The sequence below is a fragment of the Emys orbicularis genome, chromosome 3 (genome assembly GCF_028017835.1).
Source record: "Emys orbicularis isolate rEmyOrb1 chromosome 3, rEmyOrb1.hap1, whole genome shotgun sequence".
NCBI lineage: Eukaryota > Metazoa > Chordata > Testudines > Emydidae > Emys > Emys orbicularis.
In genome coordinates, this window is record NC_088685.1 from 1,164,649 (window position 1) to 1,234,774 (window position 70,126).

Below are 70,126 nucleotides of genomic sequence, written 5' to 3' on the forward strand. Positions count from 1 at the left end.
TTGCAACCTCTCATCATGGTCTGTACCACACTGAGGTCAGCCAGGTCCCTTAGCTTCCGCAGGGAGGGGTCCTTCTGCAACTCGGCCTGGAACTCGGCAGCTGGGGAAGGGACGGGAACCTGCTCCCTCTCGTCGGCTGGGTCAGAAGCCACAGCCACCCCGAGCCTTGTCCTTGGGTGTTCCCTCCCCACCAGGGTAGGGTTCTGTGCCTCCGATGTGACATTCTTCCCAAGGTCAGGGCGTAGTGCCCCTCGCCGGCTCTGGCTACGGGTCACGACTAAGGCGGTCTGGGGGTTGCTTGGCCAGTTCTTTAGGTCCCCCCCCATCAACACCTCAGTGGGCAAATGGTGGTGCACTCCCACGTCCTTGGGGCCCTCCTTGGCCCCCCATTTCAGGTGTACCCTCGCCACGGGAACCTTGAATGGGGTCCCGCCCACCCCTGTCAGGGTCAGGAAGGCGTTGGGCACCACCCGATCTGGGGCCACCACCTCGGGCCGGGCCAGTGTCACCTCTGCGCCTGTGTCCCAGTATCCATAAACTTCCTTCCCATCCACCTCCAGGGGGACAAGGCACTCGCTCCGCAGGGGCAGCCCCGCGCCCACCCTGTAAACGGAGAAATTTGAGTCCGGAGCATCCGGCCCCCTAGAGAAGCTGGCCTGAGGCCCTTCTCTCTCTTGAGCAGTTGATAAGCTGCCAGCCCCCCTTGCCTGGAAAGCCGGCCCCTCGTCCGTCTGGGCCTCTACCAAGTTAACCCGGTGTGGGTTCGGTCTGCTCAGTCTGTCCTTGAGCTTGGGGCACTGGGCCCGAATGTGGCCTCTTCGGCCGCAGTAATAGCAGCTCATGTCCCGTGGGTCCCCTCGAGCCGGTCGGTTGTCCCTGACGCTGGGCATTCCTTTTGGGAGGGGATTCCCCATATTCCCCCTTTGGGAGGTACCCGGGTGACTCTCTCTCTGCATCGCGGCGGGCCTGCTCCTTTGGGACTCCTCCCTGCCAGCCCCTGACCGGCTCTTCACAAACTCATCGGCCAGCCGGCCTGCATGTCGCGGGTTCTCTGGTTTTTTGTCCCTCAACCACAGCCTCAGGTCGGATGGGCACCGCTCATACAGTTGCTCCAGTACCAGCAGTTTAACCAGGTCCTCCTTCGTCTGGGCCCCATCTGCCCACTTGCTGGCGTATCCTTCCATGCGGACGGCTAGTTGCAGATATGAGATCTCCGGGGTTTTATCCTGACTCCGGAACCTTTCCCGGTACATCTCAGAAGTCAGCCCAAACTCACGTAGCAGGGCCTTTTTGAATAGTTCATAGTCCCCTTTTTCCGCCTCTTCCAGTTGGCGGTACAAGGCCAAGGCTTTGGGGTCCAGTAAGGGGGTGAGAACCCGGAGTCTGTCTGCAGGATGAACCTGGTGCAGCTCGCAGGCCGTCTTAAAGGCATCCAGGAAGTCATCCATGTCCTCCCCCTCCTTACGTGGGGCCAGGATGCACTTATCAAAGCTCCGTGCAGTCCTGGGTCCCCCCTCACTCACCGCAGCCGGGGGCTCGCGGCCCTTCAGCCTCGCCAGCTCCAGTTTCTGCTGACGCTGTCTCTCATTCTCCTCCCGTTCACGATGCCTCTGTTTCTCTTTATGCTGCCTCAGTTTCTCTTTCTCCTCCCGTTCATGCTGCCTTTGTCTCTCTTCATGCTGTCTTTGTCTCTCATTCTCCTTCCGTTCATGCTGCCTCAGTTTCTCTTCATGCTGCCTCTGGTGTTCACGATCCTCCAGCTCTCTCAGTTTTAGCTCTATCTCCCATTCCAGCCCATTCCGCTCCACGGATGCTGCGCGTTGCCGGGAGGATCCCCTGCTGGCCGGGGGGGTCACTGCGCCCTCGGTATTTGCTGGGCTCCTCCCCACCCTTCCCCTAGGCGTAGGAAGGAGGGGTCTCGGGAAGCCCTCAGCAGCCGGCTGACCACTCCCAGCTGGGACAGACACTGGGGCCTGCGCTGCATCTGCCAGGCTGCTTCCCTCAGAGACAGGGATCAGTTCATTCGAGCGATCTCCCTTCTCCAGCTGGGCAATGAGCTGTTCTTTGGTGAGCTTCCCAATGCGCACCCCCCTCTGCTTGCACAGCTCCACCAGGTCGCTCTTAAGCCGCTTGGCATACATCTTCCTGCTGGCCACTCACAGGCCTGTGTGCTCACCGCTCCCCACAGTCTCCAGGGAGACCCCTAGTGTGCCAGCCCTTCTCGAGGTCACCACCTTTCTGGCAGGGTCGAGCTGCAGACTCCTCCGCCCCTGGGACCACTCGCTGCGATCCCCCGGGGGACCCTGTTACTGCAAAAGTCCTTCTCGCTGGTCACACACTTCCAGGGGTGATAACCGTTTCTCTCTGACTCCTCAGCACGCCTGGTCCCCGTCAATCCCCCTTCGTTTTACTTCTCCCCAGTCACTTACTGCAGGAAGCGCCGTCCACGGGGTGCAGTAGATCCCACCGCTGCCACCAGTTGTCACAGAGTAAGGGGGAGTCAGGGCCCCGCACCCCTCTTCCTGAGATTGACTGTGACTCTCAACCAGCCAGTAAAACAGAAGGTTTATTAGATGACAGGAATACAGTCTCAAGCAGAGCGTGTAGGTACGACCAGAACCCCTCAATTAGGCCCTTCTGGGAGGTTCAGGGAGCTTAGACCCCAGCTTGGGGTTCCCTGCGTTGCACCACCCAGCCTAGCCCTCCGAAGACCAAACTCCTTTCTTCCCTAGCAGCTCCTCCCTCCTTTGTTCAGTTTCCCAGGCAGAAGGTGTTACTTCTCCCAACCCCCCTCCTGGCTCAGGTTACAGCTCAGGTAGCTTCCTTCCAGGGAAGTCTCCCATCCCCGATGCAACCCCCCCCTGCAACATTCCCAGGTCAAATCTGCCCCGCTCCCTGCTCCGTCACACATGCCACCTGCAGTCATCTCCAGATGAAACAAACCCAGTTTTTTCAATCTTCCCCCAGAGGTCATGTTTTTGAGACCTTTATTAATTTTTGTTGCTCTTCTCTGGACTTTCTCCAACTTCTCCAGATCTTTCCTATAATGTGCCCCCAACTGGACGCAATACTCCAGCCTTACCAGCATGGAGAGGAGCAGAAGAATTACTTCTCGTGTTTTGCTTACAACACCCCTGCTAATAATCTCAGAACAATGTTTGCTTTTTTCGCAACAGTATTGCATTGTAGACTCATACTTAGTTTGTGATCCACCATAAACCTTAGATTCTTTGCTGCAGTACCCCTTCCTAGGCAGTCATGTCCCAATTTTTGGCTGTACGTGCTATTTTTTCCCCCATGTCATTTATGGTAAAGATTTTGTTGTGCACATCCAAACACAACCAATCTACCAGGAGAAAGAAAAACAATACAATTACATTGAAGATGAAGAGCATGCAGAGGGACTGCTGCAAGAAGCCAGCTTTAGAATCATAGAACCATAGAATATCAGGGTTGGAAGGGACCTCAGGAGGTATCTAGTCCAACCCCCTGCTCAAAGCAGGGCCAATCCCCAACTAAATCATCCCAGCCAGGGCTTTGTCAAGCCTGACCTTAAAAACCTCTAAGGAAGGAGATTCCACCACCTCCCTAGGGAACCCATTCCAGTGCTTCACCACCCTCCTAGTGAAAAAGTTTTTCCTAATAAATTGCTGGGTGAAAGTGCAAACACAGCCCCCCCACCACAAGTGATGCAGTCGAGATCTGCTCTATCTTATACCAAAAGCAGGGGCCAGAACGCCTACCAGCCACAACGTGAGATGGAACTTTTGGACAGGCCGTCTTCCCACTTGCATGGCGAGAGCCAAAGGGAGTGGTCCGAGAGGCTGCAAAAGCAGAAAGTGCAATAACAATGGGTGATTGAACTCTCCTCATAATGATTGAGTAAATGTTATCTCAGGGCATGACACAGAGAGAACATATATAACTTAGAGAATTTTTTCACTTCAAGGTCCCAGAAACAAAGGCAAGGTTTTCATCTCGAGGCCAAAAGACCAAAAACATCAAGACACTTGATCACGGCCTAGACACCCAAAAGGCCTAGACACCCAAAAGGCCTGCAACCCCTAAGGGACGAGGCAATTCTTGAGTTAGTCCTAAGTGGAGCACAGGGTGTGGTCCAAGAGGTAGGGTGACCCGATGAGGGGAAGAAAATATTGGGACACATGGGGGGGAGGGGTGCCCGCCGGCTGAGAAAAAAAATAAAAAACCACAGTGCTGCCGGCGGATATCGGTCGGGACGCGGGACAGACACCGAAATATCGGGACGGTCTGGTCACCCTACCAAGAGGTGACTATAACTGAACTGCTGGGTAAAAGCAACCACAATGTAAATTTAACCTCCTTGTATTGCAAATAATACAAAAACTCCACCACGGTAACACTTCACTTGGAAAGGGGGAACAATACACAACTTAGGAAGGCTGTTAGAAGTCAAAAGGCGCTGTTCACAAGGGTTACATGCCAGCAAGAAACATGGGGACTATTTACAATCAGCGTAGTACCGGCTCAGATTAAATGTGTGCCCCAAATCAGCAACGACGATGAGAGGACCAAAAGAATGCAACCATGGCTTAATAGCCTGGTAGTAGAGGCCACTAGAAGCAAAAAAGCATCCTTTCACCTCTGGAAGTGTGAAAGTATAGTATGGCAGGCCATGAAAGAACTTACTATATGAAATAGTGGGAATAAATGGTCAGTTTTCACAATGAAGAGCAGTAAACAGCAGGATCCCCCCCCTCCCACCCCACCCCCAAGGTTCTGCACTGGGACTAGGGCTGTTCAACATATTAATTAATGATCTGGAAAAAGGGGTAAACAGTGAGGTGCCAAAGTTCGCAGATGATAAAAAAATTCCTCACACTAGTTAAGGTCAAAGGAGATGTCGTCAGACATCACCGGTGTGGTGCTCTGCTCTGCTCAATGTTGATGCCAATCGGCCGCGTGCGTGTGTTCCCTCTGTGTGCTGCCCCGGCTCTGCAGATCGCTGGCACAGCAAACCCGAGAGAACCCCCAATGACCACAGACTCCGATAAGGTACGAAGGCACCCGGCCAGGTTTATTGCCAAACAAAACAGTCTCTAGCTCCCCAGATCAGATGTCTACAGTTCTGCTAGTACATATGTGGGGGGGAGGGATAGCTCAGTGGTTTGAGCATTGGCCTGCTAAATAAACCCAGGGTTGTGAGTTCAATCCTTAAGGGGGCCACTTGGGGATCTGGGGCAAAATCACTACTTGGTCCTGCTAGTGAAGGCAGGGGGCTGGCCTCAATGACCTTTCAAGGTCCCTTCCAGCTCTAGGAGATGGGATATCTCCATTAATTTTTTTTTATTATTTATTTATGTGCCCACTGACAATGGACCGGCTCAGTCAGTGGCGGGACTCTCCACTGCCCCCTAGGCCAGACAAAGACACCACCCCAGGGGTGCATTCTTATACACAGGTACAAACAAGTTACACATCACTCCTGACGTATCGAGGTACAACCCCTCTGCGTGTTGGGGTGCTGCCTCTCTCCTGGTACATGTTGGTTCGAACAAACAAGTCTATCCATCATATTATCCTTTTGACCCTGTCGTCTTTAGGATGGGTCAGCCTCTTCCTCATTATCTCTGTGGAATGTGTTCGTACCGGAATGTTCTGGTGCCATCCTGGCCCATGTTTATCCTGTTAGTGCTTGATACACTTTACATATGTGTATACATCTGTGACGTTCTGAGTGTGATATAATATCTCATTGAAAGGTGACAGGGCCAGAAAGAGTTAATTAACTCACTGACTGACCTGACATGGCCGAACTGGTTAGGAAGATCTGTAAATAAATAGAGCTTTGAAATGCAGCCTGCATTGTTAGAGGTAGAAGGGTAGATGTTTGCTCAGGTCTTCTGATGTAAGCAAACAAGTCTTGTCTATTACTATAGATTTGATTCAAAGATCAAAAGAGGAATATTAACATCTAGGAAGACACTTGAGTGAAATACAGTCAAACCCCGCAATAAGGCGCCCCGCCATAACACAAAATCGCATATAACGCGATCACAATTTGGCCCCCCTTTAAGACACACAGTAATACAGTACTGTATGTACTGTACCAGTGGTCCCCAACGCCATGATGCCTGCCGGGACATTGATGTGCCCCCGCCTAGTGCCAGGCAGGGGAGAGAAGCTGCGGCCCCGCGCCTGCCCGGGACAGAGAACAACAGGGCTGCGGGCGCCGGTGCTCTCTGTCCCCGGAAGGCGCGGGGCCGCAGCTTCTCTCCCCTGCTGGGCACTAGGCACTAGGGGCACTAGGCGGCGCACATCAATGCACCGCCTTGGGGACCACTGACGGGCTTGAAACCCAGCTATACTGCGACCCCGCATTTAGCGCGATGTAATTTTTTGGACCCCAAACATCACGATATAGCAGGGTTTCACTGTAGTATTATTGTCTCTATGTCTCTTTGAAGGTTGTGGTAACCTGTATCTGAACTGTTTAATGGATAAATTACCCTGTGCTAATTGCCAGGATGTTTGGAAAGAGAGTTAAGCCTATTGTTTTCTCAGGCCAAAAGGCTGCTGGAAATGTATAAGAACCCTGGGACATGATCCTGCTTCATCTCATATCTGCTTTGGGTTTCAAGAGGGGGAAACCTTACGCCACAAGGATTGAGATCCCCAGTCACTGACTGGAGTCACCCTGAATATGGACATTGGACTATAAACTATGGACTATATCTAAAAGGACTTTTGGCAACTACAAGCTCATCTCTGCTATGTGTCTGAATCTCAAGATTTGAGTTCAAGTCTGTCTGTATATTGATCTTTTCACCAACACTTTACCTCTTTTCTTTTTTAATAAATTTTAGCTTAGTTAATAAGAACTGGCTATAAGTGTGTATTTTGGGTAAGATCTAAGTTATAATTGGACCTGGGTGTGTGGCTGATCCTTTGGGGTTGGAAGAACCTTTTCTTTTATATGATGAGATAAGATTTTCAGTAATCATCATCATATCTGACAGGTGTGTCTGGACGGAGGCCTGAGGCTGGGCACTTTAAGGGAACTGCGTTGTTTGGACTTCTGAGTAACCAGTGAGGTACTATAGAAGCTGCTTTGGGGTTTGTCTGCCCCGTTTTGTTTGCAGTTCACCCTGATTGAGTGACCTCAGCTGGCTCCCACGGGCAGCACCGTCACAACGTCCAATTAGCAGCCTTCTTGCCAACTTTTGTGAGCAGGGCCTGCCTCTGGCTCACAGCTTAACTTTGCTCTATGTTAGCAAAGTCTTGACCATTCTTTTGGTTCAGGCCTCAGGCCTCATACTGGGCCTCTGATACCAAGGGATTATGTTCAGGGCCTCATCTTACTACAGCAGACTGTGAATAGTTCAGATTCATAGAATATCAGGGTTGGAAGGGACCTCAGGAGGTATCTAATCCAACCCCCTGCTCAAAGCAGGACCAATCCCCAGACAGATTTTTGCCCCAGATCCCTAAATGGCCCCCTCAAGGATTGAAGTTACAAAGGGATCTCACAGAACTGGGTGACCGGGCAACAAAATGGCAGATGAATTTCAATGGCACTAAATGCAAAGAACTTGATTGAAAAATATGCCCACCCACACGTCTAGAATAGGTTTTTTTCTAAATGAGCTCTTACCACAATCATGGACTCATTGTGGACAGTTCTCGGAAAACTTCAGCTCAGTACGCAGCAGCAGAGAAAAAGGCTAACAGAATGTGAAGAACCGTTAGCAAAGAGATAGAAACGAAAATAGAAAGTAGCATACTCCCACTATGTAAATCCATGGCCTGCCAGCACCTGGAACCCTGAGCCCAGTTCTGGGCGTGCCATTTCAAAAAGGATAGAACAGCTGCAGAAACAATTCAGCAAAGGGCAAAAAGATCAACCATATGGAAAGACTAAAAAGCTTCGCTTGATTCAGCTCAGAAAAGCGATGATTAAGAAGGGGTACGACTGAGCTGTATAAAACCATGGATGGTGTCGAAAGAGTGAAAAGCGAAGTATTATTTAATCTTGCCCCTCCTTCAAGATCGAGGGCATTATTCTGACAAAATTAAATAGGCCACAGTTTGAATATAAACAAGAAGCACACACTGAAAATGGGGTATGCAGTTTCAGGGTCGTTGTGAAGGGGAAAAGAATCAATAGGTTAAAAAATAGTCCCTAGAGGATGGCGATATGAAGGGTTATTAGAAAAGCTGCTCAGGGCTGGAACCCCTAAACTTCTCACTGCAAGCACCAGAGAGGGGACAGCAAACAGGGAGCTCTCCAGAATTGCCCTGATTTGTACTCTCCCGCTGAAACGTTGGTTCTGGCCAAAAAGCCCCCCTAAGGGCAGACTGCAGAGCAGGGGGCACACAGAAGCGCTGTAAAAGACAACAGCTGCCACTGACAACGCTCACTCCGGGGGGAATTCTGCACCAAAAAACTACAAATTCTGCTCTGAAAAATTAAAAATTCTGCACACAATATTTTAAAATTCTGCATATTTTATTTGTTAAAATAATGCAATATAATCATGCTGGTTTCAATTATTTTGGTAATTTATTTCAAAACACCTGTCAGCAAGTATGTCTGTAACAATCCAGACAAAAAAAAAAAAAAAAGATTCAGGAAATGTTTTTTGACAAATAGATTCCTTACTAGCCATATTAATACAGAATTCTGAGTAATTCATTTTAACTATAGTACAGAACCGTATTTCCCGCCCCCCTCAGAAGCAGTGCAAAGGCTGGGGGGAGTCAGGGGTAACAGAGGAGCTGAGGGAGAGGGAAGTAAATTGCTGGGAAGGAGCCTGGGTGTGAACTTGGAGGATTGTTACTGGGTGGGAAAAGTATGGAACAGGGTTTTTGGGGGAGGGGGGCAGGGAGGGATTGTTAGGGAGCTTCCCCCATGCAGACCCTGGCTGACCCCTCACCTCTCCCATTCAGTCAGGCACATCTGCCTCCGTCCCTACGTGGCCCTGCACCCCCCCCCATTCAGTGCCTTGCTCAATGCGGTCACCACACTAGCTCTGAGCCCACACCCATCTGTCCCTCCCACTAGCCCCATATGCCCCGTTCTGCTGCTGGGTGCTCTGGTGCCACAACAGCCCCTGGGGGCTGAAAGGCAGAACTGCTTCTTGGGAGGAAAAAATTCTGCCCTGGACATGAACTCTGCAGAAACGCAGGGGCGCAGAATTCCCCAGGTGTAAATGCTCCGGGCAGGAGATGAGCGAGCACGGACCACAGCTGCTGAGCTTTGTCTGCCTTTACTGACCAAGACGAGGGGGAAGCACGAACGCAGCTCCCCACGACAAGTGATGCAGTTGAGTTTCCTACCTGTGGGTATATCGCAGGGGTCACCAACCCACCATGCATTGGATGAGCCTTACCCTGGGGAAACCCCCAGGGGTGGTGCCAGACTCTTCCCGGCCAAGGGGCTGAGGTGGGCTAGACAGAAAATTGGAGGGGTGCACCCCCACAAGGCCCTGCCCCGTCTGTGACCCCACCCACTGCTCCTCTCCCAGCAAGTGCCAGCCCCGCCTCCTCTTCTCCCCCTGAGGCCCCGCCCCCTTGGCCAGGTCACAGGCGGAGCCGAGCAGTGCCGGGGGCTGCTGTTCTGGCTGGAGCCATGGTACCGGCGGCCTTGGCGCTCCCCGTCTCCTCCTGCTGCTGTTTGTGCCTGAGGTCCTGGGGCTGCAGATGCTCCTCAGCTCCCCGCTGCCCTTCGACGGCTCGCAGCCCGTAAGAGCTGCCCGGGTTGGGAGCCTGGCTCCGGGGCTGGCAAAGCCCTTGGGGCGCAGCGACTGCAGGGGGCTGTGGGGAGCTGCAGAGCCTCCATCTGCCCTGGGCCATGTCCTGTGTGTTGTGTCCCAAATCTCATGCTTCAGGGATTCAGCTGGTCTCCTACAGGCATCAGGAAAGACAGAGCCCTGCCCTGATGCATTCTGGGCATTATTTTTTCAGTGTCAGCGATTGGCTATAGCTGGAGATGGGGCCCCCCCCAGGATGGCTCAACAAATTGTCCTTCACAGATGCTCGGCTGGTGCGTCTTGCTCACGTGCTCGGGGTCAAAATGCCCATTTTTGGGGTCAGGCAGGAATTTTACTGTGGGGACCTTGGGTTTTTTCCACCTATCAGACCCCACCCCCCACGATCCCCATGTCACCCGCAGCTGGGGCTGAGCCCACCCCCGAGCCCCATGTCGCCCACAGCTGGGGCTAAGGCCCCCCCCCATGAGCTCCACACTGCCCACAGTGGGGTCTGCCCCCCCAGTCCTGTGCTGTCCACAGCTGGGGCTGGAGCTGACCCCCCCCCCCCCGAGCCCTGTGCACCTGGGGCTGACCCCCACTCCCAAGCTCCACGCCGCCTGCAGCTGGGGCTGACCCTGCCCCAGCTCTGTGCCTCACCTGGCTGAGGTTTATCTCCCCCCATCCCCACCAGGCGTCAGCTCTGTAGCCAGCACTGCCTGACAGCAGCAAATTTCTCCGCTTTCCTGCTGGCGGGCAGTGCTCCCTTCAGCTGACCCCGGGCAGCAGCTGCCTCTCTCTGCTCTGCCTTGCAGCCGGGACAAACGCCCAGGTCTGGCAAAGAAGTAGGGACGGCCAGGCCAGAGCTGGAAAAGGGGCCTGTCCTGGGCAAAACGGGATGTATCGGCACCCTAGCCAGCCCGGGCCCTCTTGTTCCTGGCTGGCCCCTCACTCCTGGGACCAACCCCCCCTATGTCGTGCCCCATTGCCCCTAGCCAGCCGCTCGCTCTGGGGTACCCCATAGAGAACTCGGCCTGGCAAGCTCAGCCTCCCTGCACCAGCCTCTTCTCCCCTGCAGTATGGTGAGTCCCTGAGGTCAAATCCACCCCCCTTGCAAACAAGGGCTAACTCAGCTGAAGGGAACCCACCTAGCTCCGTAAAAGGAGGCGAGCCCAGTACCAGAAGCCACCCTTCCAGAAGCAGCAGCAAGACACCTCCCTCACCCTCCTCCTGCACAAGTAATTGCTTGCTCCTCCCCATTGTCACCCCCTGTCCTCCCAGACCAGGGGTGGGCAAACTACGGCCCGCGGGCCGGATCCGGCCCATCAGGGCTTTGGATCTGGCCCACGGGATTGCCACCTCCATGGCACCGCAGGCCCCGCGCTGCTCCTGGAAGCAGCTGGCCCCACGTCCCTGCCGCCCCTGGGGGAGGGGGAGGGGCAGAGGGCTCCACGCACTGCCCTTGCCTGCAGGCACCACCCCCCACAGCTCCCATTGGCCGGGAACGGGGAACCGCGCCCAATGGGAGCTTTGGGGGAGGTACCCACAGGCGAGGGCAGCATGTGGAGCCCTCTGCCCCCCTCCTCCCCCAGGGGCTGCAGGGATGTGGTGCTGGCCGCTTCCGGGAGCAACGTGGGGCCAGGGCAGGCAGGCAGGGAGCCTGCCCTGGCCCCAGTGTGCGCCGCTGCCACCCCGGAGCCACTCCAGGTAAGTGGCACTGGGCCAGAGCCCGCACCCCAAACCCCTCCTGCACCCCAACCTCCTGCCCTGAGCCTCCTCCTGAGCCCCCTGCAGCACCCCACACCCCCTCCCACACCCCTACCCCCTGCCCCAGCCCTACACAGAACTATCTCAAACGTACGGTCAATCACATCAAATCAATTCCTTGCCATTGCAGGGCCTCGGGCATTGGTGCACCTCAGTCTCTCTGAGGTGATTGGCTGGTTCCTTCTGGACTTTAACGCGATGAATCTGACTCAAAGGGCCACAACCTTCCTCCTCTTCTGCTCCTACGAACTATCCCTCATCTGGCAAAACATTTACGGAGACTGTTTCCTAAGTTCAAACGGTGGCGTTTTCCCAACAGGAAAGGGATGGAAAATTTCTCTTCTGTGGGGAGATGAGGGAAAGAAGGATCCAAACCGTACAATCAGTTCGGGAAGGTAGACTAAGGAGAGCGGTTTAAGAACCTGCACAGAATAGACTAAGAAAGCAGCTGTTTAACTGACCTACACATAATGACAAAGTAAAATCGGCAAGAGCAGCCTTTCAACTCAGAGACCTAATAATAAGATGTTACTAATAACTAACCAAAGAGTTACAAATGACTCAAAACCATACTCAGTACAAACCAAATGGTAACACAGACACCACCACATTTCTTCGCTGCTCTTCAACCATGATATTCTCCCCCTAGGGAGGGCCACCGTTCCTGGAGGTTGAGTACTGCAATAACAGGCAGTGGATGAAGCAAGCTGCTATTCCATCTCCCTATTCCAAAAATCAGTTTAATAGATAGTCCTCAGAAAGAGGAAGTATCAGTTATTAAAGTGAGAAGAACAGATTTAAAATTGTTATTCAAGCTAATGTTAAAATGATCTAAAATACAGGTTAATAAAAACATTTCTAGTCCTCTGCATAGCAAGTTTGGTTTAAAAAGTCATAAAGGCAAAATAGCAAGTTTGGTTTAAAAAGTCATAAAGGCACATCATGCATAATGTGATACTTGGTGAAATCTAAGTCTAGAACACAACCAATCTGGGGATTGTGCCCTGCTTCTTAACCGTCTGCCCTGAGGTTGCCACTCACAGTCACGCGCTCCTCCAGACGCCTCGAGCCCGCTCGTGGATCAGTAACCGGTTAGCAGATAGGAAAGAAAGGGTAGGAATAAATGGTCAGTTTTTACAATGGAAAGGGGTAAAGAGCGGGCTTCCAAAGTATGAGACGAGACTACAGACGTTAGGGCTGGTCAGTTTAGGCAAGAGATGACTAAGGAGGGATACGGTACAGCACCGGTTCTCCACCGGGCGTCTGCCAAAAGAACCCTGGGCTTGACCCACCTCCGCGGGCCACCAAGCCTGCCTGCCTGGTTTGCGATGGGGGGGGCACAACAAAAAATGGCAGTATCACTGCAGAAGAGAGCTCTCCCCCTGCCATCAGTAAGGGTTGCCTCACAGCCACTGACTCCTCGAGCAGGCAGCAGCTAGCCAAGGAGACACACCCCTGCCCTCCCTGCTACATCAGCAGAGGGGGGCGGGGGAGCAGGTGACCCCGTGTGCCCCCCCCCCCGCTTCACCTCTGGCTGGGGATCCGCAGGGCTGTGTATTTAATTTTAGGGGCCCCTGGTAAAAAAAGATTGAGAAGCACTATGAGCGAGGTCTATAAACCCATGAATGATGTGGCTAAAGTGAAGAGCAAAGTGTTAGTTACCCTTTCCCACAATGCAGTAAAGGTGTGTGGAGGGGACCCACCTGATGAAATGAACGTGCAGAACTCCCTGCCATGGTATGTTGTGAGGGCAAAAAGTATAACTGGCTTCCACAGAGAATGAGATGAGTCAATAGAGACTAGGGCCGTCAAGAGTCATTAGTGAAGTTGCTCAGTGATGCAATCCCATGCTTGAGGCAAGCCCTAAATCTCTGACTACACAGAGGCCTGGTCTACACTACGCCTTTAATTTGGATTTAGCGGCTGTAATTCGAATTAACGCTGGAACCGTCCACACAACGAAGCCATTTAATTCGAATTAAAAAGCCCTTTAATTCGATTTCTGTACTCCACCCCGACGAGCGGAGTAGCGCCAAAATCGAATTTGTCAATTCGAATTAGCGTTAGTGTGGCCGCAATTCGATGGTATTGGCCTCCGGGAGCTATCCCACAGTGCACCATTGTGACCTCTCTGGACAGCAATCTGAACTCGCATGCACTGGCCAGGTGGACAGGAAAAGGAAAAGCCCCAGGAGAATTTGAATTTAATTTCCTGTTTGCACAGCGTGGAGAGCACAGGTGACCACAGATACCACAGATACCTCAGCTCATCAGCACAGGTAACCATGCAGGCTGATAATCGAAAAAGAGCACCAGCATGGACCGTACGGGAGGTACTGGATCTGATCGCTATATGGGGAGAGGATTCAGTGCTAGCAGAACTTTGTTCGAAAAGACGAAATGCCAAAACTTTTGAAAAAATCTCCAAGGGCATGATGGAGAGAGGCCACAATAGGGACTCAGATCAGTGCCGCGTGAAAGTCAAGGAGCTCAGACAAGCCTATCAAAAAGCAAAGGAGGCAAACGGTCGCTCCGGGTCAGAGCCGCGGACATGCCGCTTCTACGCCGAGCTAAATGCAATTCTAGGGGGGGCCGCCACCACTACCCCACCTGTGACCGTGGATTCCGGGTCGGGGATAGTCTCAGCAGCTACACCTGAGGATTCTGCGGATGGGGAAGAGGAGGAGGAGGAGGAGGAGGAGGAGCTTGCAGAGAGCACCCAGCACTCCGTTCTCCCCAACAGCCAGGATCTTTTTCTCAGCCTGACTGAAGTACCCTCCCAAGCCTCCCAAGCCAGTACCCAAGACCCTGACCCCATGGAAGGGACCTCAGGTGAGTTTACCTTTTAAAATATAAAACATGGTTTTAAAGCAAGCGTTTTTTAATGATTAATTTGCCCTGAGGACTTGGGATGCATTTGCGGCCAGTATAGCTACTGGAAAAGTCTGTTAACGTGTCTGGGGATGGAGCGGAAATCCTCCAGGGACATCTCCATGAAGCTCTCCTGGAGGTACTCCAAAAGCCTTGCCACAAGGTTTCTGGGCAGTGCAGCCTTATTCCGTCCTCCATGGTAGGACACTTGACCACGCCATGCTTGCAGCAAGTAATCTGGTATCATTGCCTGACAAAGCCTGGCAGCGTATGGTCCAGGTGTTTGCTGGCATTCAAGCAACATCCATTCTTTATCTTGCTGTGTAATCCTCAGGAGAGTGATATCGCTCATGGTAACCTGGTTGAAATACGGGAACTTAATTAAGGGGACAGAGGTGGCCGTTCCTACTGGGCTGTTTGCCTGTGGCTGAAAATAAATCCTTCCCTGCAGTTAGCCAAGCACGGGGGGGGGGGGGAATTGGCCCTGAGCTTTTCGCGTTTGGCTAGCAGGGATCTTCCCTGTTACCAGCCACGCGGTCGGGGGAGGGGTACATTGATCATCCCAGGGAATTCATGGCGGGGGAGGGGGTGGTTAGTTTGGTTTCTGCAGGGATCTTCCCTCATACCTGCCACGCGGTGGGGGGAGGGGTACATTGATCATCCCAGGGAATTCATGGCGGGGGGAGGGCGGGGGGGTGAGTTTGTTTTCTGCAGGGATCTTCCCTGATACCTGCCACGTGGTGGGGGGAGGGGTACATTGATCATCCCAGGGAATTCATGGCGGGGGGGGGGGGTTAGTTTGGTTTCTGCAGGGATCTTCCCTGATACCTGCCACGCGGTGGGGGGAGGGATAAAGCGATCATCCCAGAGAATTGGATGGTGGGGGGGTTAGTTTGTTTTCTGCTGCTGAAGGTTAACAGGAAAACCGCAGCAGTCAACAGGCTTTGCTTGGTATGTGGGAAAGGAGGGTGCAGAAGCCGAAAGACAATGGCTTACCATGGCTGCCTGCAAGCTGAATTCTGTTGCCCGGACCTGCGTCTGTGATCTCTAACACCAAAGCCACAGGCACTCAATATTAAGATGGAAAATGCGACCTTGTACTGAAATCACATGTGCTATGTAATGTGAATAGTGTTTTTCACCATGAAAGAGTATAAGCATTGTTCTGTAAAATGTATCAGTTTAAAAACTTCTCTCCTTTCTTTCAACCCTCCCTCCAGCAGCTGCAAATTTATCAAGCCTCCCTCCTCCGTCCCGAAGGCTATCTCAGATAAGGAGGCGTAGAAAGAGGACGCGAGACGAGATGTTCACAGAAATAATGGAATCCACCCGCAATGAAAGAGCTCATTTGAATGAGTGGAAGGACACTGTATCTAAATTTAGGAAAGATGCCAGTGAACGTGAGGTCTTGAGGGACGCTCGAGATGAGAGGTGGCAGGCTGCAACGCTGGGGCTGCTGCGTGAGCAAACGGACATGCTCCGGCGTCTGGTGGAGCTTCAGGAACGGCAGCAGGAGGATGACAGAGTGCCGCTGCAGCCGCTGTATAACCTCCCTCCCCCCTCACCATGTTCCATATCCATATCCCCCTCACCCAGACGTGTAAGAACGCGGGGGGGGAGGCTCCGTACACCTTCCCATTCCACCCCAGTGGACAGCCCAACCAAAAGGCTGTCATTATATTGAATTTATTCAGTGGCCTTTTACTTCCCTCCTATCCTCCTCCCAAACCTCACCCAGATTACCTTCTTGGTTCTCTTCCTATGTTTATAATCACTTAATAAAGAATACATGATTTTTAAACGGGGAGGGTGGGTTCCTTACAGAGAATGAATGAGTCAATAAAGGGGGCTGGTTTTCATAACAGAGTGCCGCTACAGCCCCTGTATAACCCCCCTCCCCCCTCCCCATGTTCCATAGCCTCCTCACCCAGACGTGTAAGAACGCGGGGGGGGAGGCTCCGTACACCTTCCCATTCCACCCCAGTGGACAGACCAAGCAAAAGGCTGTCATTTTTTTAACCATTTTTTAATGGCCTTTTCCTTCCCTCCTCCCAAACCCCACCCGGGTTCCCTCCCTCTTTTTATAATCTATGAATAAAGAATAAATGATTTTTAAACGATAGTGACTTTATTTTGGTTTGAAAGCAAGCTGGGGGAAGGGGGAGGGTGGGTTCCTTACAGAGAATGAGTCAATAAAGGGGGCGTGTTTTCATGAAGGAGAAACAAACTGAAATTTCACACTGTAGCTTGGCCAGTCATGAAACTGGTTTTCAAAGCTTCTCTGATGCACACTGCTTCCTGGTGTGCTCTTCTAATCGCCCTGGTGTCTGGCTGCGCGTAATCAGCAGCCAGGCGATTTGCCTCAGCCTCCCACCCTGCCATAAAGGTCTCCCCCTTACTTTCACAGAGATTGTGGAGCACACAGCAAGCAGAAATAACAATGGGGAGATTTCTTTGGCTGAGGTCAGAGCGAGTCAGTAGCGATCTCCAGCGACCTTTTAAACGGCCAAATGCACATTCTACCACCATTCTGCACTTGCTCAGCCTGTAGTTAAACAGCTCCTGACTCCTGTCCAGGCTGCCTGTGTATGGCTTCATGAGCCATGGCATTAAGGGGTAGGCTGGGTCTCCAAGGATAACTATTGGCATTTCAACATCCCCAACGGTCATTTTCTGGTCTGGGAAGTAAGTCCCTTGCTGCAGCCCTTTAAACAGAGTAGTGTTCCTGAAGACGCGAGCATCATGAACCCTTCCCGGCCAGCCCGCGTTGATGTTGGTGAAACGTCCCTTGTGATCCACAAGTGCTTGCAGCACCATTGAAAAGTACCCCTTGCGGTTTATGTACTGGCTACCCTGGTGCTCCGGTGCCAAGATAGGAATATGGGTTCCATCTATCGCCCCACCACAGTTAGGGAATCCCATTGCAGCAAAGCCATCCACTATGACCTGCACATCTCCCAGAGTCACTAGCTTGTGTAGCAGCACCTCAGTGATTGCTTTGGCTACTTGCATCACAGCAGCCCCCACAGTAGATTTGCCCACTCCAAATTGATTCCTGACTGACCGGTAGCTGTCTGGCGTTGCAAGCTTCCACAGGGCTATTGCCACTCGCTTCTCAACTGTGAGGGCTGCTCTCATCCTGGTATTCTGGCGCTTCAGGGCAGGGGAAAGCAAGTCACAAAGTTCCATGAAAGTGCCTTTACGCATGCGAAAGTTCCGCAGCCACTGGGAATCGTCCCACACCTGCAACACTATGCGGTCCCACCAGTCTGTGCTTGTTTCCCGGGCCCAGAATCGGCGTTCCATGCCTATAACCTGCCCCATTAACAGCATGATCTCCAAAGCACCGGGTCCCGCGGTTCGATAGAATTCCATGTCCATATCCTCATCACTCTCGTCACCGCGCTGCTGTAGCCTGCTCCTCGCCGCCTGGTTTTCCAGGTTCTTGTTCAGCATAAACTGCACGATAAGGCGCGAGGTATTTACAATGTTCATGACTGCTGTCTTGAGCTGAGCGGGCTCAATGCTTGCCGTGGTATGGCGTCTGCACTGTTCACCCAGGAAAAAGGCACGAAACGGTTGTCTGCCGTTGCTTTCAGGGAGGGAGGGGGAGGCTGTACCCAGAACCTCCTGCGACAATGTTTTTTGCCCCATCATGCACTGGGGTCTCAACCCAGAATTCCAAGGGGGGTGGAGACTGCGGGAACTATGGGATAGCTATGGGAAAGCTACCCACAATGCAACGCTCTGGAAATCGATGCTAGTACGGTAGCTTGGACGCACACCACCGAATTAATGTGCCTAGTGTGGCCGAATACATTCGATTTTATAAAATCGGTTTTCTAAATTCGAATTATATAAATTCGGATTAATCCCGTAGTGTAGACATACCCAGAGACCTGGAGTGGAAGATGAGGGTGGATCACTCCAAACTGTCCTGTTCTGTACCCTCCTGTGACAAGGAGGGAGGGATAGCTCAGTGGTTTGAGCATTGGCCTGCTAAACCCAGGGTTGTGAGTTCAATCCTTGAGGGGGCCACTTAGGGATCTGGGGCAAAATCAGTACTTGGTCCTGCTAGTGAAGGCAGGGAGCTGGACTCGATGACCTTTCAAGGTCCCTTCCAGTTCTAGGAGATGGGATATCTCCATTAATTTATTAAAATTTATTTATTAAGTCCTCTGCCCGCCCCTCTTCCTGGGGCCCACTGTCTGCCCTAATAAAGCTCAGAGAGGCTTCTAGTTCTGCAGCACCCATGGCTTTATATACACAATGTTCTCCCACTGCCAATGTTATGCTATATACAGAGCTTGCAGGCCTGATAAATGCCTCTCCTAAACAGAGTCTGCACTCAGCCCAGGTGGGCAGGCAAGCAAGCCATTCCCCTTCTTCTGGGGGCCAGCCAGCCAGCCTTTATAGCCCTTGAACCCACAGGTACAGCCAATTCTAAAGGCCAGGCACCAGGCTTCTCCCCAGCCCCAATCTATTTCCCCTGATTGGGGCTGGCTGAGCAGGGGCTAATTAGGTGCCTTTGCACCAGCACCCTGCTACACCTCCACTGGGCTAGATGGACCATTGGTCTGACCCACTCTGGCCTTCTTACAGGAAATCATGGGGGTGAAAGAATTAATTGCTTTGGGAATGAAATAATGCATTAAAAAATGAAACCTGAAAATATATCTGAAATTTATTTTCTACACTATGCAAGCCTTGCCTTAGGAAATCAGAAATACCAAAAACATTGAAACCAAACAGCTAGGTCAGTGGTTCCCAAAATGTAACAGCCCGCGAACCCCTTTCACTAAATTGTGAAATCTTGTGAACCCCCTCCTAAAAATGAGTATTTCCAGGGATTTACGTTTAAATTTCCTCAGTGTGATGGATGCGCTTGCTTTGCTCTGCATAGCTCTTGGAAGTCCAGAACCACTGCCGGATCCCGCGCTGACGGGGGCAGGGCTCGGGCTACCAGCCCCAACTGCCCAGCCCCCGCTCTTCCTGGGGCTCAGGCTGTCTGCCCTACAATGGGGTCCCTGATAGAGTCCAGTGCCTGGGGGCCTCTAGCCACCATTAGTGACACTTTTCTGGCAAACCCCCAGGGGTTTGTGAACACCACTTTGGGAACCACTGAGCTAGGTGAATACAGACCCCACAATAGTGCTGCTAAGAAAACATTGACCTCTAAATATATTGTAAACAGTACCTCTGAAAGCTCTATTTGCAAAACAAGCTTCAACCATCCAAAGCACCTCAAGTAATGAAATCCACCAACAACTCTGCTGGTTTTACACCAGGGAACAGCCTCACCAAAGTGAAGCTTCAAAAAATTGGGTAGAAACTCGTAACTGTTCCTCTCCACAGAAATCTTTAGTAAAAGGCAAAAGATTTATACAAGCTGAAGAGAAACCAGCGTACACAAACCATCCTGCAAAGGCGCTGCCGGGGCAACCGCGTGTGCTATACACCTCAGGGTGACTACATTGACTGCCCGCTAAACCTCTCACTTTTAGAGGAAATTTAATTGAACCAATTTAAATCCTGAGCGTGCTCATTGGGACTGGGGACATTGGGAGCAAAACCAGCCTCTTGACCGGGAACTAGCTTCACTGCGCGCAATGCACTGTGGGTATGCAAATGAGATTTCCCAGCTGGTGTCGGCGCTCACAGGAGGCTTTTCTCGGGGCTGCCCCTGCTCGTTCCCCGGCGGGGCGGAGGTTGGGGGGGCTGCTCTCCCCAGACAGTCCCACTGGCCCAGGCGCAGGGAGGACAATTGCCCCCCCGCTGTGTTAGAAGGCTGAAGCCCGGCCCACATGCACACTCCGTGCAAAGTCACAGGGCATCTCGGACATGCGATCTGCCAGCCGGGATGCGACCCGGTCTGGTACCTGCTGCTTGGGCGGCCTCTGCTGCAAAGTCGCTCCCCTCAGAGCCTTGGGGTTCGCTGAGCTGCAGCTCCCCTGGGACACGGGAACAGCTTCAAGCAGCGCTGCCCACCTGTGCACTCAGCCTCACGGGGCAGGTCACAAAAGGCATCACCATCAAGTGGCCTTCCGGTGTTCATATGAGGTGCAGATGGACGCCCTGACTGTCGGAGCCCTGGGCGCCTGGGACCCCTGCAACGAGCGTGTGCTGCGGACCTGCGGGATCGGTCGACACTACGCACAGCTCATGCGGCGCCTCATTGTCTCAGATGCCATCCGATGGTCCAGGGACATCTACATCGAGCACATCACCGGCCACCAACAGTACCAGGAGGCGTGAGCCAGAGTGACATCGTTCTCCCACTACGAGAAAGGGACCAAGTGACCTTCTCCGTTGGATCATATGAACTGGAACCATAAACTCCCTGAACATTAAATCTCACCAAATGAGGGTCAATCCATCCTCATCATCATATCCACTCATTATATTCCACACCCGAACACAACCACTCTATGAACTTCATACCCTCATATCTCAATGTCTGTACTTTGACCCATCAACTTTTTACCCCCAATCGGGGATATTGCAGATTATGTATTCCTTATACCACCCGATCTTAAACCAAACTTTGCACCCTCGATAATCTGTATGTTATTCCCTGATAACCAGAAACTTCTATGCTCAAACTCTGTTCACTATTTTTTTTTAACATCATCTTAATAAAATTTTTAATTCTTGCCAGCAAGTTAAAGAAGTATGGGCCAGATGAATGGACTGTAAGGTGGATAGAGAGCTGGCTAGACCGTCGGGCTCAACAGGTAGTGATCAACGGCTCCATGTCTAGCTGGCAGCCGGTTTCAAGTGGAGTGCCCCAAGGGTCGGTCCTGGGGCCGGTTTTCTTCAACATCTTCATTAATGATCTGGAGGATGGCGTGGACTGCACCCTCAGCAAGTTTGCAGATGACACTAGACTGGGGGGAGAGGTAGATATGCTGGAGGGTCGGGATAGGATACAGAGGGACCTAGACAAGTTAGAGGATTGGGCCAAATGAAACCTGATGAGGTTCAACAAGGACAAGTGCAGAGTCCTGCACTTAGGATGGAAGAATCCCATGCACTGCTACAGACTAGGGACCGAGTGGCTAGGCAGCAGTTCTGCAGAAAAGGACCTAGGGGTTACAGTGGACGAGAAGCTGGATATGGGTCAACAGTGTGCCCTTGTTGCCAAGAAGGTTAACGGCATTTTGGGCTGTATAAGTAGGGGCATTGCCAGCAGATCGAGGGACGTGATCCTTCCCCTCTATTCGACATTGGTGAGGCCTCATCTGGAGTACTGTGTCCAATTTTGGGCCCCACACTACAAGAAGGATGTGGAAAAATTGGAAAGAGTCCAGCGGAGGGCAACAAAAATGATTAGGGGGCTGGAGCACATGACTTATGAGGAGAGACTGGGGGAACTGGGATTGTTTAGTCTGCAGAAGAGAAGAATGAGGGGGGATTTGATAGCTGCTTTCAACTACCCAAAAGGGGGTTCCAAAGAGGATGGAGCTCGGCTGTTCTCAGTGGTACCAGATGACAGAACAAGGAGTAATGGTCTCAAGTTGCGGTGGGGGAGGTTTAGGTTGGATATTAGGAAAAACTTTTTCACTAGGAGGGTGGTGAAGCACTGGAAAGGGTTACCTAGGGAGGTGGTAGAATCTCCTTCCTTAGAGGTTTTTAAGGTCAGGCTTGACAAAGCCCTGGCTGCAGGGGCAGCTCTAGGCACCAGCAAAGCAAGCACGTGCTTGGGGCAGCCCATTGGGGTAGGGATCGGATACAGAGGGACCTAGACAAATTAGAGGATTGGGCCAAAAGAAACCTGATGAGGTTCAACAAGGACAAGTGCAGAGTACTGCACCTAGGACGGAAGAATCCTATGCACTGCAACAGACTAGGGACCGAGTGGCTAGGTAGCAGTTCTGCAGAAAAGGACCTAGGGGTCACAGTGGATGAGAAGCTGGATATGAGTCAACAGTGTGCTCTTGTTGCCAAGAAGGCTAACGGCATTTTGGGCTGTATAAGTAGGGGCATTGCCAGCAGATCGAGGGACGTGATCGTTCCCCTTTATTCGACATTGGTGAGGCCTCATCTGGAGTACTGTGTCCAGTTTTGGGCCCCACACTACAAGAAGGATGTGGAAAAATTGGAAAGAGTCCAGCGGAGGGCAACAAAAATGATTAGGGGTCTGGAGCGCATGACTTATGAGGAGAGGCTGAGGGAACTGGGATTGTTTAGTCTCCAGAAGAGAAGAATGAGGGGGGATTTGATAGCTGCTTTCAACTACCTGAAGGGGGGTTCCAAAGAGGATGGAACTCGGCTGTTCTCAATGGTGGCAGATGACAGAACAAGGAGCAATGGTCTCAAGTTGCAGTGGGGGAGGTCTAGGTTGGATATTAGGAAACACTATTTCACTAGGAGGGTGGTGAAGCACTGGAATGTGTTACCTAGGGAGGTGGTGGAGTCTCCTTCCTTGGAGGTTTTTAAGGCCCGGCTTGACAAAGCCCTGGCTGGGATGATTTAGTTGGGAATTGGTCCTGCTTTGAGCAGGGGGTTGGACTAGATGACCTCCTGAGGTCCCTTCCAACCCTGATATTCTATGATTCTATGATTCTATGATTTGCAGGGGCGGCAGGGATCCAGCCTGGGAGCTGAGAACCAACTGCTGCCTGTCCCCCGACTGCCCCCCCAAACCCCTGACCCATCTAACCCCCCCTTCTCCCTGCCCCTGACTGCCCCCCTGAACCTCCGCCCCATCCAACCTCCGCCCCATCCAACCCCCCCTGCTCCCTATCCCTTGACTGCCCCCCCGGAACCTCCTACCCCTTCTCCAACCCCCCAGCCCCCTTACCGTGCCACTCAGGCCAGCGTGTCTGGCTTCACGCAGCGCCAGACACGCTGCTGCATACATGCTGCCGTGCTCCCCTGCGGAGCCACCGGCCCCCCCCCAGCACCTGCCTTCCAGATTTGAACACCTCAAAATTCAGGAGTGCTCAAGCTCAGTTTGGGCAGCTGTTACTTCATTTCTCCCAAATCAAATATACTGATCCACTGTAACTTGCTATAGAAAAAGTAGGATAAAATTGAGCAAGAAATGCTTCCCAGTGGTTATTAGGACTGGAATTGCTATTTTCAACAGCCATTGCCTTTTGTTTGTTTGTTTGTTTGTTTAAAAGGAAGACAGTGATATTGCATTGGCAAATTCCCCACAGAAAGAAAGAGTGGAACAAAAGAATAATAAAGGCACCTCAACTTTTCCTCATTTATGTAGGACAGTCTTATAATATGCATCCAGATATCCTCCAATCACACAAGCTGAAAATTGTTCCACTTTACTGCAGTTCTGTAACCACATGGGAACCAATCCTGTCTGTGTTCTGTGCACACCTAAAATTCCTGCTGAATGACCTGCCCTGGGAGCGAGTTACCAGTGACCCAGGGCTGCGGCGGAAGGAGGGTGCAGGGCGGGGGGGGGGGGGGGGGGGAGAGCCCAGGGCTGGGGCGGCGGTGGGTGTGGCGAGGAGCCCAGGGCTGGGACAGGGGGCAGCCAAAACTTTTTTTGCTTGGCGTGGCAAAAAACCTAGAGCCGGCCCTGCTTTTAACCAACACTCTCTCTCTTTTCTTTTTAAATAAATTTTCGCTTAGTTAATAAGAATTGACTATGGCATGTATTTGGGTAAGATCTAAGTTATAATTGGACCTGGGTATGTGGCTGATTCTTTGGGACTGGAAGAACCTTTTCTTTTATATGATGAAGTAAGATTTTCAGTAATCATCATTATATCTGACAGGTGTGTCTGGATGGAGGCCTGAGGCTGGGTACTTTAAGGGAACTGCGTTGTTTGGACTTCTGAGTAACCAGTGAGGTACTATAGAAGCTGTTTTGTGCTGGTTGGTAAATCTAAGTATTGGAATAACCACCAGCGTTTGGGGTTTGTCTGCCCCGGTCTGTTTGCAGTTCACCCTGATTGAGTGACCTCAGCTGGCTCCCACGGGCAGCACCGTCACACAGGGCTCCTCAGTCAAGCCCTGACAGACACGGAGCGGTGTGACCCTTCTCTACCACCCCTGCGAGTGTGGGGCGGGGGAGCTGACACCCCTGGGGCTTTGCTCCCTGCCCCCCTTCAGTGCTTGGCAGCCCCGCGTGCCCCACTCAGATCTCTCCCTCCTGCACGGGCACGGCCTGGGGACCGCAGGGCAGTGCACTTGGCTCCCCCTCAGATTCCCTGGGCTCCCACGCTTGCCCGGCGCGGAGGCTCGGCCCCCGGACGCTCTCTGGTGAGCCGGACCTGCAGGCAGGGACATCGTCGTGTGCGAAGCACCCAGGGGAAAAGGGCTTTGAGCCCTTGCTGGGCAACCAAGGTAAAAGGCAGCTAAAGATCAAACAAGGGAGCGGCCGAGCGGGGCGTCTCGGTGCGGCTCCGTCTGCACTCGCAGCTCGGGGGCCCGGAGAGGAGGCACGATTCTTGGCTTGAAAGCGATAAAACCAGAACCAAACAGTGACACGAACCTCCGAGCGATCAGTCAGTGACCTGCCCCTGGACTCTGCGCTCTGCATCCCCAAGCCTCCGACTGTCCCCAACGGCCATCTTCCCTGCCTGTGCCCCACTCAGTCTCCGTTCCCTCCCCACTGGGCTCCCCCGGCACCTCTCTCCTCCACCGGCCCTTGGACCCCACCCCAGGACCCCCCCGTATCCCTGGGACCCCGCGTTCCTCCCCCCCGGGACGCCCCCTCAGCCCCTAGACCCCTGGACCCTCCCCCCGGGACACCCCAGGACCCTCCCCCACCCCGGGACACCCCCCCCATATTCCTGGGACCCCCCGTCCCTCCCCCCTCCACTCCACCACGGGACCCCCCCGCCCCAACCTCAGCCCTGGCCCGGGACCCCTGGGACCCTCCCCCACCCTGGGACACACACCCCCCCCATATCCCTGGGAGCCCTCGTCCCTCCACTCCACCCCGGGACCACCGCCCTCCACCCTGGGACCCCCCCCTCAGACCCTGGACCCTCACCCCTGGGACCTCCCGGGACACCCCCCATATCCCTGGGACCCCCAGTCCCTCCCTCCTCCCCTCCACCCCGGCACTCCCCGGACCCTCCCTCAGCCCTGGCCCCTCCACCCCAGCCCGGGACCCCCCAGATCCTCCCCCTTGGGACTTGCCCAGACCCCCACCGCCCCGGGACACACACCCCCCCATATCCCTGGGCACTCAGAGCTGGGGTGGGGTCTCGGCCCCTGTTGGTCAAATCCTAGGTCAAATCCGCCCCGCTTCCAGCTCCATCACACTCATTGTCACTGGACTGGCTCTGGAGGTTGGGGTGCGGGAGCGGGGGAGGGCTCTGGTTGGGGATGCAGGCTCTGGGGTGAGGCCAGAAATGAGGAGTTCAGGGTGTGGGAGTGGGCTCCAGGCTGAGGCAGTGGATTAGGGTCCCCGGGTGAGGACTTCAGCTGGGGGTGCAGGCTCTGGGGGGAGGCTGGGGCTGAGGGGTTTGGGGTGCAGGAGGGGGCTCCGGGCTGTGGCTGAGGGGTTTGGGGAGTGGGAGGGGATCAGGGCTGGAGCAGGGGGTTGGGGTGCAGGATTTAGGTGGCGCTTACCTCAGTCCGCAGATGCTGCCCCCGCAGCTCCCATTGGCTGGGAACCACGGCCAATGGGAGCTGTGAAGCACTCTTAGTTGGGTCCCGCCAGAACCGCATCGTCACAACTCCTTCCTAGGCAGTCATTTCCCATTCTGTATGTGTGCAACTGATTGGTCCTTCCTAAGTGGGGTACTTTGCATTTGTCCTTATTGAATTTCATCCTGTTTACTTCAGACCATTTCTCCAGTTTGTCCAGATCATTTTGAATTTTAATCCTGTCCTCCAAAGCATTTGCAACCCCTCCCAGCTTGGTGTCGTCCGCAAACTTTATAAGTGTCCTCTCTATGCCATCATCTAAATCATTGATGAAGATATTGAACAGAACTGGACCCGGAACTGATCCCTGCAGGACCCCACTCGTTATGCCCTTCCAGCATGACTGTGAGCCACTGATAAATACTCTCTGGGAATGGTTATCCAACCAGTTATGCACCCACCTATCAAAAAAGAACTACATCAATTCATGGAGGGTAGGTCCATCAATGGCTGTTAGCCAGGCTGGGCAGGGATGGTGTCCCTAGTCTCTGGCATGGCGCGGAGGCTAGCAGGGAGCCTGCTAGTCCTGCTGCGTGGCACCACCAACTGGACAGTCAATGGTCCAATCAGTGGTGCTGACTGGAACCTCCAGGATCCCATTCCAACTGGGTGTTCCAGTCCAAAACCAGACACCTGGTCACCCTAGGTAGCAGCAACGGGTGGGCAGGGAGCCTGTGCAGAGGGGCCCCAGTGAGAGACGCTGTCTGAGCCTGGCCTGGAAGCCAGATGGAAGAGATTTTATAGAGATGCCAGCCTCAGGCACGGCTCTCCCCGTCCCAGAACCGTGGGGCTTTTCCTTCAGCCCTGGGTTACCTGGCGGCATTTCTAGAGCTGCGGGAGATACTGATGCAGCCCAGGAGGATGAAAAACGGAGGGGGAGGGTAAGTGGTGCCGAGGGCCTGAGCCTGCCCCACTGCCAGGGGAGAATCTCACTGGGCAGGACCCATCGCCCTCGCAGCCGCAGCCTTTTTCCAAGCACTAAGGGACTGTCTTCTACTCACTTTTGTTCAGTGGCTGGCACACTAGGTCCCTGTTCTCAGCTGGCCCTCAGGCACGGCCATGTCATCCAAATAAATAATACATTGAGAGGTGTGGGACCAGCTCGGCACTTTCACAAGGCTCTTTGCGAGGGGAGCTGCAGAGTCAAGAGATGTTCATCTCCAGCACTGCCCAACTGCTTAAAGGGATTTGGGAACGTGCTCTGTCCTGTCCTGCCAGCCACAAGAATGAAACAGTCATGAGAGAGATCCCAAAAACTCATGTGATGGGTCCAGTAACCATGACTGGTTAAAACGATCAGCTAGTGGGGTTTGCTTTGTTGTGTTTTTGGCCTGTCTTCTGACTTTTGAACTTCCTCTGTCCACTCCCAAAGCGTGTGTGACAATTTGTCCTGCCAACTGCTGTAACTTTAAAGTAAATTTGTCCCCTGCCGAAGAAGGTGTTGCTAGCGACCCCCTGAGATCGGGGCCCCGTTGTGGTAGGCACTGTACAAACACATAGCAAGAGAGCGACACTGCTCTGAAGAGCTTACTGTCCAGTGCAAAGAATAGCGATGGGGTTGTGACCTGGGAGCTGGACCTGGGACTCACCAAACTCATTATGTAGAGGGGCTATCAAACATCCATTAAGTGGAAGCCCTTTATAATTCCTGCTGAGCTGCGCTGATTCAAACTGACAGCCCTCCATAACCATGAATGTGACACCTGTGAGAATGGGGCTTGCTTGCTGGGAAGAGAAGTTCAGTAAATGAAGTTCTGACCATGCTGATGCTCACACAAGCAGGATTTTCTCCGACTCTTTGAACACAGCAGCAAAATAGTCACATGTTGCTCTTGGTTTCAAATATGGTGTAAGCAGAGGTGAAAGTAAGCCGGTACGCCCCGGTACAGCGTAGCGGCAAGAGCCAGTGCGCTGTACCAGGGCGAACCGGCATCCCCAGGTGGCAATTTAAAGGGCCTGGGGCTCCCAGCAGTGGCTGGAGCCCCAGGCCCTTTAAATTGCCACCAGACTCCCGCTGCTGGAGCCCTGGGGTAGTGGCTGCGGGGCTCCAGCAGCTATTTGAAGGGTCCGGGGCTCCTGCTGCCTCTACTGTCCCGGGCCCTTTAAATAGCCCTCGGAGTCCCCGGCTGCCGCTGCTACCCCGGCGGGAGAGGGAGGAGGAGTGGGAAGGAGAGGGGGGGCACTTACCGGTACAGGGCGGGCTGGCTCTGACCCCCCAGCCCCGCCCCTTCCGCCCAAGGCCCCACCCCTTCCGGGGGCCAGAGCTGGCCCCAGCCCAGCCCCATACCGGTGTGACGTTATTGACAGAATCTCTAACTGTATAGATCACTGTTGCAAACACTGTTATATATTTGCAAAAAATATTGTACAAAGGTTGTTGTGTGAGGTGTCTATGGGAAGATTATGATTTGCTGGTTATAATTATGCTATCGGTATATGTGTATCATTTTTGTATTTAAAGTTATGAATATTGGCTCTATACTGTCTGTATCTCAAACTTATGATTTTAGATTCTAAAGGATTGGCAACAGCGTGATTTGTGGGAAAGATCTGATTTGTATATTGACCTGGGTCTGGGGCTTGGTCCTTTGGGATCAGGAGAACCTTTTTCTTTTACTGGGGTCTTGGTTTTCATAACCATTCGTCCCCATAACGAGTGGCACTGGTGGTGATACTGGGAAACTGGAGTGTCTAAGGGAATTGCTTGTGTGACTTGTGGTTAGCCAGTGGGGTGCGACCAAAGTCTTCTCCGTTTGGTTTGCCTTAGAGGTGGACAAACTCCAGCCTTGGGCTGTGACTGCCCTGATTGAAGCAATTTGTCCTGAATTGGCACTCTCAGTTGGGTCCCGCCAGAACCACATCGTTACAATGCCCCAGCCCAGCCCTGTACCAGTAAGTCGCTAGACTTACTTTCACCCCTGGGTGTAAGCCTGCCAGGGAAAACTCCCATTAACCAAATACAAATTATAAAAAATTAACTGTGAAACAAATACGAACACTACATCCACCCTCACTTCCAGATACATTGTTTTGCAGTACATGGGCACTACTACAATTACTCCAGGATCCGTACAGTTCCATAGTTAGGGCTGAGTTTAGATTTGCACATAAAGCAGGGATTCTTTCACTTGGTTATGTATGAAACACACAGTGTGCGCGCTCCAAAGCTATGCCACGTGTTGAGTTCCGAATACATTTTACTGAAAATTTACAAGTAAATCGAATGTGTGCATGAGTTAAAATTCATTTTAAAATGTTTTTTAAAATAAATTTAGCACAGGTGCCAGAACATGTATTTTGTCCCAAATGATCTTAATAATAGAATAGTGCAGACCTTTCAAACTGACAATATAGTTAAAAATCATTTGAGCATTGGTTACAGCTGAAGGTTTGGGGGGGAGGGGTGTTATTTTTTTAAGGATTAATGGTCTTCTCGTTTTTTTACCATTCCTCACAGTAAAGTTTTCCCCTTCAGCCAGGGTTGAAGAACGATGATGTACTACAGATAGTTCCATGGCAAACTGACCCCTTTCAAAATGGCTGCCATCTCTTTTATTCTCAGTGGGACTGAAGCCAAGCAGTTCTCAGGGAAGATGGTGGTGCTGACAGCATATGTGGGCATCATCTTCCTGAGAACAGTTGGGCATTCAGCCTCATTCACTCTCAAACTCTTCGGTTTCATGTTTACTTTTCACATAATAAATTTTAATCTGGAAATTTCTTTGTCTTTTAAAAATCATGTCACAATTTAACAGAACATTATAGTGATGTTTTAATTAACCCCAAAGAACCATTACAGATCCATAACATTTAGAGTTAAGGTTAAACTTAAAAGAAATCCAAACATGTGAAGGTATGGAAATGCACAGTTACCACATGCACTAGCTCCTCTAGAGCTCAGGTACAGAGTATCTAGCAGTAATTTAGGTTTAAATATTTTACAGACATATTGTAATTATCCCCAGACCTAATATACTAAACATGCATAATTAAAGTACACTAAAAAGAAACCCGAACTTATTGCAGTAAGGACATGCACAGTGAGGGCACCCAAACAATGTCCCTTCTGTCCTTTAATGACATTGTAAAATAACTGTCAAGTATCAGAGGGGTAGCCGTGTTAGTCTGGATCTGCAAAAGCAACAGAGAGTCCTGTGGCACCTTATAGACTAACAGACGTATTGTAAAATAACTGTATGGTTGCAATTAAGGTATTTCCATGTGTGTGGGCCCAGATAAGATTAAACTGACTGGGAAAGACTTTTTTTTCTTTATTTTTCTCTCCATTTGTCCCTACAAGGCAAATATAAGGTGATTTGGGTACCCAAATTGTGCATTTCCATAACCCAATTTGCTTGGATTTCTTTTAACCTTCTTTTAACCCTTAATTCCCTGGGTTTCTACTGGGGATAATTATAACATCCCTCTAATGTACACTCAACCTTAAATCCCCTTTCATGTCCATTTTGCCTGGCAATTTCCTTGGTTTTTAATTAAAAATGTGCTACATGAACACTGAACAAGAAACTCAAAGCAAATGCGACCATGCGATATTTCGAATGATTTGAAGATATGTAACATCAAACGTAAGTTATTTTAAACAATGAAATGTTTGGGGCCAGATTAATCCGTATGCTCTGGATGCTTTATACAGCTCTGGAGCCACAAAAATCAGACAGAGGGTACACCCCAAATTTCCCCTCCCTCATGCAAAAGGCACAGGGCGGGAAGCACAAAAAGAGCGGGAACCTACCAGGGGGAGTTGCCTAGCAACCAGCAGGGTATTTAGGGAGCCGGTCTGGTGGGGGAGGGGTTTTGACTCTGTCCCAGGAGAGGGAGAAGGTGTCTGCTTGCTGAGCTGTGATTTGAGGCACAGCAGCAGTCAGGATCTCTCTGTCACTGACAGCAGGGATCAGCTGTCAGCCCGTGACAGCTGTTGAAACCCTTATTGTGGGGGTTGTTGTTGCGGGGCGCACACTTGCAGACACTCAGGGGTAGGTTCTTACTTGCAGCCAGGACGGCGCCAAGGGGTTCGGGTGGGACACTCCCCTAAACTCCTCGGCAGCAGTCCCTGTGGGAGGAGGCGTCTGATCCCGCCCAGAGAAGAGTCAATGTCCAGTGAAGGAGTGAAAGTAGAAGGGCTCCAGTTACCACCTTGTGTGCTTGCCTGTGTGTTTGTTGGAGTTAGGCTCTACTGTTATTCCCCTCCCTCCCTTTGCATTCTCCCTGAGTTAATGAAAGGAGCGTTTACACTTACACAGCAGTGTGGGTGGCATTCTCCCGAGGCGGGTGCGGAGGGGACCTGCAAAGGATTAGTAACCTCCTGTCAATCTCTGATTCAGAGCCTTCAGGAAAGAGTTTGCTTCTCAAAGAAGCATTACACTTGGGGTGCTTGGGTTACATTTGTGGCGACCATGAAGGGATCCTCTGCAAGCTTAGGCTGGGAATAGGCTACCCTTGCTCCTTCCCCTGTGTTCATTTACCCAAGTATCCTTTATATTTATTTTGAGCCTAAGAGTGGTGTGCTGGTGTGTGTGAGTCCCAGAGAAAGTGTATACCCATTCCCCCCCACGCACGGGAGCTTTGGGGTTGGCGGTGGTGGCGAGGCAGCCGGCGGCCAGCGAGCCGTTGTATCTGCTGGGGCAGGCTACGAAGGCCAGCAGCAGAGAAACGGATTGAAGGCGTTTCATAACTATAAAGGGAAGGGTGACAGCTCTCCTGTGTACAGTGCTATGGAATCCCTCCTAGCCAGAGACTCCAAATCCTTTTACCTGTAAAGGGTTAAGAAGCTCGGGTAACCTGGCTGACACCTGACCCCAAGGACCAATAAGGGGACAAGATACTTTCAAATCTTGGGGGGGGAAAGGCTTTTGTGTGTGTCCTTTGTTTAAGGGGTTGTTCGCTCTTGGGACTGAGAGGGACCAGACATCAATCCAGGCTCTCCCCATCTTTCTAAACAAGTCTCTCTTATTTCAAAATTGTAAGTAAAAGCCAGGCAAGGCGTCTTAGATTTACTTTGTTTTCTCAACTTGTAAATGTACCTTTTACCAGAGTGCTTATCTTGTTTGCTATACTTTGAACCTAAAACAGAGGGGATTCCTCTAAGCTCTTTAAGTTTGATTACCCTGTAAAGTTATTTTCCATACTGATTTTGCAGAGATGATTTTTACCTTTTGCTTTAATTAAAAGCCTTCTTTTTTAAAACCTGATTGATTTCTCCTTGTTTTAAGATCCAAAGGGGGTTTGGATCTGTATTCACCAGGAGTTGGTGAAAGGAAGGAGGGGGGAAGGGTCAATTTCTCCTTGTTTTAAGATCCAAAGGGGGTTTGGATCTGTATTCACCAGGAGTTGGTGAAAGGAAGGAGGGGGGAAGGGTCAATTTCTCCTTGTTTAAGATCCAAGTAGTTTGGATCTGTATTCACCAGGGAATTGGTGAAAGGTTTCTCAAGGCTTCCCAGGGAGGGAATTCTTAAGATGGTGGCAGCGGACCAGAGCTAAGCTGGTAGATAAGCTTAGAAGTTTTCATGCAGGCCCCTACATTTGTACCCTAAAGTTCAAAGTGGGGATACAGCCTTGACATGGTGGCACAGCGGTGGGATCGTTTTAAACCCAAAAGCCAGTAAGAGATTTTTTTTTCCTTCTAGCTGCTTGGAGAGCAGAGCTGAAGGTAGATGCATATCTTATCTCTCCTTGCCTGAAGGCAGAGGTGTTAAGTTTTTTTAACAAGGTCCTTTGTTAAGAGAAGGGTTCAATTAATGAGCAAACAACTGGTAAAGATAATTTACAAGCTGAATTGTGTTTTTTTTCTTTTTTACATCCTCGGAAGTAGCTAGTTAGAAACTCTCTGTTAACTCAGCAGCACTCAGCAGGAGCCTGAGCTAAATACATCCCAGTTTCAGTCAACTGCAGAGGGTGAGACCCAGCACAAGAAAACCAGGAAAATGACTACCAGTGAAGCAGCTAGCAAACTAGAACTGGCCAGACTAGAAGCAGAAGAAAATGAGAAAAAACATCAGAGACTACTTCAAATTAAAAAACTCGAGAAAGAAGCCAAAGAGGAGGCCCACAAGAGAGAGATGGAGCTGGAAAAAGCCAAACATGAAAGAGAAGAGAAAGCCAAACAGGAGGCCCATAAAAGAGAGATGGAGCTGAAAGAAAAAGAGATGGAACTGGAAGCAGCAAGGACTAGGCAGGGTGCATCAGACCATCCTAACAACTCCTCTCCAGGTACCACTTCCCATCCCAGGAAATTCCCCACCTACACGGCAGGCGATGATACTGAGGCCTTCTTAGAAAATTTTGAAAGGGCCTGCCTTGGATACGACATCCCTCCAACGCAGTACATGGTAGAGCTGAGGCCGCAGCTCAGTGGACCCTTAGCAGAGGTGGCGGCTGAAATGCCTAAGGAACACATGAACAGTTATGAACTTTTTAAAAACAAGGCCAGAATCAGAATGGGGCTAACACCTGAGCATGCCCGTCGGCGGTTCAGAGCCCTAAGGTGGAAACCTGATGTGTCATTTACCCGACATGCCTACCACATTGGGAAAAATTGGGATGCCTGGATATCAGGAGCAAATGTTAAATCTACGGAAGAGTTGCCCTTCCTATTGCAAATGGAGCAGTTTTTAGAGGGTGTTCCTGAGGAAATAGAAAGGTACATCCTAGATGGGAAGCCCAAAACTGTAACCGAGGCGGGGGAGATTGGAGCCAAATGGGTGGAGGTGACAGAAAAGAAAAAAGCTAGTAGCAGTTGGAGCGAATATCAGAAGGGGCAAACCGAAACAAAACCTTATCACCGGGGACAACCCAAGGCCCCACCCACATCCCAAGGGAAACCCCAGACGCCTTCTCACCCCACCACACCAGTCTCCATCAACCAACATCGCCCCGGTGATACCTTAGCAGGGCGATGTTTTAAATGTAATGAACTGGGGCATATAAAGGCTCACTGCCCCAAGAACCCCAACCGATTACAGTTCATTACACCCCAATCACACCAAAGAACCCCAGACCCAGATGCCTCTCTCATACCCTCGGAGCGAAGGGAAACCTTGAGAGTGGGCGGAAAGAAGGTTATCGCTTGGAGGGACACTGGGGCACAAGTGTCAACTATCCACCAATCCCTAGTGGACCCCAAACTCATCAACCCGGAGGCTACAGTGACAATTCAACCCTTCGTGTCACGGTCTGTAACCTTGCCTACAGCCAAGTTGCATGTCCAGTACAAGGGCTGGTCAGGAATGTGGACTTTTGCAGTCTATGACAATTATCCCATTCCCATGCTACTGGGGGAAGACTTGGCTAACCATGTGAAGCTAGCCAAGAGGGTGGGAATAGTCACCCGCAGCCAGGCTAAGCAAGCTTTCACCCCCATCCCTGTTCCTGAGCCGTCCACCAGGACCCCGTCTGTGTTACCGGAGACCCAAACACAGGTGGTGGAACCGGATCCCCTGCCAACGACTGCAACAGCCGTAGTGGATCCAATCCCAGAGACCCAGCCAAAGCCAGTCCCAGAACCGGAACTGGCAACGCAACCAGCACCAGAACCATTGCCAGCACTGAGTCCAGCGCTTGCAACCCCGTCTACAACTCCAATGCCAGAGGGCACCAGCGAGCCTAAACTGGCGGAAGCAGCAGATAACCCTACCCAAGAGGCTCAGCCAGAGCCTGAGATACCACATAGTGCACCAGCGGGCAGCGGTTCACAGTCAATGGAAAAAACCCCAGCCCCTACATCGCTTCCAGAGGGACCAAGCCCCAGTCCACAGTCCAAGGAGGAACTGATGTCTCCAGCATCAAGGGAACAGTTCCAGGCCGAGCAGGAAGCAGATGACAGCCTTCAAAAAGCTTGGGCAGCGGCACGGAGCACCCCACCGCCTCTCAGCTCTTCTAACCGATCCCGGTTTGTTGTAGAAAAAGGACTTTTATACAAGGAGACTCTTTCTGGTGGGCACCAGGAAGACTGGCATCCTCAAAGACAGCTGGTAGTTCCCACTAAGTATCGGGTAAAACTCTTGAGCTTAGCCCATGATCATCCCAGTGGCCATTCTGGGGTGAACAGAACCAAAGACCGGTTGGGGAAGTCCTTCCACTGGGAGGGAATGGGCAAGGACGTTGCTAATTATGTCCGGTCTTGTGAGGTGTGCCAACGAGTGGGAAAGCCCCAAGACCAGGTTAAAGCCCCTCTCCAGCCACTACCCATAATTGAGGTCCCATTTCAGCGAGTAGCTGTGGATATTCTGGGTCCTTTCCCAAAGAAGACACCCAGAGGAAAGCAGTACGTACTGACTTTCATGGATTTTGCTACCCGATGGCCGGAAGCTGTACCCTTAAGCAACACCAAGGCTAAAAGTGTGTGCCAGGCATTAGCAGACATTTTTGCCAGGGTAGGGTGGCCCTCCGACATACTTACAGATTCGGGAACTAATTTCCTGGCAGGGAACATGAAAAACCTGTGGAAAGCTCATGGGGTGAATCACTTGGTTGCCACCCCTCATCACCATCAAACCAATGGTCTGGTGGAGAGGTTTAATGGAACTTTGGGGGCCATGATACGTAAATTCGTAAATGAACACTCCAATGATTGGGACCTAGTGTTGCAGCAGTTGCTTTTTGCCTACAGGGCTGTACCACATCCCAGTTTAGGGTTTTCACCATTTGAACTTGTGTATGGCCGCGAGGTTAAGGGGCCATTACAGTTGGTGAAGCAGCAATGGGAGGGGTTTACGCCTTCTCCAGGAACTAACATTCTAGACTTTGTAAGCAACCTACAAAACACCCTCCGACACTCTTTAGCCCTTGCTAAAGAAAACCTAAAGGATGCTCAGGAAGAGCAAAAGGCCTGGTATGATAAACATTCCAGAGAACGGTCCTTCAAAGTAGGAGACCAAGTCATGGTCTTAAAGGCGCTCCAGGCCCATAAAATGGAAGCGTCGTGGGAAGGACCATTCACGGTCCAGGAGCGCCTAGGAGCTGTTAACTATCTCATAGCCTCCCCCACCTCCAACATAAAGCCTAAGGTATACCATGTTAATTCTCTTAAGCCCTTTTATTCTAGAGAATTAAACGTTTGCCAGTTTACAGCCCAGGAAACTGATGACGCGGAGTGGCCTGCAGGTGTCTACTATAAAGGAAAAAGGAATGGTGGCGTGGAAGAGGTGAACCTCTCCACGACCCTGGAACGTCTGCAGCGACAGCAGATAAAGGAGCTGTGCACAAGCTTTGCACCGATTTTCTCAGCCACTCCAGGACGGACCGAACGGGCATACCACTCCATTGACACAGGTAATGCTCACCCAATTAGAACCCCACCCTACCGGGAGTCACCTCATGCCCAAGCGGCTATACAAAGGGAGATCCAGGACATGCTACAGATGGGTATAATCCGCCCCTCTACCAGTGCATGGGCATCTCCAGTGGTTCTAGTTCCCAAACCAGATGGGGAAATACGCTTTTGCGTGGACTACCGTAAGCTAAATGCTGTAACTCGTCCTGACAACTATCCAATGCCACGCACAGATGAGCTATTGGAAAAATTGGGACATGCCCAATTCATCTCTACTTTAGACTTAACCAAAGGGTACTGGCAAGTACCACTAGATGAACCCGCTAAGGAAAGGTCAGCCTTCGTCACCCAGGCAGGGGTGTATGAATTCAATGTACTCCCTTTCGGGTTGCGAAATGCACCCGCCACCTTCCAAAGACTTGTAAATGGTCTCCTAGCAGGATTGGAAGAATCTGCAGTTGCCTACCTCGATGATGTGGCCATTTTTTCTGATTCATGGACAGAACACCTGGAGCACCTGAAAAAAGTCTTCGAGCGCATCCGGCAGGCAGGACTAACTGTTAAGGCTAAAAAGTGTCAAATAGGCCAAAACAGAGTGACGTACCTGGGGCACCAGGTGGGTCAAGGAACTATAAATCCCCTACAGGCCAAAGTGGATGCTATCCAAAAGTGGCCAGTTCCAAAGTCAAAGAAACAGGTCCAATCCTTCTTAGGCTTGGCCGAATATTATAGGCGATTTGTACCACACTACAGCCAAATCGCCGCCCCGCTAACAGACCTAACCAGAAAGAAACAGCCAAATGCAGTTCAGTGGACTGATAAGTGTCAAAAGGCCTTTAACCAGCTTAAGGCAACACTCATGTCTGACCCTGTGCTAAGGGCCCCAGACTTTGACAAACCGTTCCTAGTAACCACAGATGCGTCCGAGCGAGGCGTGGGAGCAGTTTTAATGCAGGAAGGACCGGATCAAGAATTCCATCCTGTCGTGTTTCTCAGCAAGAAACTGTCTGAGAGGGAAAGCCACTGGTCAATCAGCGAAAAGGAATGCTACGCCATTGTGTACGCGCTGGAAAAGCTACGCCCATATGTTTGGGGACGGCGGTTCCAACTACAAACAGACCATGCTGCGCTACAGTGGCTTCATACCGCCAAGGGAAATAACAAAAAACTTCTTCGGTGGAGTTTAGCTCTCCAAGATTTTGATTTTGAAATACAACACATTTCGGGAGCTTCTAACAAAGTGGCTGATGCACTCTCCCGGGAAAGTTTCCCAGAGTTAACTGGTTAACAATTGTTCTTGAAATAAAACATATTGTTAGTTTTTATATAATCAGTAGTATGTCTAAAGGTACATGTGTTTTATTAACTCTGTTTTCTCCTAAAGCTCCAGGAAGAAATCACAGCCAGTGTGGAACCGAACGTCCAACACTATCTGTGATTTGGGGGGCGTGTCATAACTATAAAGGGAAGGGTGACAGCTCTCCTGTGTACAGTGCTATGGAATCCCTCCTAGCCAGAGACTCCAAATCCTTTTACCTGTAAAGGGTTAAGAAGCTCGGGTAACCTGGCTGACACCTGACCCCAAGGACCAATAAGGGGACAAGATACTTTCAAATCTTGGGGGGGGAAAGGCTTTTGTGTGTGTCCTTTGTTTAAGGGGTTGTTCGCTCTTGGGACTGAGAGGGACCAGACATCAATCCAGGCTCTCCCCATCTTTCTAAACAAGTCTCTCTTATTTCAAAATTGTAAGTAAAAGCCAGGCAAGGCGTCTTAGATTTACTTTGTTTTCTCAACTTGTAAATGTACCTTTTACCAGAGTGCTTATCTTGTTTGCTATACTTTGAACCTAAAACAGAGGGGATTCCTCTAAGCTCTTTAAGTTTGATTACCCTGTAAAGTTATTTTCCATACTGATTTTGCAGAGATGATTTTTACCTTTTGCTTTAATTAAAAGCCTTCTTTTTTAAAACCTGATTGATTTCTCCTTGTTTTAAGATCCAAAGGGGGTTTGGATCTGTATTCACCAGGAGTTGGTGAAAGGAAGGAGGGGGGAAGGGTCAATTTCTCCTTGTTTTAAGATCCAAAGGGGGTTTGGATCTGTATTCACCAGGAGTTGGTGAAAGGAAGGAGGGGGGAAGGGTCAATTTCTCCTTGTTTAAGATCCAAGTAGTTTGGATCTGTATTCACCAGGGAATTGGTGAAAGGTTTCTCAAGGCTTCCCAGGGAGGGAATTCTTAAGATGGTGGCAGCGGACCAGAGCTAAGCTGGTAGATAAGCTTAGAAGTTTTCATGCAGGCCCCTACATTTGTACCCTAAAGTTCAAAGTGGGGATACAGCCTTGACAAGGCGCCAGTGCACAGAGGGGCACCTCCGTGCTGGCAGTCTAGGCTCAATCTGGCTGTGGAGTTCCCATAACGGTGCGTGCACCGCAGGGTCGTAGATTGGAGACGAGCCGCTATAGCAGAATTGGGTTCTGGCCCTTTGGCTGGTAAGAAACCAGGAGGGGTGGGCTGCCGGGCAGAGAGCGCTGGATTAGCTACCCAGGGCTCCATGGTCCGTGGACAGCCGGTCTTAGAAGGGACCACTAGCTGGTTGGGAAGGCGCATCCTGTAGGACCGGGTGAAGTGGTCCAGTGTGAGAGCTGCAACAAGGGGGGGCGCCTAAGTGCCACTAAGGCAGAGAGGCACTGTTTGAGGGGACAGGCACTCCTGGCTTCCCTCAGATTTCCCCACAGGGTAGAAGGCAGAAAACAGCTTTCTCCGGTGACTTATTCCTGGTGGGGAGGGAAGTGTATCCCTGGGCTGTAATACTATAATACAGTAGAATTTGATCACATAGTAAACATTAAGATGTGTGCGTGGACAAGTTGTCTGGGAGCGGGTAGGTCTCCCAATAGTGAGTTGGAGTCACCAATAAAGGTGGCTATCCAAGCTGTAACAAAGGGTAGCAATCGCTGGAAGGATGGGGTGTTTCAAGGCAGGGAGGCCTGGAGCTCCTTCCAAACCCTATGGGCGGGTTTCACACAAGGTCCACCTATGCCATCCCGCAGGGAACGTAAACGAGCACTGCTGTTCAGCCTCCTCTCCGTCGCGGAGGAATTAAACAAAGCCGTGTGGGAGGAGGAACGGCGAACAGCAGAGGCCCATTCACAGGTTAAGGCAAGAGAGGCAGAACTGGGTAAGTTGTCTCTTAAGAACGAGACGCTCCAGGAACAAGTGTCAGCAGGAGATATCCAGGTAGGAAGGCTAATGGTCCAGCTACAAGACCAAGCGGACCTGTTGGCTAAGAAAGGGCAGGAAGTGGCAACCCTCTCAGTGCAGCTGGAGGAGACTCAGGCCGCGTTACGCTGCTTAATTAAAACCATGCAGACGGCCCTGAGTGAGGCATCTAATCACGCTAGTTGCCAAAAGAAAGAAGAAAAGCTTAAAGCGAAGTTAGCCCGGACTAGGGGAACCTTAAGAGCTATGCAGCTGGACCCACTTCCCGAGGAATCCAGCTCCTCGGAAAGTGAGAGGGAAGAAGAAGGATTAGTAGGAACAAGGCTTCACAACAAATCTAGAAGCTCTGATGTTGGGATAATTCCGACAGCCCCTGCTGCAGTATCTGAACCTGCACCTGATGTGCTGTACCCAACTAAGGAGCCTGTGCCACTCGCTCCTGTCACCACTACTGTGATATCCAGGCAGGGACAGTTTGGCCAGAGCTCTGAGACCAGACAGGAGAGTAAGACCTTCTCTCCAGAACAGGCGAGGGCGATGGGGAAGTCCCTGGGCAACCTCACAAGGGAAACAGCGCTCGACTGGATGGCCAGGGTAGCTGCTATGACAGATTTGGTCGTGGGAGATGTGTCGGTGTTGCTGTGAGAGTGCATGCAGCCAGAGGACTATGCCAGTCTTCCTGCTGTCCCCACGCCTATCGACCTTTACACCGGTGTGTTTCAGTTTTTCTTTCCACGTAGCAGCCTCATTGGCAGATTCTATTCAGAAAGGCAACGGGCAGATGAACGGCCCGAACGCTACGCAGGAAGAAAGAAAGTATTGTATCTAATGGCAGGGGGGGCCACCTGTGACTGTCAGGAATTCAAAGATTCGCTAGTGCAAGGGTTAAATCCGGCACTAAGAATAGCGGGAGGGCACTTAGATCCACAGGTGCTCTCTCTTAGGGAATTAGAGTCGCGCCTGAGGGAGGGGTATGAACTCCAATGGGGAGCGTTTCCCAGTGGACCCCGAAGTAAAAAGGTAGCAGCAGTGGTCAGCAGTAAGGGGGAGGGCCTTAACAGCCCTATTACTAATACGCAGCAAAGTAGCTACTCTACCCGGCCACAAAAGCGATATGGAAAAAAAGAATCACCGGGGACAGGCTGCCGCCAAACCTCCGATGCCAACCGGAAAGAATTTAGAAGGCTGGTGTGGAACCAACTTCTCGCATACGAGAGCAAGGCCGATATTGATGGACTCCCCACCCCCGAGCTAAACCGCAGGCTAGTGGCCCACCAACAGCGGGCACTGGGTGGAGATCCGCATCCGCCACTGCTGTGACAAGCTCCCGGCTCCCACGGTGGCCCAGCCTCCACCCCACTAACACTCGATGGCTGGGGCCGACCAATTGCCGCCATAAACATCTGCGGGAAGCCTGGGATTATTTTTACACAAACTATGTTGGTGGACACTGGGGCGGCAGTGCCACTATTGTGCCAGGAGCAGAACCCCTATGTGGCTTCTCTCCAGGTAGCCTTCACACAAACCGTTGAGGGCTATGCGGGGAGAGATAAAATGACTATATCCTTCACAGAGCCATTAAAATGCTCTGTAGGGCCTTTCCAAACTACAGGTTCTTTTGGGAAATGTTCGCTGGGTGGTGGTGGGATTTTAGGCAGCAACCTGTTGCGCAAATTGCAGGTGGTCATCGATCTGCCCAACCTATTCTTGCAGAAGGCAGGTTATAAAGATCAAGGGGGAATGGTAGTGCCAGCCTCCCACCGGGTGGCGGCTATGAAGGCCCTAGAGGGGTGTTCCTTCCCACCCTTGGAACCTGACGTGTTGGCACTGGTACAAAAATACCCCCGTGCTTTTGCCAAACATAAGCTTCAGTGTGGTCAGATCCAAGGTGAGGCTAGTGTGCCTGGTGAGGCTAGTGTGCCTGGACCTAACCCACGGCCACAAAAACAGTATCGCTTCCCCGTGGAAGCAGTTCCCAGCATACACCAGGCAATACAATCTTTAGAGGAACAGGGAGTGTTAATTGCCACTAATAGCCCCTGCAACGCCCCTATATGGCCAGTCAGGAAGGCTGATGGCTTTACATGGCGATTAACAATCGATTACAGGGAGTTAAATCGGGTGACCCCACGCTTGTCAGCTGTAGTAGCCAAATACCAAGAGATCATGGCCACCATTGACCAGGGAGCCAAATGGTTTAGTGTTATCGATCTAGCAAACACGTTTTTTAGTATTCCGGTAAGGGACGCTGATAGACATAAGTTTGCATTCACATTTGAGGGTAGGCAGGTAACATTCACACGCCTTCCTCAAGGGCTACACAATAGCCCCACCCTGTGTCACCGACGGGTGCACGCTATGTGTAAAGCCTTGAAGCACGACCACCAAGTGCTGAGTTATGTTGATGACATTCTAGTGGCTACGGCTACGAGGGAGGAAAATCTTACAGTAGTGGAGGAGGTCATTAGCACCATCCAGCAGACTGTCTTCCTGATAAATCCAGGAAAAATCCAACTGGCTACCCAAACGGTGTCCTACCTCGGTATTACTCTAGGCAAGGATGGGAAATCCCCAGACAAAGCAAGGGTGGAATTAATCATCAAATTACCAATTCCAAAAGATGTCTCAGCCTTACGGTCCTTTTTAGGGCTAACCGGCTTCTCAAAGGAATTCATTGAGAATTATGCCGGGTTAGCTAAGCCATTATATCGGCTTTTAAGGAAAGAGCCAATAGAACCATAAAAACTACCCTCAGAAAGATGATAGACGTGCAGGGGCGGAATTGGGATGTGAAGTTGCCATTCATCTTGATGGCAATGCGATCGACCAAAACCACCCATGGGTTTTCGCCTCACGAAGTGCTTACTGGTAGAGCAATGAACGCACCTGAGCTCTGGTGGGTGGGTGGTGTCCCGCCGGACAGATACCAACCCAGGGTCCGTATAGATACATACTGGCGAGCCCATTACTGTGTTTGCGGTTCAGGAAGTTCTCACCTGTAAAATTAAATGGGTCCTGGAAAAATCCGGAAGCAAGGGTGAATTTGGAGCCCTAAAAACAGTTTATTACCACAATAATGAGGCAAAACCTCTGGGTTGTATTAAAAAAACCATCGGGTACCTGCAAGTGGGAATTAAGGAAGCCCTTATTTGGTGACTACACCAGTGTAAAGGTGCCCTCTCTTCCAAATATGTGCGGATGCATATCCTTTGCCATGCCAAATCAGGTTTCCACTGGTATAAGCACCGCTAATATTACATCTTCCTGGTCTCCCAGCACCATATCCCTCATAATTAGTGTCAGTACTCCAGTTAGAATGTTCTTTGTTAGTAGTTTTTGTTTTAGGAGTTATGCGCCTTTGTGCACCCCAATTAAATGTTCAAATAATCAGGCAATTCCTGTCCAAGAGGTACAGGACTGCATAAGTGTAGTTAAGTTGAATGTAACAATAAGACTCGGGAATGTGGATAGCTATGGGCCCTTACGGATACCGTACCACGACACAAGTAGTGGTTTTGCCTGAACCAAAGATCAGCTTTGTGGGACCAATAGTGCTAAAGGAGGAGTCCGCTCAGGTAGCTTTGATCCATCCACAGTACGCCCTTAAGATCGTGTACGTAACTGCCCACCCAACCATTCTAAACTTATATCCATCATGTAAGCCCTATCTCACACTGCTCTCAAAGGGCTGGGAAGCGTGGCTAAAATCAGTACATAATAAACACCTAAGAATCCACAAAGAGGCCACCACGGGGTTGGAAGGTATAGGTCCCAGCCCAGGAATTGCAAGTTTCTTTAATTCAGAAGCAGTGGCCGGGAATATGGGCCACATGCTATCAGATTTTAAAGATCCATTGACTAGCTCAGTGTCCACAATATCTACCTTTAGTCTGGATTTAGTAGCCACATTATATTCATGGTATCTAACAAAAGAGGGTGATTTTAGCCATCTAATAGAAGCATTAGGGAAATTGCAGCAGGGGGTTTCCACCGCCCTTACTTGTACGCAAGCCCAAATGTGGATGCAGGGAGTGATGCTGGCAATAATCAGGGATGGCTACAAAAATGCCATCGCCCCTGAAGTGCTTCAGTCTATCGTGTCACAGGCAAGCCCTTTTGAACAAAGGTACTCCGAGTTTTGGAGGCTCCTGCATTTTAGCTATAATTATCAACACAATTAGCATTTACGATCAATTAGCTCAAATTAGAACAGGACCATCAACTCTAGTCTAGACAAAGCCAAAGCATGAGTCTCCCAGGCTAGGCAGGACCTGGATTTTTAGTATAAAAGGAGGCAACATAAATGTATCTTCCGTCCCCAGAACAAACAAAAACAAACATACAAAAAAAAAAAAAAAACCACCTAGGCCCCCAAATCTTCATGCCTTCTTTACACATCAGAAGAAAATCAAATGAAGGCACAGTCTCCGTTATTGCCCCTTTACAGATCAACTTTAAAAATGAAATTATCCTTTACATTCCTAATTCCCCCAAATCAGGGTAACTGCTGACTTTGTGGGCCTGAAAGACTGGATCCAGGTGTGAAAATTTCTCCTTTCCACCGTTGCAAGTACATATAGAACAGAGTGCTGGGAGCATGACAGAATAGGTTAGGGTAAGAGAAGGCTGATTAGGGGAAAGAGGCCCTCAAAAAATCTTGTTTTGAAAATAGCCACAGGGTTGGTTTAGTAGTCAAGATTTTAGAGGTTGTTTAAGTGAGCTACAGTCCCACTGAAATAATCACGCAACATCCAAATTTTACACTTCTAACTTTTTTTTTTACACATACTTGGGGCTCAAACTATGGCTCTGATCCTGATATTACTCTCTCGGGATCAGTCATGGATAATTTCCACCACCCACTTCCGTTTTGGGGAAGCAATAATTAAAAAGCGATTCAGGGACTGGGGTAGAATTTCTGGTGCAAATTTAGGTCATTTGATCAAGAGGTTCCCAATACATGTCCTCCCTCTGCATTATGAGCTTCTTTTAATTTTCAAAGTACTCTAAAATCCACGTGCATAATGAGATTATCTAGGCTATCGGTATGCCACAACAGGGGCAATGGTGCACGTTTGGAATAATTTAGAACATAAGAACATAAGTGAGCTCTCTCCTGCCATCCATCTCCACCCTCTGACAAACAGAGGCTAGGGACACCATTCCTTACCTGTCCTGGCTAATAGCCATTAATGGACTTAACCTCCATGAATGTATCCAGTTCTCTTTTAAACGCTGTTATAGTCCTAGCCTTCACAACCTCCTCAGGCAAGGAGTTCCATAGATTGACTGTGTGCTGTGTGAAGAACTTCCTTTTATTTGTTTTAAACCTGCTGCCTATTAATTTCATTCGGTGACCCCTAGTTCTTATATTATGGGAACAAGTAAATAACTTTTCCTTATCCACTTTCTCCACATCACTCATGATTTTATACACCTCTCTCATATCCCCCCTTAGTCTCCTCTTTTCCAAGCTGAAAAGTCCTAGCCTCTTTAATCTCTCCTCATAATGGGACCCATTCCAAACCCCTAATCATTTTAGTTGCCCTTCTCTGAACCTTTTCTAGTGCCAGTATATCTTTTTTGAAATGAGGAGACTACATCTTTGGCTCAGGCGTTCCTCAGATACCGTCCCCCCCAATGAGAAGAAAATGTTAATATTCCAGTTGCTCTAAAACTGACCTGCATCGTGCGATTACCTTGAACAATGGTATTCCACAACTGAGACTATTCATCTCTTTGAAGCATCCTAATTCATCTGAGCACACCCCACTGACTGGGCCATTCCACACATCAACAGGACTCCCATACTGCAGAGGGTTGTGCAGAGCCCCTTCCTTTGCACTAGCTCCCTGAAGTGGAGAGCTCCTGGAGGTCCCTGTTATTCTTTCTTGCTGCCTCCAGCTGGTGGATGTGCTCCTCACAGCCCATCAGTTACCATCCTCCTTTCTTCCCATGGCCCTTCCAGCCCTACCGGGGACATGGTGGGGCCAGGAGGAGGGCAGAGCTGGTAGCTAAAGTAGCAGATCATTCCCCTCCCATAGGTGCCCTCCAGTCATGCCCCCTCACTAACGCCTCTTCCTCAAGAAACAAGGGAAATGAACTGCCCAAAACCAAGGTTTATATTATATTATATTATATTATATTATATTATATTATATTATATTATATTATATTATGGTTAATGCAGGTTACACAACAGCGCCTTTGCCAGTATAGCTATGCCAGCTAGACTCGCCCCTGCTTAGTACCCTCTTCAACTCAAGAAGTGTGTTTCAGATTCCTGCTGGCACTGCCAGTCTGACGTGCCTTCTCTGGCTTGTCAGATCGGGTTTATATCTGCTGGTGAACCTCAGCGCCACTCATCAGGCTGGTGACCCAACTGTGGCTCATTAATTTGATACCAGTGTAGCTCCACTGATTTCCTTGGGGTTGCTCCTGATTTACATGGCTACAAATGAGGAGAGAATCAGGCACAGGCACCGACTCCGTGGGTGCTCCAGGGCTCAACACCCATGGGAAAAAATAGTGGGGGTGGGCACCACCCACCAGCCACAGCTGTTCAGCTGGGCCGCTGTTCGGCAGCTGGCATGGGGCCTCGGGGGAGAGGGCAGTGCTGGGGCAGGAAGAAGTGGAATGAGGGCAGGGCCTCGGGGGAGAGGGCGGGGCAGGGGCAGGAAGAGGCGGAGCAAGGGTGGGGCCTCCCCCACCCTCCCAGCACCTCCTGCACGCCAAGGAACAGCTGAGGTCTCTGCAAACAAAAACCTGTTGGACCTTGGACAGTGACTGGGTTCCGTTAACACCTTTGGCCCATAGTCCATCCAAATGCCTAAAACAGACTCCGCATGCTTGGGGAGTCCGTGGAACACGTTTGGAGGGAGGAGGTCGTTTCAGCAGAGATTCAGTCCCTTGGCCTGGCAGTGATGGGGTCAGGTGTTTAACAATGGAGATTTGCCAACGCTTTTATTTGAACCAGGAGAGCAAAGCCCTTGAGAAAGACGTACACTCGTACAACAATACTGGAGCATTTCTGGGACCAGGAAGTTCATCTGACTTGGCTTTCAATGTACAGTGCCTTCTGCATGTCCCCAAGTCTCTCCACGCCCAGGGCACACAGGGTGGCATCTCCGGCAAGCCCTGATGGGCCTGCTCCGGCTCAGCGACGCTGTTCTGGCTTCGCTCCGATATCAGTGGCATGGTCTGACTCCCACTAGTGATTCTGTGCTGTGGATGATGGGCTCGGCTATCAGACCCACAGCATAATGGGCTGCTCGGTGCTGTGGACCCACACACTGTCTTGCTACTTGCTGCGCTGTGGGAGTAGAGCCCTCACTTGCTCACTGGCAACAAATGGCCAGGGCCCTTCCCCCCTGCAAGGAAATAGCTAAAGGTGAACAAAGAGATCAGGTGACCTCCTGGCCGGGGAAAGAGACAAAGCCCAGAGAAGGAGGGGCTGCAGGGGGATTTCAGTTGGAGCTAGCTGGGGATGGGGAGGGAGGGCAGACGGGGGTGTCTGGCTCTCTGAACCCCATAATGGACCCGGCCGAGGGGTCCCGTTCGCCGCTGTACCTACAAACTCTGTTTTAGACCCTGTTCCTGTCATCTAATAAACCTCTGTTTTACTGGCTGGCTAAGAGACACGTCCGACTGCAAAGTGGGGGTGCAGGACCCTGTGGCTTCCCCAGGACCCCACCTGGGCGGACTCGCTGTGGGAAGCGCATGGAGGGGCATATGCTGAATGCTCCAAGGTCAGACCCAGGAGGTGAAGCCGTGTGAGCTTCTTGCCCTGAAGACAGTCTGCTCCATGGGAGAGGAGGCTCCCCAAAGTCCTGACTAGCTTTGTGGGGAGCAGTTCCAGAGCATCGCCCGGGGACTCTGTGACAGAGGGAAGCGCAGGCACCCCTGGCACCGGGCTGGGCTGGGTGGGAGGCTGGCACTGCACGGCCTCAGTCTGGGTACCACGTAACTCTGCCGCTTCCTTGGCTCCCGCAGGCTCTTCGGGTCAGCAGGCTCCGGCGCAGGGGGGACGGAGGGCGAGGGAGAAGGTAAGGTCCTGCCACACGCTCCCTGCTGGCTCCCGGGCTCAGAATCCCAGGGCCTCTCCCAAGCCCTCCACCCTGGCCCAGGGGTCCCACACGAGGCCCCCCAGGCTTGGCCTGCCCCTGGGGATGGGAGCGGGAGCCAAGGTGCTGACTGGAGCCGGGATAAGCTGACATGGTGCTAACGAACCATCATCTGGGGGCTTTGCCACGATGGAGGCAAACGCCCGATTGTCTGTCCCCTCTGGCAGGTTGTCCCCATGTCCTCCAGGCTAATGGTGAGCATCGGGGGGGAGGGGGCTACCTGCCCTTCCCAGGACCCTCCAGAACAGGGCAGCTTTGCCAGCAGGAGGCACTGCCCACTGCCCAGCAGAACTTGTCTTTCTTTCACCCCGTCTGCTCTGTCTTGGATAGGGGTGCAGCCCCCTGGCACTCCGTTGCTGTGCATCGTACCAGGGCTTGCAAGGCCAAGGCTGCTAGGTGCTGCCAGCCCCTGGCATTTGCCAGAGAGTTTTCCTGGGATCCCGCACACTGGCGAGATCCATTTCTGCAGGATGGGGCACCGGCTGGGTTATTTGCACCAGGGCGAGGCGCCGTCTGGGTTTCTGGTGCGGGAGAAAGTGCTCGCGCAGCCTCTCGCCCAGCGCCCGAGGAGCCCACACTGGCACAGGTGCATCTTGCTTCTCTGTGGGCCGCGGCACACCGGCTGGAGTTCCACCTGGCGAATGCTCTGGGCTCCTTCAACCTGCCGCCCTGCGCCATACGCTCCCAGGCCATCTATGCCGACCAGGAACACCGGCGGGAAATGAACATCCGGCTGCAGCGCCGGAGGCGCCGGAAAAGCCAGCTGGGAGAAAGAGCCACCGAGGTCACATCCGGGACAGTCGGAGCATCTAACCTGGAGCGCCGTGGGCACCTGTGTGCCCTGCAGGAGAGGATGCAGGCCCGGCGGAGGAAGCTGTCCCCGTCACTCAACAGCGCCGCCTCCAAAGAGGAGAGCCGCCTCCCGGCCTTGGACGAAAGTTAGGGTTGGGGTTTGCAGTTGGTAATAAACCTCTGTTTTGCGTGCAATCTGCAGGAGTGATCTGGGGCCCGACACAGCAGCAGGGGGAGGGCAGGGTCTAGTGGCTGGCACTACTGTTGCCAGGTGTCCAGTTTTCGACAGGAAGGCCTGGTCGAAAAGGGACCCTGGCGGCTCCGGGCAGCACCGCTGACCAGGCCGTTAAAAGTCCACTTGGCGGCACAGCGGGGCTAAGGCAGGTTCCCGGCCTGCCGTGGCTTCACGCAGCGCCCAGAAGTAGCGGTATGTCCCCCTTCCAGTTCCTACGCATAGGGGCAGCCAGGAGGCTCTGCCCGCTGCCCCCTCCCCAAGCGCCAGCTTCACAGCTCCCATTGGCCGTGGTTCCCAGCCAATGGGAGCTGTGGGGGCAGCATCTGCGGACAGGGCAGCGCACCGAGCCCCCTGGCCGTGCCTCCGCGTAGGAGTTGGAGGGGGAACATGACACTGCTTTCAGGAGCTGTCTGAGGTAAGCGCCTCAGCCCCAGCCGGGGGAGGGGGGAGCTGCTGGAGGAGTTTTTAGTTTCAGTTTGGTGCTGGGTGGTGGAACGCAGGGAACCCCAAGGCTGGGGTTTAAGCTCCCTGCCCCCCAGAAGGACTTGACTGAGGGGTCCCGGTCAGGAGCACCGCCAGCTTTTTTGCCGCCCTCGTACCGCCGACGACCGGGGCAGCCGAAGATCCAGCCGCCGCGGTCGCCGTCCCCCAAATGTTAGCGTCCTAGGCGACCGCCTAGGTCACCTAATAGGTTGTGCCGTTCCTGGTCCTGGTTGTACCTACAAGCTCTGTTGTAGCCTGCGTTCCTACTGTCCACTAAACCTTCCGTGTTACTGGCTGGCTGAGAGTCCCGGTGAATCCCAGGAAGCGGGGTGCAGGGCCCTGATTCCCCCACACTCCGTGACGATGAGCGAGTGAGTGAGGGTGGGGAGAGTGAGCGACGGAGGGAGGGGGGATGGAGTGAGAGGGGGCGGGAAATTATATGCAGAGACCACAAGCTGGGGTTGTGAGTAGGATAAAACCCTTCTGTCTGGCAATATCTCCCAGCACGTGACTGTCTAGAACCTGCCCCTGCTCCCTTTGAAAGGAACAGCCATCAAATGACACCCTGTAGGGTGACCAGACAGCAAGTGTGAAAAATCGGAATGGGGGTGAGGGGGTAATAGGAGCCTATATAAGAAAAAGACCAAAAAAGTCGGGACTGTAGGAAGCAGTTCAGGGAAGTATGCACGGACCCCCCAGGGCCGGACAGACCATCCCCAGGGCCCTGCACCTGCCCTGCCTCGGACCCTGCAGCGCTCTGGGCAGGCCCATGGTGTGCCCCTCCCCCGGCTGGCTTTGTGCCCCAGGGGATGCAGCTACCCCTGGGCTTGGCCCTCTGCCCCCTCCTGCCGTTGTGGATGCGGGAGCCAGGCTAGGGCGTGCGCCTGGAGGAGGGGACCCAGCCCCACTGGCTGCCGGGGGCTGCCTCTGGTTAGAGCCGCTGAGTTCAGACCCTGGCTGCCTGGGGAGCCCTTCCTTGGCTAACATGCCCCTGCAGGCCACCTGCTCCGGCAGTCACTGCCCTGCAGCCTCAGCCCAAGGGGCTGGAGGGGTGGGACTAGCTGCAGCCAGGAGCAGTGAGCACTGCGGCTGGTACCAGCCTGGGGGTTGGGAACCTGTTGGAGCCAGCGCTGCCTGCAGTGCTCCAGTGCATCCGCCCCCAGGCCTGTTGCTTTCTGTGGGGCCCAGGGGGAGCAGCTGCAGAATCCGGTATGTGGCTCCCAGGGGCTGCCTGGGGCCCCTTCCCAGCCTGCTGAGCGTGCCCCCTGGGGAGGGACTGAATGGCCCGGGCAGACTCAGACCCCTCCCCCCAACACACAGCCGGCTAGCCCTGGCTGGGCCTGCTCCAAGGGGACTGTAACGATGCGGTTCTGGCGGGACCCAACTGAGAGTGCCGATTCAGGACAAATTGCTAAAACAGGGCAGTTACCGCCCAAGGCTGGGGTTTTTCCACCTCTAAGGCAAACCAAACCAGCCAGACTAAGAGGACTTTGGTCTCACCCCACTGGCTAACCACAAGTCACACAAGCAATTCCCTTAGACACTCCAGTTCCCAGTATCACCACCTGTGCCACTTGTTATGGGGACAAATGGTTATGAAAACTGTCACGGACTCACAGATCGTGCCCATTCTTGGCCCCGTGCGGTCCGTGGGGGGGTGCCCCTTTCAGTGCGACAGCCCTTCTCGGGGGTCCACTCTCTCCCGGGGTCAGGCCCCTCCACCTCCTGGAGCCGCACCTCTCAGAGCCTTAGCACGTCTGTCTCTCGCCGTGGGCCCCCTCAGGGAGTCCACTCGCTCTGGACCCCCCAGGCCTTCACCCCCGAAGGGATTGATGCCACCCTGTTCTCTAGACCGGAGTGACTCTCAGCCAGCATAAAACAGGAGGGTTTATTGAGGGTTGAACACAGCACAGGAAACTCTCAGGCCTGGCCTCCCTCAGCCCAGCACATCCCAGTCTCTCTCAGTATCATAGAATCATAGAATCATAGAATATCAGGGTTGGAAGGGACCTCAGGAGGTCATCTAGTCCAACCCCCTGCTCAAAGCAGGACCAATTCCCAACTAAATCATCCCAGCCAGGGCTTTGTCAAGCCGGGCCTTAAAAACCTCCAAGGAAGGAGACTCCACCACCTCCCTAGGTAACGCATTCCAGTGCTTCACCACCCTCCTAGTGAAATAGTGTTTCCTAATATCCAACCTAGACCTCCCCCACTGCAACTTGAGACCATTGCTCCTTGTTCTGTCATCTGCCGCCATTGAGAACAGCCGAGTTCCATCCTCTTTGGAATCCCCTTTCAGGTAGTTGACGGCTGCTATCAAATCCCCCCTCATTCTTCTCTTCTGGAGACTAAACAATCCCAGTTCCCTCAGCCTCTCCTCATAAGTCATGCGCTCCAGACCCCTAATCATTTTTGTTGCCCTCCGCTGGACTCTTTCCAATTTTTCCACATCCTTCTTGTAGTGTGGGGCCCAAAACTGGACACAGTACTCCAGATGAGGCCTCACCAATGTCGAATAAAGGGGAACAATCACGTCCCTCGATCTGCTGGCAATGCCCCTACTTATACAGCCCAAAATGCCGTTAGCCTTCTTGGCAACAAGAGCACACTGTTGACTCATATCCAGCTTCTCGTCCACTGTGACCCCTAGGTCCTTTTCTGCAGAACTGCTACCTAGCCATTCGGTCCCTAGTCTGTAGCTGTGCATGGGATTCTTCCGTCCTAAGTGCAGGACTCTGCACTTGTCCTTGTTGAACCTCATCAGGTTTTTTTTGGCCCAATCCTCTAATTTGTCTAGGTCCCTCTGTATCCGATCCCTACCCTCTAGTGTATCTACCACGCCTCCTAGTTTAGTGTCATCGGCAAACTTGCTGAGAGTGCAGTTCACACCATCCTCCAGATCATTAATAAAAATATTAAACAAAACCGGCCCCAGGACCGACCCTTGGGGCACTCCGCTTGAAACCGGCTGCCAACTAGACATGGAGCCATTGATCACTACCCGTTGAGCCCGACGATCTAGCCAGCTTTCTATCCACCTTATAGTCCATTCATCCAGCCCATACTTCTTTAACTTGGCAGCAAGAATACTGTGGGAGACCGTATCAAAAGCTTTGCTAAAGTCAAGGAATAACACATCCACTGCTTTCCCCTCATCCACAGAGCCAGTTATCTCATCATAGAAGGCAATTAGGTTAGTCAGGCACGACTTCCCCTTGGTGAATCCATGCTGACTGTTCCTGATCACTTTCCTCTCCTCTAAGTGTTTCATAATTGATTCCTTGAGGACCTGCTCCATGATTTTTCCAGGGACTGAGGTGAGGCTGACTGGCCTGTAGTTCCCCGGATCCTCCTTCTTCCCTTTTTTAAAGATGGGCACTACATTAGCCTTTTTCCAGTCATCCGGGACCTCCCCCGATCGCCATGAGTTTTCAAAAATAATGGCTAATGGCTCTGCAATCACATCCGCCAACTCCTTTAGCACCCTCGGATGCAGTGCATCCGGCCCCATGGACTTGTGCACGTCCAGTTTTTCTAAATAGTCCTGAACCACTTCTTTCTCCACAGAGAAAGTGTTAACACTTGATTGGTGGTGGTCAGACCCGTGCTTTTGCTATCTGGTCAGTGAAAACCGGCTTGGGACCAGCTCCAACTACCTTAAGGCCTTGAAGGGAAAACAGTTGAAAAGTTCAGGCTACTGTGTCCTTAAGGTGTCTGCTTCCCCCTAATGGCCGCTGGCTGACATAACGACTGCTCGGATTAAGGGGGGTCACTAGTAACTTTCACAGAAAGAAAGAGTGGAACAAAAGAATAATAAAGGCACCTCAACTTTTCCTCATTTATGTAGGACAGTCTTATAATATGCATCCAGATACCCTCCAAACACACAAGCTGAAAATTGTTCCACTTTACTGCAGTTCTGTAACCATATGGGAACCAATCCTGTCTGTGTTCTGTGCACATCTAAAATTCCTGCTGAATGACCTGCCCTGGGAGCGAGTTACCAGTGACCCAGGGCTGTGGCGGAAGGAGGGTGTAGATGGGGGGGGGAGAGCCCAGGGCTGGGGCAGCAGGAGGGTGCGGGTGGTGGGGGAGAGCCCAGGGCTGGGGCAGCGGTGGGTGTGGCGAGGAGCCCAGGGCTGGGACAGGGGGCAGCCAAAAAATTTTTTGCTTGGGGTGGCAAAAAAACTAGAGCCGGCCCTGCCTGGCTGGGATGATTTAGTTGGGAATTGGTCCTGCTTTGAGCAGGGAGTTGGACTAGATGACCTCCTGAGGTCCCTTCCAACCCTGATCTTCTATGATTCTATGTCTGGAGTGGATGACAACACCTGACCTTCTGCAATGACAAGAAATGGACGTGAGACAAGCGGGGGGGTGGGGTGGGGGGGGCAATTCTTGTATTGCACCAGCGCCCGGTGGGGCGAGAGAAGCGAAAAGCAGCATCTCTCTTTCCCAGCAGAAGGTGGCCCACAATACAAGCTATTCCCGTGTCTCTCTGATGGCCTGGATGCTGGGACGGGACCGGCTGCAGCTCGGGGGCAGGCCAGACCCTGGAGTGTTATTGAAATCAGGTTATGGCTTTGCAGGCCCCTCCTTTCCTGAGCTGGGCTGGCTGCAGCACCTGACGCGGCCGCCGGTGGGAGCGGGCCCAGCAGAGGCCCCGGCGGGGTCCGGGCACCGGGTGGGGCTGGCTGCGGGGTTGGCCAGGGAAGGGTGCAGGCCTAGGCAGGCAGTGGGCGGGGCCCGAGTGGAGGGGCGGAGCCCCGTGAGCACATATGCAGATGTATGTGCAAGCAGAGCATTCTGGGAGTGGGAGCAGCCTGCCGAGCAAGGACCAAATTTGGCACCTGGGGCTCGGTGTGGAGAAGGGTGGGACCCCGGGCCACGTCGGGGCAGCTCGCGGCAGTCGGGGCCGGTGTGGATGGGGCTGGCGGTCAGTCCGAGTTGGGCCCCACCGTGTGTGGAGAGTATGAGGCGAGCGAGGGCGGGCGGCGGCTGGGCGTTGGGAACTCATACTTACCTGGCAGGGGAGATACCATGATCACGAAGGTGGTTTTCCCAGGGTGAGGCTCATCCATTGCACTGCGGGTGTGCTGACCCCTGCGATTTCCCCAAATGCGGGAAACTCGACTGCATAATTTGTGGTAGTGGGGGACTGCGTTCGCGCTCTCCCCTGGCGATTGGTCAAAGACAGAGAAACCCCCGAGGGGCTGTTTCAAGCACTATGTGTTCTCCCTTCCCTTGTGAGGGAGCGGGCTCCGGGCGCTTAGTGCGTGTCTGTCCCTGTCTGTGTGACTGTGCTGCGGGGGGCTCTAGGAGGGCTACTATCTTGTTCTGCTTCTAAGGAACTCTCAGCGCGTTCTAGCGATGGGGCAAAGCTCGGAAGTGCTTCCTTCTGCTCTGTCAGCGGGAGGTCAGGCTGCTGGCTGCTTTGTGGCTTTCCTGGGCTTTTGCATCTGATCTGCTCTGTAGTCTGCCTTTGGGGGGCTTCAACCAGGGCCTTCTTTTGCCCTAAGGGGAGCTGCCTGGCTGCTCTGCCTCTTTCCCTGCTTGCAGCTTTTTGCCCGTCCCTCCTTCTTGGGTTCTTTTTCCTTTGACGGGAGGATGGCTGTCCCACCTGGTCCCCTCGTCCAACATGCAGGCTCACCCCCTGCCCTGGGGCCGCTTTGGCTTTTGCTGTCTGTGCTACAGGGACTAGGCTGGCACAACCCCATGGCAGAAGAGGTCTTTCCGTCGCTTTAGGCCCACCGCCTCCCCGAATGCCCTTAGCTACTCTGGGGGTTAGGTCGGCGTGGCCGTGTCGCCCAGGAGCAGGTTTCCCTTTTGCACACCCCTGACGGAGGCAGCTGTTTTGAAGTAACTGTTCAGTACACACCAACCCTCAGGCCTGGTCTGCACAGGGAACGTACGTCAGCACAGCTACATCAGTGCGGGCCATGGTCGGAAGAATTCTTCCGTCGACCTCGCTCCCGCCTTTCAGGGAGGTGGATGCCCTATGCCAACTAGGGTGACCAGACAGCAAATGTGAAAAATCAGGACAAGGGGTGGGGGGTAATAGGAGCCTAGATAAGAAAAAGACCCAAACATCGGGACTGTCCCTATAAAATTGGGACATCTGGTCACCCTAACACCAACAAGAGAACAGAACTAAAGCTGAGCGCAAGGCGTTACGTCTACACGAGCATCCAGAATCTGGGTGTGCCCTGGCAAGTTCAACGCTGCCGAAATAAACCAGAAAACAAGGAGCTCGTCAGGTCCCTCTGCTAGCACCCACATCTGGTGTCTGATTTACCATCTTCCCAGCTACCAGTCAACGTTAAAGACCTAAAGTCAACCTATCGGCGTAAGTACAGATTGTTAGATGGAAATTAAAAGGAGCTGCTGTCACGAGTGTTAAGTGCCTGCAAGCAGCATGCAGACCGTTTAAAGACACCGTAATTAGAGGCTCGGATGAAACGTATGCCCTAAATCAGAAACGACAATAGGAGGACCAGAAGAACGCCACCCTAGGTAAACGGCTGAGTAATGGAGGCCATTAGAGGCAAAAAGTCATCCTTCAAAAGTTGGAAATCAAATCCTAGTGAGGAGACTAGGAAGGTGCATGAACTCTGGCCAGTTGTGTCAAAGTACAAGTCAGACCAAGAAAGAATCTGAGAAGCAACGTGCTAAAGACACAAAAGGGAACCATAAGAATGTTTTTAAGTACATCGGAAGCAGGCAGCCTGCCAAAGAGGCGGCGGGGCCACTAGCTGACAAAGGAGCACTCTAGGAAGACGAGGCCATTGCAGAGAAGCTCCATGAATTCTTTGCAGTGGTCCTCACTGCAGAGGACGGGAGGGAGAGTCCCACCTCGGAGCTGTCCTCATTGGGTGACAAATCTGAAGTACCATCCCAGTATAAGAGGTTTTAGAACAAATTGTTCAATTAAACAGGAATAAGTCACCAGGACCAGATGGCATTCGACCACAAATTCTGAGGGAACTCAAATATGAAATTGCAGAACTACTAGTCGTAGTACGCAAGCTACCGCTGAAGCAAGCCTCTGTTGCAGACGACTGGCAGGTAGCTAATCTAACGCCAATTTTTAAACGGGCTCCAGGGGTGACCCTGGCAGTTGCAGGCCGGTGAGCCTGACTTCAGTAAGGGGAAAATTGGTAGAAACTAGAGTAAAGAATGATCAGACACCCAGATAAACAGGCTATGTTGGGAAAGGGTGAACACAGCTTTTGTAAGGGGAACTTGTACCTCACCAGTCTTCTAGAATTCTTTGAGGATCTCAACAAGCATGTGGATGAGGATGATTCAGTCGATATAGCGAACTGGGATTTTCAGAAAGCCTTTGACAGGGTCTCTCACCAAAGGCTCGAAAGAAAACTAAGTGGTTATGGGATAAGAACGTAAGAACGGCTATACTGGGTCAGACCAAAGGTCCACCTAGCCCAGTATCCGGTCTGCCGACAGTGGCCAATGCCAGGTGCCCCAGAGGGAATGAACAGAACAGGGAATCATCAAGTGATCCATCCCCTGTCGCCCATTCCCAGCTTCTGGCAAACAGGGGTTAGCAAGGGATACCACTGGCTAATAGCCATTGATGGACCTATCCTCCATGAATTTATCTAGTTATTTTTTCAACCCTGTTATAGTCTTGGCCTTCACAATATCCCCTGGCAAGGAGTTCCACAGGTTGACTGTGTGTTTTGTGAAGAAATACTTCCTGTTGTTTTAAACCTGCTGCCTATTAATTTCATTTGGTGACCCCTAGTTCTTGTGTTATAAGTAAATAATACTTCCTTATTTACTTTCTCCACACCAGTCATGATTTTATAGACCTCTATCATATCCACCCTTAGTCATCTCTTTTCCAAGCTGAAAAGTCCCAGTTTTATTAATCTCTCCTCATACGGCAGCCATTCCACACACCTAATCATTTTTGTTGCCCTTTTCTGAATCTTTCCAATTCCAATAGATCTTTTTTGAGATGGGGTGACCACATCTGCACGCAGTATTCAAGGTGTAGGTGTACCCTGGATTTATATAGAGGCAATATGATATTATCTGTCTTATTATCTATCCCTTTCCTAATGATTCCCAACACTCCGCTGCACATTGAGTGGATGTTTTCAGAGAACTATCCACAATGACTCCACAATCTCTTTCTTGAGTGGCAACAGCTAATTTAGCCCCCATCATTTTATATGTATAGTTGGGTTTATGTTTTCCAATGTGCATTACTTTGCATTTATCAACACTGAATTTCTCCTGCCATTTTCTTGCCCAGTCACCCAGTGTTGAGAGATCCTTTTGTAGCTCTTCACAGTCTGCCTGGGACTTAACTATCTTGAGTAGTTTTGTATCATCTGCAAATTTTGCCATCTCACTGTTTACCCCTTTTCCCAGAGCGTTTATGAAGAAGTTGAGCAGTGCTGGTCCCAGTATGGACCCCGGGGGACACCTGGGGATAAGAGGGAAATTCCTCTTCTGACACTGGCAGAGCAGGTGCCAGCTCATGCCAAGGCCCCTAGGCCTTACTGACAAGTGACAAACGCATGGCTGGGAACCAGTCTTGCTTACCTGTTAGTGTTGTTAAAACAGGCGTTCGATTTATACAAATGTATTTTGTGTTTAGACTTTATGAACAGCGTGTGAGTTGCTGTAGGCATTATTCTCACCTATAATATCCTTAGCCCATGTTATAAGGTGATATATAAGCGTTGGCACTAAAACTGTAATGCCCTTTGCCGCCCCGAGTCAGGAGAGATGCATAACCAAGTGTGAAATGCTCATTTACCAGAAGAGGCGTCATCTCCTTTCCAACAAGAGACGACCCTGAGACATCCGACAAGCCACCATGGATCATCCGAGGACAAAAGACTCGGCTGATTGCTCCCCCTCACACCCACGAGGAGGCGGAGACCTGCACAAATACTTGCCCCATCAGCTTGAGCTCTGGGGGAATGGAATAAAATCCCTGTCCAGAAGAATCTGTCCCCCACAGCTGCTGCTTGGACTTCAGGGAGACGGCACGCCTGCTAAGCATAAGCAAGGGAGCCCGGCTGTTTGGCTAGAGTTAGCCCTAAGGGACATTCAGAGCTTGCGTGTTACAGCAGCTTCTACTACTGTTTGAAACCTGAGACTGTAACTCCTTTGTGTGTCTGTGTAGCAGGGTGGTCACCCGCTCCTGCTCTGAGGGGTTTAAACAGCCCTTGGAAAGGACTGGGGTTGAGAGAGACTACCCTGGGCTGATTGGGGGAAGTAGCTGCAGCTGGGCCATGCCCCAATCAGAGCCCAGCTGGCCCTATAAAGAGGCTGGGAGCCGGGAGCTCAGCAGTCTCTCTCTGTGTTCAGAAGGAGACAGGCCTGGCCGTAGGGCGCAGAGATAGCTTACCTGGGTGGAGTAGGGCTGGGGAAAGGCAGAGGAGCTGGGGTGCTCCAGCCTGGAAAGCCCCAGGCTGTGGCCTAGTACTAGGCTAAGAGGTACTGGGGGTTGCAGAGGGCAGCCCAGAGATAGGCCAAGGCAGCAGGTCCAAACCCTCCTTGCCTGTGATGAGTGGCCTATACTGCAGTCTGCCCCAGCGAGTGGGGGCTAGTTGGTGACTGGCAGTGGCCTTACACTGAGGGGAGGTGGGGTTAGCAGGTGGGGGTTCCCCTGGGAGGGGAGACCCAGGGTGTGGGGGTACTGCCAGGGGGCAGCACCCAGAGCAAGGAGAACCGGGGTCCTGGGAGGGACACGGGGGCTAGTAAGGACAAGGCGGATCACCGGCCTGCAGAGGGCGCTCTGGGCTGGATTGAGCTGATTCCCCGGAGTAACCAGCAGGAGGCGCCGCAGGGGTGAGTCCGACCCCCTTACAGTATGTTTACTTGCTTTAACCTGGTAAGTAAGTTTATTTCTTTTCCTAGTTAGCAAAGGTTTAGCTAGTTTATTATAGGATAGGCCACCAACATTGTCTTCGGTTTGAGATCTGAGGTGCAATTGACCGGTCCGAGTGACCGGAATATTGTTATGGGTTTTGGTGCAAGGGACCATCTGTCACAGGCAGGCTCATCTGGGTGGCAAGGTAGAGTCAGGGTGCCCAAGGGGGCTGCCTGTGCCTCCATGTTCAGGCTGTTCTAGTGCCTGAGGAGTTCACACTTGATACTTGGTGTGAAAGCGAAGTGTGTAACATACAACCATGAGGAGCTCTGCTGTCTGTCAGCCCCAGGGGCTCGGGCTGCACTAGAAAGGGAAGTTTCTAGCTTGCCTGGTTCAGGAACGGGAAGGGAAATAAAGAGAACCCACGTTACATTTTTGAAAAAAGAATCCTCATGATTTTTTAAGCCAATCTCATGATTTTGGGGAGTCTGACTCATGATTTTCCCATGGGGAGGGTGGCAACACTGAAGTTAGGGATTATTATTCAGCATTTACATTACAGTAGGTTTGGGGGGGGGGGAGAGAGAGAGAGAGATCAGGATTGGGACCCCTGTGTGCCGGGTGCAGCACACCACCTCGTGCCTTGTCTTGATTTTACAACACGCTGGCAGCTGAGCCCCCTGCCCTGGGACCCCCATCAGCCCCTCACTCCACTGCTGTCTGGCTCAGGGCGTGCTCTGCCCACGGGCCCACTCAGCTGATGTGCCATGGACCTGGCTACAGAAAGCAAGGACCTGTAGCAAGAAGCCCAGCCCCTGCGCGACCCCTGGGAAGAGACTCCAATGGGCACAGCGCCCAGCAGCAGGCTCTGCCCCCCAGCGCACCTGCCCCTCCCCCCCTAGACCAGGAAGAGCTGGCCTGGCAGTATGGCCCCAAGGCGATTTCACACTAGGGGGCAGGGCAAGGCCCAGCTCTTGGCCCCTCCAGGAGAATGGGGCCAGCAGCTCCCTCTGTCACCCGGCTTAGCGGGCACTGCAGCAGCAGGGCTGGGCCGAGACATCTCCCGGAGCCAGGCTCTAGCCCACCCACGTGTGACAAGTGGAAACATCGGCTAGGAATCCTGCGCCCACATTTCCCTGCACACGGCGTTTCTTCGCAGTGTGTGCGCAGCACGGCCCAGGCTTCACCCCGCAGTCAGTCCGCGGGCTGGATCCGTCACTTCCCGGCCGTGACCCGCCAACGCTCCTCCAGACTCCCCCGCCCACACTGCAGGGACCAGGTCGGCTCTCCCATGCAAATGCTGCCTCAGCTGAGGGGCAGGGTCCCGGCCGTGGGCAGCCCCCGCCCCAGGCAGGAGCTAGGGCAGGGCCAGAATTCTCCCCTTGCCGCTTAGGGCCGTTTAACAGCAGTGCAGGGGTCTTCACAACCCTGGTTCTACTGAGCGCACTGCCGAGCTGGCCGCAGACAGGCGCCTCTCACTGGCCGGCCGAGTGGAACAGAGGCACTAAGGGACTGGCTCAAACTGTCCCGCCCGAGAGGCCAAAGCAACTCCCCTGCCTGGGGGATTCCCCCCCCCCAGCTGAGAACACAGGGGGGGCAAAGGGCTGGGCTCTGGGGGCGCGGGAGTGGCTCAAGGAAGGGAGGCAGAGACAGAGCCTGGAAACGGGGGTCACTGCAGCTTGGTCAGCCTTTAATCCTTATTTCCCTGGCTCCCCCAGGGCTGCCTGTGCTGTGCGCCAGGACACGCATACAGCCGCCTCTCTGCCCGCGCTGGCTGGGTGTCCCCGCAGATGCTGGTGGGGGGGTGCAGCTCCCCCAGATTGTACACATCTCCCCCAGGGCTGCCTGAGCCGTGTGCCAGGCCATGGATACACCCGCCTGTCTGCCCGCGCTGGCTGGGTGTCCCCGCAGACGCTGGGAGGGGGGTGCTGCTCCCCAAGATTGTACACGTCTCCCCCAGGGCTGCCTGTGCCGTGTGCCAGGCCGCGGATACACCCGCCTCTCTGCCCGCACTGGCTGGATGTCCCTGCAGACGCTGGTGGGGGGTGCTGCTCCCCCAGATTGTACACGTCTCCCCCAGGGCTGCCTGTGCCGTGTGCCAGGCCGCGGATACACCCGCCTGTCTGCCCGCGCTGGCTGGGTGTCCCCACAGACGCTGGGAGGGGGGTGCTGCTCCCCAAGATTGTACAAGTCTCCCCCAGGGCTGCCTGTGCCGTGTGCCAGGCCGCGGATACACCCGCCTCTCTGCCCGCACTGGCTGGATGTCCCTGCAGACGCTGGTGGGGGGTGCTGCTCCCCCAGATTGTACACGTCTCCCCCAGCGTCTGTCCCAGACTCGCTGCCCGGAGCTCCCGGGGTGGGGCAGGGGGGCTGCAGTCCCAGGGGCCCAGTCTCAGGAGGTGGGGAGGCCACGTGGCTCACCCTGGGGGAAGAGTGAGACCCTGGGGGGTCTGGCCCACTGCAGGGCTCCTTCCAGAGACAGTTCAAGGGCCTGTGGGTTTGACTTTGGGGGGAGGGGGGTCCAGACCCAGAAGCCTCCACTCCATGGGGGACCTTGCAGGCCAGCGCCCACATCCTGCTCAGAGAAGATCTGTGCTGCTGCCCCAGCCAGAGGCTCCAAGTGGGTGCGACCTGCGCAGAGCAAGCTGCAGGAGATGCACCGTGAGGGGGCAGGGCAGTGAGATTGGAGTGGCTGAGCCCGGGGAGGGGCTAGGCGGGGTGCCCGGAGCGCAGGCTGGGGCTTTGCCTGGGGCCGAGGAGCCGGGTCCCCTCCCCGGCAGAGAACGGTGGGGTGCAGGCAGCCGGCGCTGAGGGCAGCTGGACTGTCCCGAGGCACTGAAGGTGAAGCTAGGGAGCCAGCACGCGGCACCACGGTGAGTTCAGAGGCTGGGGAGAAACCCCCACGCAGGCCCCCCAGCCTGGTCTCCGCCCTTTCCCCGTCCTGCAGGAGGGGCTCACGAGGTCTTGGCTTTCCGGCGCTGGCTGCCCCAGGCCAGCAGGGACAGGGTGGTCGTCACGGCTCCCAGGATCCCATAGAAGAGCAGCAGGGGAAAGGTGCCCTGCAAAGCGAAGCCGGCGGGTGAGAAGTGCTGGGGGGAGGGGGGTGTCTGCTCCCCCGACCCTGAGGCCCCGTGCTGCTGCCCCCAGCTCAGCCCGTGTTTCTGGCCCTGGGGGTCGGCCCAGAGGCGATTCCAGCCCTGGCGCACAGCCAAGCGAGCAGGAATCGCGCACAGCCGGCCGTATCCCCTGCAGCCTCCAGGCCCCCCACCCCTGAGGCAGTCGCTCCCGCAGCAGCCGCCCCAACCAGAGCCCCCGACTGCTGGAGAGACCAGACGCTACGGGGGAGAGTCCGGACGGCCCCAGCCCTGGGGTCCCTGTACTGCACCCCCCCCCACGCGTCTCCCCCTGAGCGGAGACGGGCACCCACCCCGCCTGACACACGGCCCAGGCCCCCCGGCCCCTCACCTTGCGCAGACGCTACGGGGGAGAGTCCAGACGGCCCCAGCCCCGGGGTCCCTGTACTGCACCCCCCCCCACGTGTCTCCCCCTGAGCGGAGATGGGCACCCACCCCGCCTGACACACGGCCCAGGCCCCCCGGCCCCTCACCTCGCGCAGACGCTACGGGGGAGAGTCCGGACGGCCCCAGCCCCAGGATCCCTGTACTGCACCTCCCCCCCACGCGTCTCCCCCTGAGCAGAGACGGGCACCCACCCCGCCTGACACACGGCCCCGGCCCCTCACCTCGCGCAGACACTACGGGGGAGAGTCCGGATGGCCCCAGCCCCGGGGTCCCTGTACTGCACCCCTCCCCACACGTCTCCCCCTGAGCAGAGACGGGCACCCACCCCGCCTGACACACGGCCCCGGCCCCTCACCTCGCGCAGACGCTACGGGGGAGAGTCCGGACGGCCCCAGCCCCGGGGTCCCTGTACTGCACCCCCCCACACACGCATCTCCCCCTGAGTGGAGACAGGCACCCACCCCGCCTGGCACACCCCCCGGCCCCTCACCTCGCGCAGACACTTGTAGCCGTGGTAGCTCCCGGAGCACAGGCACTGGACGAGCCCGGGGCCGTCGGGGCTGCACTGGGAGTTCTCTGGGCACAGCCAGGCTGAGCAGAACCAGACAGGAGACAAGGTTGGAACCAGGGCTGGGCCGAGGCCCCCACGCCGCAGCGGGGAGCAACGCGCAGACGGTGTGGGGAAAGCCCAGCTCCCGGGGGGCCCTTGCAGTGGTCCCTGCCTGGGCGAGGTTCAGGGAACTCAGGGGTGGGAGAACAGGCCAGGCCTGGTGGGGGAGGGCAGAGCCAGGCTGCTGAGGGCGGGGCGGTGCTGGGCCCAGGCCGGGCGGTGGGGGGCTGTATTTCTGTTGCACGTTTCGTTGTGGGGGAGCCTGGGGCAGGGAGGCGTGTGCAGGGGGCAGTACTGGACCGGGGGGGGGAGGGAGGGGCTATATTTCTGTTGCACGTTTCGTTGTGGGGGAGCCTGGGACAGGGAGGTGTGTGCAGGGGGGCAGCACTGGACCGGGGGGGGAGGGAGGGGCTGTATTTCTGTTGCACGTTTCGTTGTGGGGGAGCCTGGGACAGGGAGGTGTGTGCAGGGGGCAGCCCTGGACCGGGGGGGGAGGGGGGGGGAGGGGCTGTATTTCTGTTGCACGTTTCATTGCAGGCAGTGGCGGGGGAGCCCTGCCCTGGACACCCGCCGGGGATCCTGCCCCTGGTGCCTCCCAGTTCAGCTGCCGTGGGCTCCTTCCAGCCTGGGGCCTCGGGAGCTGTTATGGGGGCCCTCACCCCAGCACCTTTCCGAGCCCCCCAACCCATCCCAGGCCCCCCCAGTACTGAGCCCCTCTCCCCCCACCGTACCGAGCTCCCCCGAGCTGTTGCAGAGGTTCCTCTGCCCCTGGCAGGTTCGGCTGTCCCCGTGGGTGATGTTGAGGTCCCAGGCCATGCTCCCTCCAGGGCACTCCAGGGCACGCGGCAGGGATCTGGACAAGAGAGAGTCAGAGGAGCAGGGCTGCTCTGAGCGGTGGGGGGGTCCCTATTGCCCCACACCGGAGACCCCACCAGCTTCCCAGGAACCAGCAGCTAAGCTCCACACGGAGCCCCGTGTGTGTGTGTGTGGGGAGAGTCAGCCCCCCATCCGCCCCCGCACCCAGGGGCCCCTGAGCCCCTTCCCCCCCACTCTCCCTGTTGAGTCCCTGCCCCGCTGAGCCCCTATCCCTGCCCCCCTTTTCCTCCCAGCAGGACAGCACTGGTGCCCTCCCTGTCCCCAGGGCTGCAGGCCCCGCCCAGCCCGGCACTCACAGGCTCTGCAACCTGGTGAAGCCCTGGAAGGAGGTGTTGCTGATGTTCTCCAGGGGGTTCTCGGTCAGGTCACTGCAAACAGACGGATCCCGCGGCATTAACCCTCCGTTCCCAGGGCCTGCCCAGCACCCTGGGAGAACAGTGCACACCCAGGTCTTCCCCCGGCCTGGGCCGAGCACTCTCCCTGGGCTGGGGCTGCCCCCCCTCCCCTCCCCTCCCCGGGCAGGGCCTCAGGAGACCTGGCTCTGTCCCCACCCTGTTGAGAGACCTCGGGCGAGTCTCTGCCCCGCCTGGATCTGTCTTGTCCCCCCCTCCCAGCCCGCCTGGTCCAGGCAGACTGGGACCGTCCATCCCAGGGGGAGAAGCGCCTGGCACGACAGGACCCTCTAGGGCAAGGGGTGAGGCCGGAACAAGGGCTGGGCGAGCAGGTGCACCAGCCACCTCCCACTCCTGGGGAAGGTCCCGCAGCATTTCCCTGCCCTCACTCCTGGAGGGTGGGGGGAGGGGAGGGGAGGAAGGGTGCACTGCAGGGACTTGCCATGGTTAATGGAGGGGGAGGTAGCGTAACACCCCCCCAGAGAGCGCCAGCCCGGCGCAGCTCCCACACGGGGGAGCACAGGGATGGGCATATGGACTTCAGAGCAGCCAGCGGGGCAGGAGGGAGGGGAGGCCGGAGCAGGAGTCAGACACAAAGCTCTTCCCCCAGCAGAGGGGGGCCCGGCTGGGGGAGCCCCGAGGAGGGGCTGGGAGCGTCGCTGCTCCCCGGCAGGGACTGTCCCTCCCAGGGAGCGTGGAACAAGCTCAGGCTTGTGCTGAGAGGGGAAGGTCTAGCCCCCTCCCCCCCCGCCCTTCTCCAGCAGTCAGTGGGGGACGGGGAATGCAGCAGGCCCCGAGCCAGAGCAGCACAGGGGGTCTGGGGCTTGCACCCAGCCTGTCCCCGGCAAGGAGCTCCCTCCTCACCCCTGGCTCTAGAGCTCGAATTCCCAGGCCCCCCTACAGCGCACCCCCCCCCCCCCCGTGGGGTGGTTGGACTCACATGACAACAGCAGTGCTGGCATCCGGGAACCCAGCACCGAGGAACGTCAGTGAGCAGTTGCCCAGATCCAGCCTGGGAAGAGTAGAACAGTCAGAGGTACTGGGAGCCCCAATGCACCCCCCCAAATGCTATCCCCTCCCCCATCCCTTCCTTCTCCCACCTGCCCTGCACACGACTCCATACACCCCCCCATCCCCCTTCCTTCTCTATGCACCCCCAGGCCTCCATCCCCCCTGCACACGACTCCATACACCTCCCACCCCCACGTCCCTTCCTTCTCTATGCACCCCCAGGCCTCCATCCCCCCTGCACACCACTCCATACCCCCCACCCCCACCCCCCTTCCTTCTCCATACACCCCCCATCCCCCTTCCTTCTCTATGCACCCCAAGGCCTCCATCTCCCCCTGCACACGACTCCATACCCCCCCCCACCTTCCTTCTCCATGCACCCCCAGGCCTCCATCTCCCCCCTTCACACGACTCCATACACCCCCCACCCCCACGTCCCTTCCTTCTCCATCCCCCCACCCCCACATTTCCCCCATCCATATCCTTGTCCTAGGTAGGCACAAGGCTGGAGGGTCTGAGCTGGGCACCTGGGGCCAGACTGGCTCCATGGAGGGCTCTGCTGCCGTTCACACTGGGGGGTGGGGGGCTCCTACTGCCAACAGCGGTTCCAGGCTCTCCCCGCCTGCACTTGGCTCTTCCGGGATGCAGGGGCCCAGGGGGTGTCACCTCTGGGGGGCTCCCTGCCCCCCAGAGACTCAGCAGAGGTAGGGGTGAGGCACCCCCTGCCCAAGGCTGCGCCTCTCCTACCTATCCCACAACCAGCTGCCCCTCAGCCTGGCCGCAGAGACCCACTGGGGCCCTGGCGCTGCCAAGGCCCAGAAGGGAACCTCTGGGGGCAGCTGTCCAGGCTGCCCCATTGTTGGCTGCTCACGCTGGTCTGGGGGGCTGGGCATGCCCGGGGCCGGCTGCCCTGCCAGGGTCTAGGCCCAGCCCTGCGCCCCCCTGCCCGGTCAGCGCCCCACACCGCGCGGGCAGTGGGGAGGGGGACTGGCCCTGCTCGCTCGCTCACCCCACGATGACGGGCTCCGGCTCCCCGCTGAGGCAGCAGCGCCCGTGCAGCGCCAAGGCCGGGCGCGACGCGCAGTAACGGGCCACGCTGGAGCCGCTCCGCACCGGGCCCGGGCAGCAGCTGCACACCTGGGGGGGTGGGGGGGGGTCAGGTGAGGAGCCGGCCCCCAAACTCTGCACCCCTCCCGGCGGTGCCCGGCCCCGCTCCGGGACCCCCCCCCGCGGTGCCCGGCCCCTCTCCCGGACCCCCCCCCGGGATCCGCTCGGGCCGATCCCAGCCCGCACTTGTCTGAGCACAGCCCTGCCCCACGCAGCGTCCGGTCAGAGCGCGGTGCCCCCGGCACCCCCGGATCGGATCGGACCGCGCCGACCGGGCATCACCGGACCGACCCCGCCAACCCCCCGCCCCGGCAGCGTCCGGTCAGAGCGCCGTGCCCCCGGCACCACCGGACCGCGCCGACCGGGCATCACCGGACCGACCCCGCGCCCCGGCAGCGTCCGGTCAGAGCGCGGTGCCCCCGGCACCAGCGGACCGGACCGCGCCACGCCCCCCCCAGGCAGCGTCCGGTCAGGCACCCGGGCATCATCGGACCGGACCGATCCCGGCAGCGTCCGGCCAGGGACCCGGCACCCCCGGACCGGGCAGGACCGGACCGCCCCGCTCTCACCGCGCTCCGCCCGGCCGCGCCGCCCCGCCAGGCCGCCAGCCCGAGCAGCAGCCGCAGGACCCAGGCGCGGGGCCCGAGCCCGCTCGCCACCGGCCGCCCCATCTCCCCTCCGGCAGCCCCACGTGACGCGGGCGCGAGTCATGTGACGTAGGCCGCAGCTCTGGCGTCACATGGTCGCAGCCGGCAGGTCACGTGACAGCTCCCGCCGGGCCCCAAACAAGCCAGCCCCGCCCCCCCGCTGCAGGCTCCGCCTGGGGGCGGGGTCTCGCCACGTGACCCTGCCGCAGCCCCAAGACCTCGGGGTTGGGCCCCAAGAGACCCCCCCAGGTGTGACCCTCGCCCAGAGCCCCTCCCCCAGTGACCCGAGCCCCGCCCCCCTGTCACCCCCCCGCACCCCAACCCCTCCCCAATGACCCCCACTCAGAGCCCCTCCCTGTAACCCCCTGAACCCCCCAGCCCTGCCCTGCCCAGAGCCCTGCCCTCCCAAGCATGAACCCGCAAGCCCCTCCCTTCCCATGTGACCCCCCTGCCCAGAGCCCCGCACCCCTCTATCACCCCCCGCACCCCAGCCCCTCCCCAGTGACCCCCCACTCAGAGCCCCTCTCTGAACCCCCCTGCCCTGCCGAGCCCTGCCCTCCCAAGCATGAACCCGCGAGCCCCTCCCTTCCCATGTGACCCCCCTGCTCAGAGCCCCGCACCCCTCTATCACCCCCCGCACCCCAGCCCCTCCCCAGTGATCTCCACTCAGAGCCCCTCCCTGAACCCCCCTGCCCTGCCCTCCCAAGTATGAACCCGCGAGCCCCTCCCTTCCCATGTGACCCCCCTGCTCAGAGCCCCGCACCCCTCTATCACCCCCCCGCACCCCAGCCCCTCCCCAGTGATCTCCACTCAGAGCCCCTCCCTGAACCCCCCTGCCCTGCCCTCCCAAGCATGAACCCGCGAGCCCCTCCCTTCCCATGTGACCCCCCTTCCCAGAGGCCCACCCCCTCTGTCACCCCCCCGCACCCCAGCCCCTCCACAGTGACCCCCACTCAGAGCCCCTCCCTGAACCCCCCTGCCCTGCCCTCCCAAGCATGAACCCGCGAGCCCCTCCCTTCCCATGTGACCCCCCTTCCCAGAGGCCCGCCCCCTCTGTCACCCCCCCACACCCCAGCCCCTCCCCAGTGACCCCCACTCAGAGTCCCTCCCTGTAACCACCTGAGCCCCGCAGCCCTGCCCTGCCCAGAGCCCTGCACTCCCAAGCATGAACCCGCGAGCCCCTCCCTTCCCATGTGACCCCCCTGCCCAGAGCCCCGCCCCCTCTGTCACCCCCCCGCACCCCAGCCCCTCCCCAGTGACCCCCCCACTCAGAGCTCCTCCCTGTAACCCCCTGAGCCCCCCAGCCCTGCCCTGCCCAGAGCCCTGCCCTCCCAAGCATGAACCCGCAAGCCCCTCCCTTACCATGTGACCCCCCTGCCCAGAGCCCCATTCCCCTGAGTGTGACCCCCCAGAGCCCCTCCCTCCCCGTGTGATCCCCATGACAGTCTATACCATTATCTTCACCACTTTTACAAGACTATGATAAATGTAGTACAAAATATGCCTTGTGAGGTATCCTTAGGAAACTCATAATCTGCTGAACAATATTGTCCTGGTAAAATGTTTATATCCACATTGTATGTAACAGGTACAAGATTCTCCTGTATAACGTTGCTGTAACATACTCCAGAGTTAGAAAGGCAGGTCCAAACTAGACAACTCAGAGACACAGACACATTGGCACCCCAGCCAGGTGTTAATGGACCATCACCTGCTTAAAGGGCCTTTCTCAGGCAGGGGGAAGGTGTGAACAAGACAGTTACATTTCATCACAAGGAGGGTTCAAACCTCACATCCGCAAGAGACTGTTTGTTACCATGACTCAGCAAGGATGTTTCCAGCACAAGAAATTGAATGATAACGCGGGAGGAAAACGCTTGACCTCACACTCCTCCTTCGTCGCAGCTCATGACATCAACGACTCTCAAAGAGTTGAAGTTGGAGGGCGGGGGAGTCCTGGCTGGAGGCTTTTCAGCCAGTACAGACGACTGTCCGCTTCTGCTGAGAAACCTTTTGCTGTGTACCTGGGAGTAAGATAGGTGCTGGAGGCTGGGTGATAACTGGCCAGGAGTGGCGGTTCCCCAGCAAAGCTGTGTAAAAGGCACCCCAGGTTGGAGAACCGAGGAGATATCGCTGTTCACAGTGCAGACTGTACCCGGGCAATGTCACCCCCCCATGCCCAGAGCCCTGCTCTCCCAAGTGACCCCCAGAGTCCCTCCCTCCTCATGTGACCCCCAAGCACCTCCCTCCCCATGTGACCCCCCAACCCCAGAACTCTGCTCCCCAGAGCATGACCACCCAGAGCCCTCCCTCCCAGTGTGACCCCTCCACCCCAGAGCACCACCTTACCCATGTGACCCCCCTGAGTGCCACCTCCCTGTATGACCCCCACATGCCAGAGCACCGCCTTCCCGAGTGTGAACTCCCCACCCCAGAGCAGGAGCGCTGCCCTCCCCATGTGTGATCCCCCCATCACAATTCACGAGGTCGGTGGCTACGCCCCAGCTCTAGAACAGTCCCTGGGAGGGGCCTTCAGTGACTCTGACCCCCCCGGGGTCTCACTCTTCCCCCAGGGTGAGCCACGCAGCCTCACCGCCTCCTGAGACTAGGCCCCTGGGCCTGCAGCCCCCCTGCCCCACCCCGGGAGCGCTGGGCAGCAAGTCTGGGACAGACCTGGGGGAGACGTGTACAATCTGGGGGAGCCGCACCCCCCCCAGCGTCTGCGGGGACACCCAGCCAGCGCGGGCAGACAGGCGGGTGTATCCGCGGCCTGGCACATGGCACAGGCAGCCCTGGGGGAACCCAGAGAAAAGAAAGTTACAGCAGAGTCCGCCCTGGTTACCACAGAGCCCTATCCCTCTGACCCCTCTTTGTCCCAGTTTGTGGGCCCCCAAGAAGCCCGCAGCAACCAACTCTTAGCCACCCCCCTCACCATCACTCCCCAGTGTTTTTTCCCCAGCCGGGCAAACACAGCGCCTT

At 54.4% G+C, this 70,126-nt stretch overlaps 1 protein-coding gene and 3 non-coding genes across 4 annotated transcripts; 1 reads left to right on the forward strand and 3 right to left on the reverse strand.

Annotated features, from left to right (window-relative positions):
• Positions 1 to 12,143: 12,143 nt before the first annotated feature.
• LOC135876910 (U2 spliceosomal RNA) lies at positions 12,144 to 12,326 on the reverse strand. The gene has a single exon (XR_010561325.1). It is a non-coding gene; the product is annotated as a U2 spliceosomal RNA (small nuclear RNA).
• A 7,333-nt stretch (positions 12,327 to 19,659) lies between these two features.
• On the reverse strand, positions 19,660 to 19,775 carry LOC135876914 (U5 spliceosomal RNA). The gene has a single exon (XR_010561326.1). It is a non-coding gene; the product is annotated as a U5 spliceosomal RNA (small nuclear RNA).
• Positions 19,776 to 54,145: 34,370 nt separating this feature from the next.
• LOC135876923 (U1 spliceosomal RNA) lies at positions 54,146 to 54,309 on the forward strand. Its single transcript, XR_010561334.1, has one exon. It is a non-coding gene; the product is annotated as a U1 spliceosomal RNA (small nuclear RNA).
• Positions 54,310 to 61,937: 7,628 nt separating this feature from the next.
• On the reverse strand, positions 61,938 to 67,171 carry ATRAID (all-trans retinoic acid induced differentiation factor). The gene is made up of 7 exons (XM_065400613.1): positions 67,070 to 67,171; positions 66,403 to 66,530; positions 65,323 to 65,394; positions 64,287 to 64,358; positions 63,846 to 63,967; positions 62,995 to 63,095; positions 61,938 to 62,042 (listed from the first exon to the last, which is right to left on the reverse strand). The coding sequence occupies exons 1-7, from the start codon at positions 67,169 to 67,171 to the stop codon at positions 61,938 to 61,940; spliced, it is 702 nt and encodes a 233-aa protein (XP_065256685.1).
• Between the last annotated feature and the right edge of the window lie 2,955 nt (positions 67,172 to 70,126).

What these genes read in the sequence shown, in the direction of transcription:
- ATRAID (XM_065400613.1), bottom strand. Translation starts at nt 67,171, where the DNA reads ATGGGGCGGCCGGTGGCGAGCGGGCTCGGGCCCCGCGCCTGGGTCCTG. An exon ending in GCGCGGCCGGGCGGAGCGCG is followed by an intron (nt 66,531 to 67,069) that starts GTGAGAGCGGGG and finishes CCACCCCCCCAG; the next exon opens with GTGTGCAGCTGCTGCCCGGG. An exon ending in TTCACCAGGTTGCAGAGCCT is followed by an intron (nt 63,968 to 64,286) that starts GTGAGTGCCGGG and finishes TCTCTTGTCCAG; the next exon opens with ATCCCTGCCGCGTGCCCTGG.